This window comes from Cygnus atratus, chromosome 13, assembly GCF_013377495.2.
Source record: "Cygnus atratus isolate AKBS03 ecotype Queensland, Australia chromosome 13, CAtr_DNAZoo_HiC_assembly, whole genome shotgun sequence".
Classification (NCBI taxonomy): Eukaryota; Metazoa; Chordata; class Aves; order Anseriformes; family Anatidae; genus Cygnus; species Cygnus atratus.
Window position 1 is genome coordinate 7,770,011 of NC_066374.1, and position 60,948 is coordinate 7,830,958.

Sequence of the window (60,948 nt, forward strand, 5' to 3'; positions counted from 1 at the left end):
AAACACAATGGGACCTGCGGGGCTCTGAGTGGAGAGCCACGCTTGGTCTTGCTCCACCAAGTGACACCAAGCTCCACGCCTGGCGCCGCAGTGGGCAGCGCGAAGGAAGACGTGACCGGCCACTCGCCGCGAGGAAGACGCCAACTTTCGGGCCGTGTCCTCTCCACCAACTTTTCCGCCCCCCGGAGAGGCAGGAAACCCAAGCGGAGCGCAGCAGCCCCCAAGCAGCGCCCTGGCACCGCGGCGCTCCCCACTCGCAGCGCTCCCCACTCGCAGCGCTCCCAGCCCGATGCGAGCGCTCCAGCGCCGACCCACGCCGTGCGCGGCCGGGAGCCGGGCGAGGGGGCTCGGGCGAGCAAAGTTTGGGGCGAGCGGGCCCGCGGTCGTCCCGGCCTCCCCTCCCGCCATCTTCTCGCCCCCCCCCCCCACCCTCCCCCCCCGGCCAAGGTCACCGCCGGCGGCCGGAGCGGGGCGCGGGCACCTGCGGGCGGAGGGGGCCGGGGGCCGGGGTGGGGGGGGCCCCGCTTAGCGGCGGGGCGGCCGTCCCCTAATAATTCATCTTCCATTTTGTGAAGCGCCTCCCGATGAAAGAAAGTGCCCCTGAAATGCGGCGGGCCGGCGGGCTGGGGGCGGCGGGGGGCCGGGCGGCGGCCGGGGGGCGGCCGTGGGGACCCCTCCGCCGTCGGGTCCCGGTGCCACCGGGGGAGCGGCTTCGGCGGCGGCCGCGCTCGGCGCCCAGGGCCGGCGCCGCTCGCTAAGATGGCTTCTCCCGGCGCCGCCGCCGCCGAACAAAGCCGCGCACCCCCCTCCTCCGCCGCGCTCGCCCCCCGCGCCCGCCGCCGCCCCCGGCCCCCGCCAAAACACCGCCCCCGCCGAGCGGGGACCCCCCCGCTGCCGCCCCCCCGGGGCTGCGGGGGCTGCGGGGCCGGGGCTGGGGCCGGGGAGCGGGTTGGAGGCGCTTCCCCCCCCCCCCCCCCCCCCCTCCCGGAGCCTGCCTAGCGCAATACTCTGTAACAAAGGCTCCCGTGCAGCCATTATAGCCGCGGCTACGCTCCTCCGCGCCGCCAGGAAAAAAAGTGCGAAAAGGCCCCCCGAGCCCCCCCCGGGGCCGGAGAAGGGCACGGCGAGGTGGGGAGAGAGGAACCGGGGCGAAAGCGAAAGGTTTGAGCCCCCGTCGGGGCGCCGGGGGGGAGATTTCCCCCGCCGCGACCCCCCTCCCCATCGCTGCGCTGCTTACACGTCTTTCTTCCCTTCGCCGGGCTCTCCAGCGCCAGCCATGTTAATGCCCACAGCACGGGCGGCGCGGCGCGGGGAAGAGGCGATGCAGGGCTCGGCCGGGGGCTCAGCCCCGCAAAAAGGCCCGGGCCGGGCAGGGGAAGGGCGGCGGGGGCGGAGGCGAAGCCACCGGGGGAGCCGGGAGGCGGCGGGGCCGAAAAAAAAAAACTGTTTCGCCGGGACACACGGGCGCAGCGCGCAGGGTTTATCCCTGTCAGATGCTAAAGCGACAGCCATATTAATGCAGAATAAACAGCAGGCACGGCATTGCGCACGGCCGGCAACTTTCCCCCCGCCACCAGCCCCGGCCATCCCCACCCGGGGGGAAAGGGGGGCAAATAAAACCCGAGGGCGCCGCGCGTTTTGCCGGGCGGCGGCGAAAAATCCCTGCCCATGCGGGGGAGAAGAGGAGTTAGTCCCGGTGTAGTTACCGCACCAGCCATGTTACTCCCGGCGGCACGGCGCGGGGAAACGGGGCTGCACCGGGGGCAGGCGGCGCCGGGGTGCGACCCCCCGGGGGGCAGGGGCGGAGGACGGGGGGCAAACGCTGCGCCCCGCGGCTCCCCCGTAACCCCGCCGGCTGCCCGCTGCATCAACCCGCGCGCTCCTCTCCCCGTGCGGCGCTGGGAGGGGTGGGTGGGAAAGAAACTTTTTTTGGGGGGAAAAAAAAAAAATATTATTATTATTTTTAAAGAAATCGGGATAAGGAAGGAAAGGAAGGGGAAAAAAAAAAAAACAGGGTGCCAGGGGAAAAGAAGGAGGCGAGGGAAGGCGGCGGGGCAGGGCGGGGCGGCGGCGGGGCAGGGCAGGGGGCAGCCGCCCCCCGAAAAGTTGCGGCGGGGCCGCACGTACCTGTATTGTTCGCGGCAGTGTGGCCGGGAGCTGGAGCGCAGGGCACGGCGCGGGGCTCGGCGCGGCGCGGCTCAGCCTCGCGTTGGCTGCCTACGAGAGCGGCCTGATTGGCTGCGGGGCTCCGCCGTTTAAAACAACCTCCTCGCCCTCTCATTGGCCCGCCGCCTCATGAATATTAAGCGCCGCCCCGCGCCCATTGGCCGCCGCCGCCGAGGCCGTTCATTCAAAACTGAGCGCCCGCCGGGGGTGAACGGGGCGAGGCGGCGGCGCGCCCCCGGGAAAAGTTTGGCGCGGGGGCGCGTGCGGGGGCGCGTGCGGGGGCGCGCCCGGGTCCTTATCCCGCCACGTGGGGCCGAGCGCGGAGCCCCCCCCGCGGCAGGGGGTCGGCGGTCCCGGGGGGAGGGTTTGGAGGGGGATCCGCAGCCCGGGCAGCGCGGAGCCCCGCAGGGAGGAGGGATGCTGCGGCCCCCCTAAAGGTCGCGGGAAGCCCCCCGGCAGCCGCTGGTGCGTGCGGTTCCTGCCCCGGAGCCGCCAGGGTCCGGTTCCGATGTCAGTGGGGCTGTTCGCAGGGCCGGCCACCGCTGTGCGGAACGGCAAAGGAGCCGAGTCCAAAATAAAGCCCGATGACAGGCGGTACACGCGATGGAAAAGAGCTGCGGGGCTTCACCCGCTCGTTCAGCAAGTAAAAACACCGCCGCGACTAGCTGGAGTTACTATTTCCAACCCACTTCCACAATCTGGTTGATATTAGCTTTCGAGGATTTGGTGGCTGTTACAGAGGCTGGCTGCGTGCTAGGAAATCTCCACACGCGCACTTGGGCTGAAACGAGCCCAGCTCTGGGGCCGAGGGCCGAGGTCTCCTTCGGCTCCCTTGAAAGAGCCGCTTCCCATAGGGTAGCTGCCGAATGGCTGAACTGGTATTAGTGGCTGACCACAATTGTTGGTTGGCTCGGAAAAAAAGAGCTGTTATTTTAAGGCTGGAGCGGTAAGACTCAGAAACCACTGCACACTGTTATGGGCTGGGCGCAACTGCCACCCTCCTTTAAGATAGCCAGAAGAAACAGTTGCCCTCTTTAGGGAACAGATAGCGCAAAGAAGCCTCCACCCTGGCCTGAGGTGCTGCCAGGCAGCAAGGTTCGCCAGGCACTGCCCCGGCTAAGTGCTTATGGCTCTAACAACATGGCCACAGGTTGCCTTTGCTGGAAGAGACCGACACAAACTGCCTGATGAGACACAGAGGAGTGCCAGCCTCCTGCTGACAGATCCACTGGGAAAGGCGCAGAATTTCACGGAGGATTTTAGCCCAAGTCCTCCCTGCATTTCTCCCTCGGGGTGCACCTTCCCAGCCCATCTAGCAAACGCCCAAATCCAATTGTCATCCCTACGCAGAACTGCCCGAGGTTCATTGAGACCTCACACACGTGTCCTTGGGCTTTCCACAGCATGGATGGTAAAACCAGTCTTACTAGCCTCGCGCCCTATTTCCACGTTCTAAAACCAAAAGCTTAAAACAAGGGGCTCATTCATAAACATTAATGAGGCTACCTGAGGGACTGTATTCTGTAGTATCATCATAAAATAAGACAAGCAACGCTACTGCAGGATAATCTCTTTGTAGCTGACAAACATCACTCTCAACCAATTTTTAGGGATACTTTAAAGTGTTTCAAACTAGTTGAATAATTAAGGGTTTTGTTTTGTTTTGTTTTGTTTTTTCCTTGGCTCTGGAGCTGTGCGAATTCTTGCTCTGGAGCACTTTCTTCCCCAAACCATGATCTTGTCCTAAAGAGCACACCAAGCTGGGAGCAGCCCAGATGGACGGACTGTTGAGGAGCTTGCTCAGGACCGGCACCTGGCATCAAATGTGCAGTCCTGCTAGTCATCTCCCGAGCATCCCTCCTATTTCTCATAAGCCAGGAGAAACATTCCCTAAGATGCTTGTTCTAGGAAGGCCGAGAAAGTTTTGACAGCTGGTCAAGGGGCAAAGGAGATATTTTGGTAGCTGAGAGACAGCTGGGTTTAAGGTTTTGTCCCAGCATGGTTTTGAAAGCAGCGGAGGGCTGAGTAACAAACGGGTGAACATAACACCCCAGGGAACGCTTGTACTCACCTCCCGAATTGCCACTGCTGAAACAAATCCTCCCCCAGTGCCCTCTGCATCGCACCTGGCCACCCATGTCTAAGCACTTTCCTGTGCTGCACCAGGAAAACAGCCTAGAAAGTTGGCTGAGCAAATTCAACCTTTTGCTGCAACTTCTTCCAGGCCATGCAGTCCCAATTCCTCCTGCCACCTGGCTCCGGCCTTCCCCTGAGTCCTGTGGGAGCCAGTGCAGCTCACTAACCTAACAAAAAAATAAACAAAACCCCAAATTGAGCCCTCCCTGTTTAATTTTCTGCTGGATTAGTGAGCTGAACCAAGTACCAAGGAGTTAGGTGAGTCCCAGAGCCAAGGCAAAGGAGGGTGCAGAAGGGAACAGCCAGGACTACCCCGTTTGACAGCAGCTCACCAACAGACCAGTCCTACTCTCCTGCTCAAAACATCGGTGTGTCAGTAACTTGGGTGAGGAGAGGGAGGGGGTTTGTTCCATATCTCCTGTAAATGTGGGTTTGGCAAGTTTTAGGGTTTTCCTCCTCTTTTTTAACATTACAGACATAAGGACATGCTTGTCATGCTCTAGGAAGCACGAGAAGAAAACCAAATCCAAAAGAAACTCCTGGGTGCCTGGTTCTTGCAAGGTTTGCAATGGTCCCAGGATGCAGGGAGAGCTCAATGCACAGTCTTGTACCTACTCTTCAAAAAGATCTGACCTGATGCCCCCCATGACTGCTACAGACAGATTTTATTTTGCAATCACATGCCATGTTTTTAAGCAACTGACAGCCATACCCAACATCCCACAGCAAGACCCAGGCTTGGCAGTATCTTGAATATAAGGACTGAGATAAAATTTAATCCAAGGTCCCAAAGCAAGCAGACAGCTTCAAATACTTCCAGTAGCTTGTTGCTGAGGAGATTCCCTGCCAAGTTCCGTCCCAGCTGATGTCGCCAAGCACTGAAGGTTTCCCTTCTGTGTAAATCATGTTGGTCCAGGAAACAACAGAGCTGCAAACTGCTGAGGCCAAGTCAATACCGGCCAACATGGAATGACATCTCCTCATCAGCTAGAGATGATTAGAACAGGGAGGCTGCATTGAAAGAGTCTGGAGTCACCAAGGACTCCTTGGACAAATCAATCGATTATACACAGATACACTTCAAATTCAGTTACAAAATGAAACTCTTTTTTCTGCTCCACAGAATTGCCTGAGGTCTAGAGTAAGTTTACCTGTTCCTCCGCCAACAGCCAGATCTCAGCTGAACGCCAGCCACAGCTTGGTGAGGACGGCCTTCTCACAGCTCTGTCTATCCCGCTCCAGTTGTGTCAGATCGCTAGCAAAGTATGGCCCACCGTGTATTTAAGCTGTTCAGAAATCAGAAGCATTGAAAAGGACCAGAGTGATAAAGGATTTTTTTTGGAACTGCCCATATGACGGGTATAGTAAGGAAAGAGCATCTTCACCAGCACTGATCAGCTGCATGGTTTATCTGGCCATTCAGACAATGCCCCTCCACCATCCCCTTCCTACCGGTGAAACCATGAGTGCCTCAGAGGGATCCTACAGGACAACGACTCAGTGTAAAAGATTATTCCTCAAGACCTTTAACAAGCTTCCCAGCCTGAGTCCGGGTTGCCTTGATGTGGAAAGCTTGCCTGACATCACCTCGTACTTGACCTCAGGCTAGTTCTGCTGTGCATTTGCTCAGCGCTCAGGATGATTTCAGCCTACCAGCAGATTCGAGTTGATGCCGTGTCCTTACTGGGTTTGTCCAACAGTGGTCGGAGCAGCGTGCCGCTTGTGTTGACTGTATCGATCATAGGTAGCGTCACCTACAATACCTACAGGGCGCAGCGGGTCACAGGAAAAACAAGATGACACACACTAGCTGTTCACGGGGTGAGGAAGTTCATGAAAACACTTCTGATAAATATTCAGCTCTATCAAGCATGTAGCTCTGTCCCTGTGACATGTTTATTAAAGCAACCTGGACAGCCAACGGCAGCATGCCCAGGATGTGCTCGAGGCCCTGCAGAAACACCGGAGACGGGGCTACCCATCTCTGCTGGGGGGGTAGCATCAGCACAAGGCTCCTTTCCACCAGCCCCAGGATTCGCAGCAGTGCAGCTCCAGCACACCAGCTCTCTAAAGCGGTTCTGGTGTGGACACGGCAATCCCAGCACATCGCAACGTGTTCCTTACAGCAGCGTAGCCAAAACCCCCTGCCCTTAGCGAGGCGAGCGATGTGGTCGGCAAGCTGCAGTTTAAGCAGTATAATTACGACTGCGCTTGGCGCTTCCACCCCTGGCTGGATCGCATCTCTTCGTAACCCCTACCCACTGGCAAAACTCTCCAGTGAAGACTTGACCCGAAAGAAGAGGCTGATATAAACACATCCGTAGGGTTCTGCCAGCAATCAGAAGTGAGGGCGGGGGGAAATCCCTCCTAGGAGCCTAACAAAGCCAGGAAACCTTTTTAAGCAAAACCAGCCTATCAGAGTGACAGAGTTAACGTTTAAGGCTGGATGGACAATAGCGACAAGAAAAGTGTTAAATGACCTGTTCATCTCAACAGCATATTCATTAGGCTAGTTAGGGAGCTATTTCAAAAGCCTTCAGTTTGGACCTAGCTTCTCCCATCACTGACCTTCTGTGTTAACATGCAATAGAGATGAAGAGGCTCGATTAACCCTTCTCTAACTGGTATAGTCAAAAGCTGTTTGCAGAGGTTTGATTCAGAACTGTAAGAACTTTTTTTATTCTTTTTTATTTTTTAAATCAAGAGTTTGACTTCAGTAAAAACGAGGAGGAATCCCTCCAGTCCACGTGAAGCTCTCCCATTCTTACAACACGTGGGATTTCCACGCGTGGATTTTCTGATGCCCACAGTCTACGGCTGAATTCCAAGTTCTGTAACTACAGTAAAATATTTGTAATTGCTCACTGGGATCTCAGCCAGTGAGAATATTTCCTCTCTAACCTATTAAACAAAAAGAGTTATCTTAAATACGTGCTGAAAATAGAAAATAAAATTAGCAGTGGTGTTTAAGGGAGCTTGCCAGCATGCAAGTTCAGAGAGACAGAGGTTAATTTGATCCCAGTTCAACTATGGGAAACCTAATGCTCCAACAATTAAAATATTAGTCCAGATGAACAGATGACCCCCCTCCACCCCTCCGAATCCCATAATGTGGAGGCACAGCCTGTTATCCCGTGTAGCCGTATCCCATTAAGCTGACACCTCTGCAGGAGTAGGATACATTCCCAGTTGCACACACAAAATTAATTATTGTCAAATGCACTTCATGGGGACTGAGGTGAGAAATACAAGTTAAAATAATTGACAGTCATATTAGGCAGCAGTTCAAAACCTCCTTGCGGTATAAACACTGGCAAAATAAACAGAAACTCACAGTTACCTTCGCAGGTGGCCTCCCCCCCACCCTCCCTTCCTCTTACATTGTCCCTTCTCCTCTTGGCTCTTTCTTCCTCTTTCTCTCCCTTCTCCCCCTCCCTTTTTTGCTTCCCTTCACACCTCAGACCTGGCTCCTTCCCAGCACAAACTGCCAGGCTGCCCAGGGGGTGGCAAGCAGGCAGTTTGCCCCTGCACACCTGCTCCAAGAGATTTGCCACCGCAGCGTAGCACCTCCCACGCTACCAGATCCCTGGAAATTGCATGGCCCCTGCATGCTGCATCCTTACACGCCCAGTACGTCTCTGCTCCCTCATCTAACACATCCTTCCTGCCACAGCACACTTTCTTCAGGCGTCTCCCTCCATGCTCAGCTACCACAGGACCATCTGCTTCTGTGTAACTTCTTTTTAAAGAGGTCCTATCCAAAACTGTGTAACCCCAAGCGACTTGGGGTATAAGCAATGAGCAAAATCCAACTTCAGAAGGGAGGTTCTGCTTCCACACACAAAAAAATAAAGGTATTGAGGAAAAAAAAAAAAAAAGCATTTATCTACCTACCCCACCAAGCCAAATACTAAAGGTAGGAAGATGGGACAACTAGAAAAAAATCTCTACAAGCTTCCCATAGCCTTCAGAAGAGATCAAGTCTAGATGTAATTTTAAAGGAGAAGGCTGTGAGCGTTCTCCTTGCACTTTAATTGGCAAGCAATCAAGACCACATTCAATGCAACACAAGTTCTTGTAATCACGCTGTGACGGCAGACCAAGAAACTCCATTAGGAATCCAGTGCAATTCCAACCCAACAGCAGTCCAGCAAAGGATCAGATATAAAGGGAGACACGACCCCACATTAGAAAGAGGCTGGTGATCGTATGGCCAAGGCTTGGTTCAGACAAAGTGACGCTAACAGAAGTGATAAGAAAGGTTGGCGCTGGGACAAGAAAGCTGCCACTTATTACTTATTTCCCTGTATTGAAATGTTGTTATTGACAGAGCTGGTTTCAGACCATCAAATAGCTGTTTACAAACCCATGAATGCCCCCACCCCTCACCCGCTCCCCCAAGCAACATCTGGACACGAGAGCGTATCCTTTTCTCGTTGGCCATCCCACCACCATCCGCACTTCAAAACAGGACAGGGTCGGTACGCTGCATGCAGATTAGATGACACATTAAAACCACTAACGCTCAAATGAAAGAAAGAGGAGACTGTTCTGCCAGAGGCATCATCTTGGTGCTCCACTATCTCCCAACACATTGCTGAATGAAGCTTTGAGTCTGGCCATGGCCATCAATTGTTTCTAACAGCTAAAGCCAGGCTGCCTGCCTCCAGATGCCTGTGTCACTGCTGAGATCAGGAGTGACGTACCACGCTCTTGGCTAGGCAGGAGGAGGAACGAGCTCTCTCCACGCGAGCTGTGAACCAAGAGCTCTGTCTGCCTCTTCCCACCCTGGTCAGGCTCCTGGATCGATCAGCTGCTGGGCTGCATCGCGCTGACCAGCTGTTCCCACTGGCACCGTAAGTAGGCTGAAGGTCTGGGTGCAAGAGAACCGGAGGCCACAGGGTGATTCCAGCCCGGTGGGAAACACACTGCTAGCGCAACAGAGCTTTGTGAGGGGTTGAAAATGCAATTGTCAGGAAGGACACAAACAGCACTGGGCCTGCAAAGGAGGAGACCAAAGCAGTTTTCTTGACCTGCGACCAGCACAATGCTGCTCTCTAAAACCGACTGCGAAGCTACAAAATGAATACTTTGTCCATACACATGTATCCTCACTAAAAGCAAGAAAAAAATGCAAATAAATTAACAAATATTTACAGTTTAGGAGAACATGTAATCGCTTGTAAAAATAACCCACCAGGGTGACACTGCACAAGCTGATTCTCTAAGGGGTTAGGTGGACCTTCAGTTAAAGAGAATGACAAGCACCCAAACACTGGCTTAGGAAGCCCCTCCAAGTCCCTTCAGCTATTTTTTTTTTCCCTGCCCATAACCTCTTTGTCCCCTACCTGCTTTTTTCCTTCTCATAAATCTGTTCAGAAAATATTGCTTCCTTTTTGGTATCAGTTTGGCGCTATCATTTCACCATAGCAACAGACAGAAAACAGCAGCTCAAACAACTGGAAGTTGTTGGGTGATTCAGGTGGGCTCTCCCGTGACGGCAGAGTTGAGTGACTCTGTGCTTTTGAAAAACCGATCAGTTGCATAATTCTAGATTTAATTCTGCTACAAGAGAATACACACAATTAACTAAATGCTACCAATTAAACTATCAAGAAGGAAGAATATTTTCAATAACTGCACTTCGTCTGCAGCTACACTGTAATCAAGGCATGACAGCAGCTTCTGCAGACACACAGAGCTACCTGTGAAGTTGCTGCCTCGAGTCCTGGAGACAGACATGGACCACAAACCCCGTGGCAATGGCTGGGTAAATCCCCTTCATGGATATCCATGCTGGCACAGGCCAAACTGCTAGCAGTGCCCAAGCTACTGGAGCAGGGTGGAAGACTTTGAGAAGGACCAAAGCTCCAGGTCACTCCCAAGCAGTGCCAAGCCATGAGGGTGGATTTGGGCTAAGACACTAGAGCATGAACCGAAGCAGATGAGGCTAAATCCTTCTGCTGTGCCATGGAGGTACTACATGCAGCAGGCCAGTGGGGAAGAGTAAAGAAGGATGCTGAAGCAATGAAGGAGTGGAAGGGGAGTGTTGCAATGTACAGCTGGGACTTCCACACGTATATTTACATTACTGAAAAGCGTGCATTTCTCCTCAACACATGGAGTTGAAGACTATGACAAAGTAACTTTCGTTGCTACTACCAGGCATGTAAACGTACCCTTGATGATGTGGAAGGAACAGTTTATTTGGAGGAAAAAATAATAATAAAGGGCGTCAATTTCTGCCAAGTACTCCTGAACTATTCTTCTTGCTTCTCAGTTGTAGAACATCTGCTTTGTTAACATGTTTAATTCCTGTTTTGCACAGGAGGGTAGGAACATTACAACGAGGAAATAACAAACAGTTACAGTGAAAGCCTTTCTAAAATGGTACTGTTTGGGTGTGCACAAATGCTTATAAAGGCCCAAGTATGTATATGTATATACACCAAGAATCATCTTAAAGGAAGGTGAACTTTCCCCCCCTTATTTGCAACTATTTCAATTTTCTTTCAGGCCTGTTAAGCCACTTTGGGTTTAAAAGGCATTTTCTATTGAGACCAGCGGTGTGTATTGTATGCCCAGCAAAGATTCCACTGAAGTCAATTAACAATATTTTTTTATTACAACTTCTCATACCAAGATAAAGGTGTTTGTTAAAATTCTCCACAAATGTCTCCACTTTGTTCCTTTCCCTGACTAAAAGTAGATGCCTTTCAAAGAAAAATGGCTTCATTCATAAAAGGAAGACAAACATACTGAAAAGATTTTTTTTAAAAAAATCAAAAACCTGCCAAACTTCCTTTCCTGTATCATTAGAGACAGCACATTTTCAAGATAGCAGCAGCAGCCCAGTGTATTTGGCATTTAAAAATATACAAATAGTTTAGACCTCTCTGTTCTTTAATTCATACAGTAGTGTCAAAATCCCAAGCTCCAGCTACAAAACGCCACTGAATTCAATAGAAACTCATAGACAAAATTCAGGGAAGAATTCAGCTTTGTGTTCCTCAAGTGTAGTTGGCCCATAGCATACTGGCTGACGGGAGACAGGTTTTTCCCACCATCGCATAAATTGTTGAGAAAAATAAATAAATTAGTAACTAAAAATGTTTTTCAGAATCCTATTTTCCTGGGGAAATAAAAAAAAAGAGTAGTTACATGGAAATGGCAAAGTTATTTGGTCTTACTGTGAAAATGGTAACTGTGTCTCTGGTTCATCTTGCACTTTTTTTCCTGTCTTTCCATCAGCTCATTTGTTTTCCATGTGGCTGCTTGTATATATACAATTGTCTTGGTTATCATATGCTGAACATTATTGTTATGCGCTCAGATTTATTCCCAGCATGAAAATTATTTGAAAACGGGTGGAACGAGGGGGAGAAACACAACCATCGTCTGAGGAACTCACACAGAAGAGTGCTCAACAGCTTCCTTTCAGATTTGCCTTCCCTGCCAAGAAAAGGCATTGTTATAGTGACAGCCAAGAGGCGTGTGTTATAACAGGAAAATCATATGGGATGCAAAATCAAAATCTCAATCACAGGAGAAAATCAAGGCAGCCTAGGAGCGTACATCCAGCATTGCTCTTTTCTCCCTGCCTCCTAGAACAAGTTGCCAATGCCTTGTCCTTTCTGAGGTGATATGGGAGGAGGGACAATGCCCACAGCAGGGTAGCTGGGCACACTCGGCAAGATCCCTCCCAGCACCACAACCCTTTTCAGCACTGCTCACAGAAGGTCTCCTCTGCCAGCACAGCTGGACCTGGGGCAGGTCTTCACCAGTAGATCCCATCAAATTAAGAGCATGACTCTCCAGTGCCACGTTGGCTCAAGCACCAGTGTGACGTTTTTGCTGCATTGTTTCCATTTTTTCAGCTCCCCAGAGGAGTGCTGGGCCCAGGGTTAACACCTATGCTCAGCCAACGATTCAGATGATCCCCGGTGATAATTTAAGAACCAAGTCATCAAGTCGGTGCAGATCCAGATAGAAATCAGGCTGGACTCTACATGCAGACTGCTGTATTTCTGAACGGCAGATTATACTTCTCAGCTTCCCCTACTCCCAGCTACTAAGCACTACTTGTCTGTTGTAGTAATTCTGGCCAACACAGCTCACTACTACTTACCCTCTTAGAATAATCACACCCTTACAGTACCTCTGGCAGCCTAATGTTTTACACTGAAATCTGAGAAGGTCTGAATAATCCTAATAGCAGTTCGGCAGTGCCACTCTCACAATTATTATATAAAAGGTAAGTGTGCTCCTACCAGCTCTCCATTTAAATTTATAGTGATTGGTTCCATACAGTAACGTGGCAAATGAAAAAAATCTCACAGCCTTCATTTAAGAGGTCTACAGTAAATAAAAAATGCCAAGGGTTGTGCGTTGGCCCCCGGTCTGTCAGCTCTCCGTGCAGGAAGGGGATTCGGGCTCCCTTTCCTAGGCAAGCATAAAATGCCGGGTGATATACTGCTCTGCGAGCGCAACTGCAGCGACAGCAAGAGCAACTCACGCCGCTGGTCCTAAGGAAACCTTCCGAACAAGCCTGGGCTGGTATGGCTGACACAGAAATCACATGCAGCCTGTGTTCCCAATGCCGCTCCCACACCTTCGCAGGGTTTAGCGATGCCCTGTTTCCCAGGTACAAGGCTGCGTGGAGCTGAATCCCTGATTAATTCGGCGCACAGCGCTGTTACTGTATTGAACAAAGGCTGCCAGCTCTGTCAGATGTGGCAAGTACTGTATGAATTATCTTTTTCATGAGAAGCACAGACCTTGAGAAGGTTTTTAAACTATCTCTGGAGACTAAAGGCCACTCTGTTACTCTGAATTGAGACTGCAGGGAAGACAGGTCCTTGCTCATGAGATTTTAATTTCAGTAGCTGCATGAGTAACTTTAGAAAAGACACCCTGGGTCTGATCCTGACTCTTACCAAAGTCAGAGGCCAAGATCTGGTGCAAGTTAGTCAGAAAGGTGCAATTCTGCTGCACAGAGCAAAATGTCTGGGGATGCAGGGCACCGCTGCTGTGATGTTTGTCAGTCCTGGGTAAAAATGCCCAAGGTGCCTGCTCCTCCATTGTCATCGACACTGAAACCACACCGGGGGCCTGCAGGTCCCCTTATGCCCCTCGCAACCAGACCCCACATCATTGCCTCAGCCGGGCAAACAGCACAAACCGCACTGTCCCTAACTCACTGCCTATGGGGGAGGCTTTGGAAGTGGTGATCAATGAGAACCACCCACAGCTCTGCCCCAGACCAGGTCTGAGAAGGGACCTGCAGCTGAGTCCATCAGTGCAGGCACCGGAGAGCAGAGAGGCCTGCATTGCCTTTTCATCACCTTTTACATCACCTAGACCCCTTTCGCCAAGAGCCTGCAGCATCTATCTGCTCCCGATGAGGAAGCATAGGTAGATCCTTCAGGTTTTCACATAAACACGCTTTTGCCATGCCACAAACACACCTTCACCAAGCTGTTTCTTCAACCGCCCTTGTGCTGCTACAGCATCTTGGCCGAGAGCACTTGGCTGCTGGATGGGCTGCCTCATAACCCGCCCTGCAAGGAGCCTGGCCAGCCGGGACCCCGCTTGGCAGAGCCCCTGGCCCTCGTGGCAGCCCAGGAGCAGGCGAGCAGATGGTGGGATCAGCCGAGGGGAACTTACTTGCTGTCACTGGGGAAGGCGGTCGTCCCCCTCGGGACATCCTGCCCTGCTGCAGAGCAGCACGTGGGCCAGCAAGGACTGGCTTAGTGACAAGGGGCTGGAGGCAAGTCGAGGAGTCCCTAAATACCAGCTGGGAGAGAACCAGCGTGCCTCAGACCCCAAGGAGCTTGTGTTTTCCCCTCGTTTAGCACCTACGGGAGGTCCCAGCACAACTGCTTCTGTCTGGAGCTGCTCCTGCCAGCGGCAGGCCAGGAGAGAAGCTAGCTTCTGCCTCCCTTCCCCAAGGGGAAAACCAGCAGGACTAACAGCCCCCAGAGCAGCGGGGAGCCTGGAGCACCCCCAGGCTTTGTCGCAGCCCACTCCGGCCCTCACATGATGGTTAGCACAATGAGCGCACAGCTGAACACAATTGCGTGCGTGGGATGAATCATTCCAGCCACAAGTACGCGCCCTAACAAGGAGGGAAGACTCTCCCCTGCTTTCCCCTCTTGTTTCTCCCCATCAGCTCCCTCATCGTAATAAATAACTAAACTAACACCTCGACCTGCACAGTCTGTGCCATTCACTGCCCCTGGCAAGGCCCCTGACCCCCCAGCAGTGCCAGACACATCCCTGAGCTGCATCCTACACCCTGGCCTCAGCCTCACAGGGAGCACGGTGCTTAGGGAAGGGGAGAGATACTTGTGCACACATGGGAAATGTCACTGCTGCCAGCTCGTACAGCCTTGCACATCCGTGCAGTCCTACTGCCATGCCTGTCCCCTAATTTGTTGGGATTTCACTGCAAGACATGCATGGAGGGGGAGGGAGCCACCAGCCACGCAACATTTAGGGATACATCCCAGCTCCCTGTGGAGCCAGCCACGGCTGGTGTCTATCTGCCAACCACTCTGAAATTTCCCCCTCCCCAAAGGAAAGCACAAAGCAAAACTGGCCAGTTGGCACCTCCCGAGCCACACTGGGCGGAAGGGGGGGTGTCACTGGCAAACCCACGTGCAGGCAGGGGTCTGCAGAAAAAAATCACTCGTAAATCCTTCTGCGGGAGAAGTTGCAGCACCCCCTCCCCCTGCTCTTGCAGTCTCTGTAAGATCAGGGGCTTTACACTCCAGCGGCACGCTCCCAGTGTGCCTTGCACATCTGCTGAACTAAGGTAAAACCGGACACTGCAGAGAGGTGATTTATATCACCAGGGTACGGCGCTGCTGGAGAGTCCCTCCCTGCTGCAGGAGGAACACACGCTCACTTGTTCTCTGCCTCTCCTCATGCATCCTGCCCTTACGACGAATGCAGTTTCAGAGAGGAAGCCTGTTACGAGGATGGCACCGCTCCCCCCGTTTTCAGCATCCCAAGGCACGTGGCTACTGTGCTACCCTGCAAAGACAGCGGGCTGAAGGAAGGCCTGGGCGATCCAGCATCCCTGCTATAGTCCCTAACATGCATTACCCCAGGAGTTCAGAGCTCTGGTGGAAGCACAGGCAGCTTTACCTTTCCCAGGTGCTACCAGGACGCCTGAAGACTCCACCATGGCTAGCCGGCCAGCTTGGCTGCAAGCAGAGTTAGCCCAGCCGAAGGCGGCAGAGGAATAAAAGCTTTTCCTTTCTCTGTTTGTCAGGCAACAGGTCACACATGCTTGCAGACAGATCCCAAAGCCTGTCTCTACTCTCACATTTCCTCCCTTCCTTTCCCTGACGCTTTCCTGACACATCTTCTTGTGCACTTTGCTCGGCTTTCGAAGTAACACTCCTCTCTGCTTGTTCTCCTTCCCACTCCTTGTCACTGGAGTCCTGCTGCTGTCATCACACTCCCATCAGACTTCTCCTTTCAACTGTGCGTTTCCACGCTGTCTCTCCCAACTGTCACATACGCTTCTGGTTCCAACATCTGTTCCTCCCCCTCCCAGGGAAGTTGCTCCAAAACATGCTGCTTTCTGTCTGAATGGCAGGAAGGCTATATTTGGTTGTACACATGGCACTACACAACCACCCGGGCTCTGGAGTGAAAGCCTTCTCTTTTGTGAGTGGGTCACATCAATTCCCAAGGTCACAGGCTTAGTCCTTCTTTATGCTGCCAGGATGGAGAGGGAGAAGTGCATCTTGCATCATGCAGCATCGGTCAGCAGCCTCTGCTAGGCAGGGAAGCAAAGAAGAGGGATACTTGCTACCCCTCACAGGAAGAAGAGCTGCATTATCATTTTCTGTAAGGGTGTAAACAGATAATGGGGTTAGCCTGAGCAATATGCCCAGCGAGATGTCCTGCACAGCCTGACAGACAGGGCAGGCTTGCAGGCATCCCAGGGCCCAGGGATGGAGCATGTTCCAAGCCTCTGCAGCTGGACACAGCCACCCCAGTGCCCGCATTGCTCTGCTAGCAGCCAAAGCGCCCAGCCTTGCTGACACCACGGGGTTGAACAACCAGACCCTTGCTCTACCCCACTGCACTGGCTGGCGGCAGGGCTGTTGTACAGCAGCACCATGCCTCAGCAGCGTTTCCTTGCTCTGTCCTTGGGCAGACAGAAACATGAAGTCTAGCCCTGCATAACCTCAGGGCAGAAAACAACATTCCAGTCCTGGGGTCCTACCACCCCTCTCCAAAGCAGTTGGGTATCACTCAGCAGAGAGCTGTGAAAGGCCCAGCCACGTTTCACCCAGTGATCCTCTGCTTCTAGATACAGCCCATGCTATGGACCCACCAGCACCCCAGCAAGAGCTCCTTTGACACCACCGCTCAGCCATCTCTGCTGGCTCTCTATCAGCTGCCAGCATATTCTCCTTCACCAGGCACAGCACACAACTGCACAAGGCTGCTCCGTATCTGCGGCAGGCCCCTGCACAAACGGCACAGCTGATCACAAACCATGTGAGTTAATGCAGGTGAAGTTGTCTCTTCTGTCAGTGCGGTCACCGAGAGTCCCTCCTCGCCCAGGAGGCGGCTTTCACAGCCTTCAGGCACACCCCAAATCAGGTGTCAGCACTTAGAGACAAAGGTTCAGAGGCTTTTTTGCTACCAGTGATGTTGGTGAGTTCTGCCAGTAGTTGCAACCACAGTGAAGAAACTGAAATGCAGTTTCTATTCTATTCCCCTTTCAGCTACTTGTAAGTTTCTCAAACAGATTCCTACTCAGGGTGAAATGTTCAGTGCTCGGTCTCAGCTCAGAGATGATTTCTTTTATTTCCCCCTGCAGGAACTGTGAGCAAAATACTAAATGCAATAGATTTGGAGTTTGGGGAGTGCGAGTAATCAGATATTTTCCCCCTGTTCCCTCTGATACCATATGTTCCAATTGGAAATTTTACACTTGCATACTGGTAACTCGTAAATGGTGGAGATGATAGACTTCAAATGTTCTCATTGAGAGGCAGAAAACAAACCCAGATTTAACAAAATAATTGGTTCAATATTGTTAAGATGAGTTTAAAGAATTCTGATAATGCTTTTCCCTTCCCCGGTGTCCCACGAGGGACAAGTACACACGTTTCATTTTAATCTATGTGCTATAATTTTAAGGATAGCTGACACAAGGTGGTCTTTGTTAAGATGTATCTATTTGCTTTGAAATCTAAAGAAGTTCAGCACTTACAGACTGCCAGAAATCACAGACCTATTATTCAGGGAACTTTTGAGCTCTGTTGTCAAAACCATCAGAAGTCCTTTAGCTGAACAGCTCCTATTCAACGCATCTGTGTGCTCATTTGCAAATTCTACAGGGATTGCTTCGAGCTTTACTCTCCTCAACTGCAAGCTCACTTAAGACTGAAGGCAGAGAACCCCAATATTCTTACAACTGTAAGTTTAGAAACCAAGCTTTTCAGAAGCAACAGCACCCTAACCATCCTTGCCTACAAAGTCAACTAGGTCACCTCCATGTCAGACAGTTGTTTTTTTTAATTCAAGGTCCCTTGCTGAAGGCAGACAGCCCTTCAAATCCCACGCAAACTTTGCATACCTATTCACACTGTACGTGTTATTTACAAACGCACGCCGAATGAACTTCAAGCACAGGTACTTCCTGATCACAAGTGCTCAATCATTATTAAATTCCTGCGTGCACAGAGATGATTATATACCTGATCATTTCCTGTGGCAGGTTTGCTAAGGGGATGGAGGGAGACAATATCCCTCCCTCCCTTCTCCCATTAGCTCTGCATGCCACAGGGATCTTTTTGTATGTGGCTAGGGAGTTACCGAGCAGCTGCCCAGCCCATCTTGCTTCCCCCTCTTCATCCGTGGTCCTGTTCACAGCCAAGAGTCACAACTGACAGCTCACATGTATTTAACAAGTTGGGCAGCAGACCACAACCAAGACAGACCAGCACATCATGGCATAATAAAACAGCATACAAAATAACACTATTTGGGCAAAGAAGTCCCACAACGTGAAACTCACCAAACACATGGGCTGGCAGACCATCGAGGAAGCAGACGACGGCTCTCTTCCAATCCCGCTGACCAAAGAGACCCCACAGCCACCTGGAACACAGCAAGAGACAAAAGCTCTTTAGCAAGCAGCTCCCAGCCTCTCCTCTGCCTCCGTGGCATCTGGCACAAGCCAGTTTCACATCCAGAGCTCCTGAGCAGTTTGGTCACTCAGCTAGTAACATGCCTTAATGATTCATGATTGTTACTCAAGTCCCACCTGCAGGCAAGGAAGCCTCCACACCAGCCTACTCACACTTTGGGATAGCTGCGGGCTCCCTTCCCAAACCTCCTGGGTACTACTTCGTTACACCAGTCTTACAGCATGGTAATTCTATTAAGTACTATGGAATCAATCCTGATTTATGCCAGTGGGAGGGAGAGAATAATCAAGTCCTATGTCCTCTCCTTCGCAGCTCCTGGTACTGCTCAGATCTCCTTCACACGGCGCTTCGTTCCGGTCAGCTTGACAGAATTACTTTGCTTCTGCATCCTTAAGCTCCAGCCATTCTTTGCTGTAATTCCTTGCAGCAACTTCTGGAAAGGTGTTTTTCTCTCTCTGCTCCCCACAATAAATGAGTTTGTCACTTGAAATATACTGCCAATGTGTTACATGTCCCACAGTGTTTGTGGTTATATCAGAAGTGTTTGTTTATAGCACCATAATTCAGCAATATCTTGATTACAGGAGGGATGGTGTTGTAACTCACTGTGGCTACAGAGAATATTATTTTTCTTTACCTTTAATATAAAATGTTGATTTTTAGTCAATACGCTGAAAGAAAAAAGCGCAGCTGTTGCCCTAGTAACGACCTGTCTTGTAAACCATAAGATGTTAGGAGCACAAGGTGTTAATTGTTCCAAGTGCTGCTTGTGGTCAGAGATAAAAGCTAGAATGGGAGAGATCACAAGGAACATCTGGGAAGATAAAGTCAGCTGGTCTCTTCTTGGAGAAAGCCTAGACAACAGCGAGCAGGAGAGACAAGGCAGGGAGAAGTAACACTGCCACCAGAGGAGCAAAATTAACTGAATTGTGGCTGTGTGCGAAAGCATCCCTGAGCGAAGCCTCTGAGTGCACAGCACGCTTCTGGGAGCCTGACAGGTTGTACCAGACACACGCAGAGTTCAGCCCCTCCAGCACCAGATGTAGCAGCTTTTCCTGCAGCTCATCCCCTCCTTCTGACCAGACCGGTCTCCATTTCCCCTTCTGCGCTGTGTCCTGGGGTTTCCACGTGCTGCACGCCAGGAGGCTCCTTCCACAGGTTACTCAGCGAGGAATAGGGATCCCTGCCCCGCAGAAAGTGCCACCACCTCTCTGCAGAGCATTTCCTCCACAGGAGCAGGCCAAGATGGAGCACCATCCCTGTCACGTACCTGTCTTGCAAAACAACTTCACTGCCCTGCTGAGCAGCTCTTGCTTTCAGGCTCCTTGTACTGCACACCACGCACCACCTCCCTCGCTGCTCCTGCCATGTGCTCGTCCTGGCCGTGCTGCCTGTTGAGAAGTTGGAGCAGTTGATCACCAGGTGGGCAGGCTGAACTCTGCAAAGCATCTGCGTTTCCACCCCAGCCTCCTACGGGACAGAGCCCCTCAGCTCCAGCAGGCTGCATGCTGGGGCTGGGAAAGCAGCACCAGAAGGGCTCCTTCTGCAAAAGGCCTCCAAGGCAGGAAGGCTGCACGAGGGCTTCTCCCCCATGTCTCCTCTCTCTCTAAAACGAAAGCAAGCTGGTGAGCCAGCAGCCGCACGCTCTGCAGCATCTGCCATCTCTCCCTTCCGTTCCCCCCTCCCAGCCCCTGCAAGCTGGAGAGCAAACACAAATGCTGCTGGATCCGGAGGAAAGTTTTCTACTTCAGCTCCTTTTAACCATTTACCTGCTCTGGACACCCACTGAACCTGCCCGTATCTGCATTCCCTTAGGAAATAAGGACAAGGAGCACAGCAAAAGCAGCATATTTATAAGCTAAGCCCCTCCCAGGGGGCAGAGTTATGCTAATTGAGGAGCCTCTGTCCCAGTGTGTTGCATGGATTGCATGGCAGTAACATATGGTGAGGAGGGCTCCAGGCCAGCAGCCTCATGTTCTGCACGCCGCAGCTTCCCTGGCACATGTGGCCAGGAGCAGTGTCCAGCCACGGGCACACAAGGTCAGTGGGGCAGGGCCAAGGTCCTGCTTTGACTTGAAAAGCAAAAGGAGGGGACACCAGTGTTGGTGCCCACATGAGCTTCAGGTTCCAGAGAGAAATTCCTGATGCCTTGTTGGGGAATTTTTCCCCCCACCCCCTATTTTATTTTTTCAACTCCTGGCATTCGTGCTTGGTCATACAAACATATCACAGTGAGCCACACCACAGAGTGAGCCACCCTGCATGCCATCTAAAGACTAAGTCTAGTTACACAGCCTTGATATAAAGCAAGAGATTTATTTTATTTTATTTCTCTTCTTCCCCCTGGTACAGCCACCTCAGGCCCTCAGCACAGCCTAACGCATACCTCTGCCACTGACAGGGGCTGGGATTTCTGCCATGCATCCTTTATACTAAAAAAACACGGTCTGAGCTGAGAAACCATGAATTCTTCCAAGCGAAGACTGTCTGGGCAGTGCTTCACATAGCAGAGCCACGTTTAAACACGGGTCTCTGAGTAAGACTGAAAAATAAAGATGAATGAGTTTGGTCGGGTAATTAGATAATAAAATTGAGGGTCTGGAGTTTAGCCCAGGAACATAATCCAGTGTGTATGGCTGGCCAGTCTGCTCCCTTTCCTATTACTAGCATCACCATCTTGACTTAGCACTGAGATCTGCCCTTCATGTGGAGTCCAAAGACAGAAATGCATGTAGGCAGCCCAGCCCGGGTACAAGCACAGGAAGGGATCAGTCTCACCCTCTCCCAGTCTCCTAGCAGCTGCATTTGTTTACCATGTGTGAGCCAGAGGAGTGCTGCAGGACCTGATGGACTTGCCTGCTTCAGCAGCGCCAGTAACTCTGTACAAGCAGAATAGACCCCATCCCAGGAAGGATTTGCAAGAGGCGCTGTGTTTGGCAGCACAAGAAAAGTGTTTGGGGACTGGCAATCTGTCTGATAGCTTGAAGGCTCCACAGGGCTCGTTTCGGCACGATGGAATTCATCCCATGGCGGGTGTGAGGGACAGCCCCAGACCTCTCTGCACAGGCCCCACCTAGGTAGAGCTGGCTCAGGCTCAGAGATATGTTTGGACAGAGCCAGAGCTAACCCTCATGCATACCTCACCGTGTAAGTAAATACTAAACGTAGCTGTGTACAGGGTAGTGTCTAAGGGTGGAAAGGGCAGTGCACTCAATCTGAAAGGAAAACTGCTGTTGGTTTTGCTTTCTGGAGTGACTGCTTTCCTATGTTCAGCTTTCAGATTTCCACAGAGCTGAAAAGCAAAGCAGAGGCAAGTTCTCTTTAACTCGGGAAACCCTTCAAAACTAAAGCAAACCCTTCTGAAAGGCAGACTTTGTCAGCTGCCCTATTTTTAGGATTGACTCCTACAGGTCCTTCCTTCAATGATAGCAGCTTTGCCAGAGCAATGACTAGGGACTGCAGGATTTAGGCTTTTAATAAAGCAATTGTGTAATTAAAAATAAATGGGTCTCTAGTGTCACTATTTAAAAAAAAAATCTTAGATCAAATAAGGCATTTCTTTCTTTTCGGTTTAGTCTGCTTGGATCATGCAGAGCTTTAATGACGCAGTCACAAATGTTGTATTTAAAAGGCCTCTTAGTTGCTGAGAGGAGCCCCAGGAGAGGGCTATTAACTGGCCAAATTAGGCTATTTATTTTTGTGAGTTTTGCAAGTTTGAAAAAGAGAGGCACATTTTCACTTAGGAGAGTGATATTTCAAATAGGTCACAGGAAACTCTGGCAGGCGGGGAGCAAAGCAGAGCGTCACTAGGAAAACATTAACCAGAGACATTTTGCAAGTGCAAGTCGACATTTGGGTTCCTAATAGCTTCTGAAGTCCATTCAAAAATCTTTCAGTGGGTGTAAAATAGGGGCAAGACATCGCAGCTGTGCAGGAGCCCTGGCCTAATCCCGAAAGTCTTTAAAATGGCAGAGCTGTGGCTACGGGTGCTGCTGTGAGAGGACCCAGTGTTGTCAGCAACAGCAGACAGGCTCGGCAGAATGTGTTTGAAGGATGTGGACTCGACCTGTTGGTTAGGAAATAGCTGGTGCTTGCACAGATGGCCGGTCAGTGCTGAAAATTTGCTGCACCTAGCCCTCCCCCAGCTTGGGTTTTAAATCTTCAGAGAATCAGTAAGTTTCATCTTCCTCCCATGTAATCACAGCCCAGAGCAGATCAGGAGCAACTTCATTAAAGCATACAAAGCAAGCTGCATGCATAACTTAAGAATCAGGCCCAATACTTTTTAAATACTTGAGAGCTGTTTTGAAAGGGTTTCTCTGTGCCGCCTCAACAGGAGTGGCATGCTTGCCAGTTTCATGTTATTTCCTCCTTTTCACATTTGCAAATAGAATCAATTAACTTAAAGTCTGCTCAGGAATGATTCAAATGAAGTTGCTTTGAAGACACTGGCCCATCTCCCATTGACTTCAGCAGCTCTGAATGAAGCTACTCAGGAGCTGATGAAGCCTGTGGGGTAACAGCTGTTGCTTGGTCCTGTCCCTTCTCCAGGAGGGCTGGGGATCCTTGAGCTGCTGCCCCACAAGCAATGAGCACCACTGCATCTACACACGATGGGAAGGCTTTGCAGAATCACAAACAGTATGAGAAAATAAATAATAAATGATAAATAATAAATAAATAAATGAGATAATAAAAGAAGGGTTCCTAGAAAATGATGTCTAATGGATTCCTCTGCATGAATTCTAAATCTCCACCAGTCACACAAGTCATAAAACAAAATAAAAGTTGAAGAAAAAGTAACCATACACCTATTAGAGCACTCTATCTTCTACAAGTTCTTTCCTATATAAAGGAGTTAATTTAGGACTCTGGGGACTTGTATGTTTGAAACTCTCAGCCCCCCATTATTTGTCACATCAGTACTTTGGTCAATGAATAACAAACCTCTGTCAAACACCTTTCTGTGACTGTAGCAGGATGGGCTGTCAGTACCACATTCTCCTTCTCCAGCTGGGTAGCCATGTGTGGTTGTAAGCCCTTTACGTGCAGCATTTCCACAGGACCGCAGGTTTTTACAGCGCAGACAAAACATTTACTGGATGAGAATGAGGGAGCTGGCACTGGAGTGAAGGGAGCTGAAAGGGAAACACAGAGTACACAGCTTCACTGAAAACCTCCTCAGTCAATACACAAAGCATCAAACAGGCCTGACCCCTAGCTTTAGACTTCCAGTAATTATTGTTCTCTCTCCCATCACTGAACAACCCATCCCATATAAAATCTGATTAAACCCGATTTCTGGCATCACGAAGCTGTGGGCCAGACTGTGACCACCACTGTGCACTCAGCAAGAGAAAAATGGGTAGAGAGAGTCCCTTCAACCATGCCAGAGAAGAAAACCCTGCTCCAACCTACATCACTGGTAGTGTGTGAGAGGGCAGGCATTAAAGCATACCCTGTTTTGCAGAGGTGGGGAGGGAATTTATAGGTGAAGGAAAAGGACAAACACATTGCTTGTCCACGTGGCACGAGAGGAGCTATAAATACTCTGATACTCACCTCCAGGAGCTCAGGACAACCTCTGCCCTAACTCATACCACACACTGTCCCTTTGGACTTTTTACTGAAGCTATTCGGGTTGCTCATGACCAGCTCAGCTGGTTCAATGGTTTGTTATTCCCTTTAAAAATATACTAGCAGAAGCAGTCCTTTTCAAGAAGACACGAAGACTGCTGCTCTGTCTCAGACAAACCTGCTGGAGCTCCAGCTTCATGCATTGTGCAGTTGTACAGCACTGTTCTGCTGGGCCTTGCATCTGCAGTAGTGCCTCTAGGTCTATTCTGCATATTAGCTCAGCCCAGTATTATTTATTTAGCAGATAAAACTTCGCTGCCAATGTTTTAGAAATACAATGTTTGCAATACATTAACAAGACCTTAATATTAATCAAAAACATTTTTTGAGTCTGTTCAAATGTTTGGTGTAAAAGAAGTAGCACGTGGCAAAGGTCACCAAGTAAATAAAGCCCTTAGGAGAAGTTAACTGTTAGATAAAGAAAAGGATGAGGATGATCTGAGAGATACTAGAAACTACTCTTTCACCCAGGACCTTGTGGCTCACACCACGTGCTGTATAACATATGCAAGGCTACCACTTAAAACAACCAAATATGGGTCTACATCTGAAGAAATAATTCACCCTTTTCCCACAGACAGGCACAAAGCACACTGCACCACAGTGCAGTCCTGGGACCAAGAACTGTGTTTTGGCCTACGCACCTGTATAAACAAAAGGATGGTCATTATTTAATGGTTTCAGCAGTGATTCAATGCATTTTAGACCCTTGCAGGGGCTGAGGAGGCAGCAGGGACTCCTCACACTGGTGGCAGAGCAGCAGCCATGCTGCCATGCGGGCACAGCACTGCCCAGTCTGTGGTGGGCCCTGGCCCACGCCAGTCACAAAATGGCGGCTTCTGCCCCACCGCCCTGTGAGAAGGCGAGAGAAGTGGCCAGCGCGGGCCCAGGCAGCTTTGCCTTCCCCACTGAAGTGCAAACATGTTAATTCATGGATGCTTTGCTGGCAGTGTCCCTCACAGAAACCTCTCTGTGGCCTGTTTTCTTTTTGTCTCTGTTTCCCCATTCAGGAAAAAGCTTCTGTCACAACAGCTGCTGATTCATTTTCTGACTTGGTGCCGAGCGTGCCAGACATAACATTCGTTTGCTGCCAAAGTGGTAAAAACAATGACTTACCAGCTCATTTTTCTTCAGTTGATTATGTTTGGGTGGGGGAGGGGATGGGAGAAAGGAACTTTAATTAAAATTAGATAAGGAGGAGAATAAATCCAGTGAGATGCAGAGAGTAAGGCTCCGAAAGGCACAGGAGAGGGAGAGCATCTGAATGGGTGAGGTGACACCCATTGTCAGACAAAGGGAAAGAGAGGGGTCCCTGGGAAGGTGGGGGCCTCTCAGGTCATTCACTGCCCTGCTTGAACCTTTTCCTTCTCACTATGCTTTTCACCATCAGGTGTCAGACGGTTCTCAGACCACTAACTCAGATCTGACTTGATGCCTTGCAGGTAGAGAGGAGCGAAGCCACCCAAAGACAGCTCTGATGGGGCAGACAAGCCTACCAGTGTTTGATCCTCCCCACCTTTCTTTCTGGAATGAAGGAGTCCCATCCTGGATATCCGTTTGCTTCTTAAAATATCCACTAATTTTTTGCCTGGTAGATAGACCCTGTGTTGACATCTTCCCACATTTTGGAGGTGGTGATCTGACTGCGATTTTGGCTTACTTGTTAGAGGGAGGTAGACATTAGAGAGAAAAGGGCTGAGTCTGGACATGATGAGTGAAGTCTGACCTGTTAGACTCTCCAATATTTTTCTCAGTATTTGACAGAGTGCTTTGGACACATGGGAATGAAGCTGATCCATATTCCCTGACCTCAGTCATTTGCCATAGGTCGTATGTAGAAATAGCTCACCAGGTCACTAACACTCATGGCAGACATCCAAGTGACACTTAGATGCCAAGAAAACAATGGCACATGTAGCCTGACCACAGTACTGTCCTACTGATGTTTAGTAACAAATTAATTCCCTATCAGACTAGTCCATCTGCAGCCAACACAGAGAAAACGCTACCCTGGGCCAGTTCTACTGGCCAGAATGGGTGGGAAAACCGTATTAACTTTCATATTTAATTTCTCTAATCCTTCTATTAGGAGTTAGTATAAAACACAGCACAGTGAAGTGCTGATCCCCTACTTGGGAGGCTTTGTCTCCACTGTCTTCAGATGATGACCAAGCCCCAAGCCAAGCTGCTGTTCTCCAAGTAATTTATTCCCATGGGGCTTGTTTCAGTTCTTATTTGAAAAGGAATGGTAGTCAATCACATCAAGACAATGCAGAAGAGTTGTGGTAACCAGTACCACAGTGAGCACCAGCTATGGAAGGACCATCCAAAGCCTTTATCAAAACAGAGCTATTATCATCACATCTAATGACAAAAAAGACTACGTCATTCAGAACACCAGAGACTATAGGAGAAATTTTTAAGGCAGCTGAAGAATAATCATTCTTGAGGTCTTTGGCTAACTGTGCGGTGAGATAATATGATTCAAATCAAGGACTCATCAAAGACTACTTATCTAATGCCCAGTAACCAATGCAGACATATAAGGAGGAAGTGCCTTACCTTCATGATTAGGAAGCTCTTGCATTCTTTGCTTTAGATGGTTGTTTGTGTTCTTTACTTGAGGGGAATAAGAAGAATGGCTATTTGGGAATACAAAACCTAACGTCAAGAAATTGTTCTTGTTCACCAGAGAAAATGAAAGAGATTCTCTAGCATCTCTTGAGCAGGAATGAAGGATTTTCAAGAATACCAAATGAAGCACCTAGTTACCTTCAACAAGCTATTGAAAAAGGCTGTCTGGCTTTTTGGAATATTTTTGGAAATTCATCTCATTATGTCAACTTCTATTCAGACCCTAAAGGGAATATTTTTGCCACCATCTTCTCCCAGAACTGGGAAGAAGAGAATTGAGATTTCTTGGGTTCTCTGTTCTTCACTCTGCTACACAACTAAACTACTTTTTTCTTGACTTGATCTACCTATATCATTTCACAAGGGCTTCTACACACTGTCCCTTGGATGGCATTGCTAAATTACTTTGCTCTAGCAAAATTTTTGTATTTTAAGAAAATCTCCAACTCAACCAACCATGTTATGACAACACACACTAAGAAAGATTTTTTCCCCTCCCATTATCTTTTGCTGATTCAGATCCTGCTACTGTACCACAGAGCAATACTCATGCTGCGGATCAACATATCTGTCCATCCAGAGACACTTTGCTCTTCTTGGCTTTGGTTGGACCTATAATTTCTCAGCACCTTTGCAACTTAAGCCTAGAAACTAACACATTAAATTGTATTGCTGTATGAGGACCTTCATTTCCAGGCTTTTATCTGCAGGAATGATATTGCCATTCTATACAGTAAACCTGTTTTTGTAATACTATGGTTCATCAGAAGTTTTTATGTTAATACCAAATCAGAAATAATACACATGTGATTCATAATAATCTAACTGAATGGCTGCACTGAATGTATTGCAAGAAATTCTGGTTAGGAAAGAAACTCATTAAAGAAATAGTGACTACTATTATCCCACTGCATATATTGTTCTACTGGAAAGTTTCCTCGAGTAGTTTCTTTAATTAGCAATTTGATATTTTGAAATAGTGTGATCTCCACCACACACAATTTGTAGAACAGACTTGGCTGGCAATACAGAGGAAAACAAGCAATCTTTTCAGAGTTTGCATCTCTAGGGCATATCTTGTCATTTTCCAGCTATTCAGCTGCTGAATATATGTGTATAACACAGTGACACTGTTCTTGGGGGATTTTGATTTTTTAAAAGTTACATAGATAAACAGCTTTTATTTTATTTTTAAACGGGAATAGGATATATTGTCCTTTTTTTCCCCTCTTTCTTTTCTTGAGAAAAATCCACATAAAATATTTGCACAACTTTTGGCTATTCAAATAGAAGGTGTTTGACCCCAGCTGTATTCCAGTGAATGAATCATTTATGTAGGAGCTCATTGCACAGAACGTATGGTATTTTATCTTTGCTGGTTTTCTGCCAGATACAGTCTGTAGCAATTTTTCCCCTTTGCCACATTTGCCGCTTGATATCCTTTAAAATATACCAGCTCCAAGTGTGAGAAAGCAGAACAGATTCTGGGCCTGCTCTGGCTGAGAGCTCTTTGTGCGCATACTCCTGTGCTGGCACCGAGGCTCTGCTGCTGTTGAAGAACGTCCACTCCAGATCTGGGATCTCCTCGCACTGATTCCCTTGAATCAACGTTGATTTAAACTTCACTTGAATCTGTGGGGGACTGCAAAAGCACAGGAGTGAGAAGAGAAACAGGGATCCTCCGTATAGAAAACAAGAGCTGCTCCGAAGCAGAGGCACAAACTTCCATTACCTGAAACATGCTAAGCTCTGTACCTGCAGAGAAAGCCAGGAGGAAGGGAGGGCATTTCTGACATAACTGTACGCTGTTCCAACTAACCTCCAGGTGTCACTTAAGTGGTATTTTGGCAAGATACATTTCGACCTACAATGGCAGGGAACGAGATTATTTCATTAATTTATTGAGGCATTGCACGGCCAAAGCCACTATTACACTAGGTTTGATTTGAAATGGTAAGTGAGAGGTCAAGCTCTCTCAACACTGATCTCCTGGGGGAGAAGAGATAAGGTGGAACGCAAAGATTTCCACACTCCCACATGAGTAAGATAAGATCTGAATGAGCAGTCTCATCTGTAGATTGCTTCCCTAAGCATTTTTTTATAGCTTACACTGGAAACCCTCATACCTCTCTACACTGATTCACATAATTACGGTTTCCACAAGAAATTCAGAGCAGGATCTCCTCCCACAGTTTCCTCTCACCTGCACTCCTTTCATCACCGAAGACGACTGTTTGTCAGCAGTACCTCTACTGCTGAAAGAATTCACATGTAGCTCAACTTAGCAGCTGACACAGGCGAGAATATTCCCCCACGTGCAAGCTTCTAAAATGCTCTCCCATGACTGCGCAAGGCATGAAGGTCCCCATTAGGAACTGTTTGTTCAGGACATATTTCCAGTCTGTGTGTTCCCCTTGTCAAGCAAGGAACTGCTTTTCACAACAGACAGCCTCCTCCATCGGGAGGTTACTTACCAGTTTCCCGGGAAAGGCTTGCTCAGATGGTGATATTGCAGACAGGATGCTGCCCCATTAATCTCTGCCAACCCAGCTTTCTCATGACTGAGCTGTTCTCCGTCATAGGAGGCTCCCTCTTCATTACGCCCTTCCTCCCTCGTAGAGCAGAAACATAATATCACGGCTAAAGTGACCCTAGGTAAATGCTGAGTACAGACAAGACACAGCTTTGAAAGTCACCAGTTAATTCATCTTTCAAAAGCAGATCATTTCTGATGCAAAATGCTCGCTCCCATCCCCTCAGATCAGAAAGCTCGGGTTTATAAGCAGCTCCACAAGGCTCTTCCTGAGACCAACCCAAGAATTTACAATGACATACATGCCTCTGTTATAGACAGAGTTAAAAGCACCACTATAATTACAGTTGACTATTGTATAACTCTGGTTTTGGTTGCTCATAACTTCATCTATAATTAATTGTTTAGGCTGAAAATTTCTTCAGCTGGGTTTGGCCTCAGGCTAAACTTTTTCATTTCAGCTGAAATGGCTCAAGTCTTTCCCAAGAATACGTTTGAGGGAAAAGATTCTCTTTTGCCCCTGTTAAAAGGATCTTTTTGTCATTTACTGATATCTTCTCACACTCCATACTTCTAAAGCAGAACTGTGAAGCACTGTCAGCCTCGGCTGCTGTGAAATGCATGTCCTTCCATATTCCTAAGGGGCAAAAAAAAGAAGTATATATATCAGAATTTGGCTGTTTTGAGCCTCATTCTCATAAATATCTATAGATAGACATACAGATAGATACAGATATATGTACTTGCTGTTACACATGTGTAGCGGAGATCCAGCAGCTACTTTGGCTGTCCTCAGTGCTGAGCAAGCTGAATGCTCCACTGTGCCAGGTACCGGTGAGACAACACATGGGGCACCTGGCAGGGCTTGGGGATGCTCCTGTGGCTGCAGGGTTCAGTAGGGCTTTCACTGCAAGCATTCCCTTCAGCAGCAGGGCCTCTGCAGGACCTGGCCAGAAGAGAGCTAGAAGATAGTTTAAGCTGAGCTCTCAGCACATATAACCAGTGGAAAAAAAAAAAGAAAGAAAAAAAAAAGAGAGAGCGCTGGTTGGACTTTAATGTAGAGAGGGCAAGGCATGGTAGGAAGTCGGAGGAATGAGATGGTAATAGCCACACAGAGAGAATCCAAAGAGAGAGGAAAGTCTCTTAATTAAGGTATACAAATCCTGTGCTTAACTGAACTCTCTCGATCCTTTCCTGGCACTGCTCTGTGATGTATGGGCCACTTAGCCCAAGGCTTTCACTAATGCACATTCGCTTCTCCTGAACCCTTCCTGTGCAAGGGTCTCACGTGGAAAGCTGCTAAGTGCTGAAGTCACCGAGAGCTGAGCTTTGAACTGTGGCGTCAAACATCCTGCCACAGACTCTGGAACATGAGGTATCCAAAAGGGTACGTAGCTCACAGACTCTCTCTGTTCCTTACCTCCCCCTGTGAAGTGAGGATACGGGTGCTCCATCTCCTTGAATGCCAGGGAAGTGGCTAGGAAAAAGGGCTTGTGATCAGCCTACCTCCAGAGCAAAGTCTGAACCATGCACAATGAAGACAACCCTGCGTGCAGTTGGAGCAGCGATGGCAAAATATTCAAGAGTGGTTCACAAAACAGCTGCTGTCTACTGTGGTTACCCAAAGAGACAGAGGTGGATAAAACGAGTTTATGATCACTCATTAAAAAGAGCACAACACAGCTCAAAAGGCCTGAATGCCATCTGTGCAAGCAACCTTCGCCTATTCTTGGGGAATATCTGAACTTGCAGTGTTACGACAGACTAAAGATTTTGCTGCAGCCTTTCAGAGAGGGCATGTGCGCAATGACTTCTTGTCACACAGAAAAAACGTCTCACTACTGACAACAAATTCCAGAAACACAGGAGTGGAAGTCTTGGAAAATCTGAACAAAGCCCTGCAAACTATTAAAATAGATACCAATAGAGCCCAGAGATGTCATTAAGAAAAAAGGAAAACCATCACTTAACTGCCTAGGAACTAACTTGAAAAGCAAAACGGGCCCACTCTAAAGCAGAAATTAAAACACTTAGCGACGGCTCTTACTACTCTGTGAACATGAGTCAGTACAAGTGAAAATGGTGCACAGATGGGCCAGCACAGAAGCAACAGAAGTGCCGTGATATTTATAAGGGGGGAAAAAAAATCTTCCCTTACAAGTGTAAATATACCAGGGAAATCATCCGCTTGCAGTACAAACCGGGGCTTTGATGTAGCAAACACTCCCACCAGGGACAGCGCTGGCTTGACGGGAGGAGTGGGGATGGTAGACATTGCATCTGGAAGGCAGTAGGCTCACAGTGCTGAGCTTTCCCAAGGAGCCACAACAGGCAGAGACATGCCAAACGACACATACCATTTTATAGTCTTTGTGCAACCAGCAGAGAGGGGCCAAGCATGAACCCAGGCCAAAGAGAGACGCTAGGAAGGGAAGAAACGTGGTGGACTAGCTCCAACACCTGCACCAGCAGCGTGAGAGCTCCACCAGCCCAGGCTCCAGATGCACTCAGCCCTGAACAGATTGCATCCCCTTGTGCCCCAGCGATGTGACAGCTTACATGCGAATCCAGGATGGTGTTGTTCTGCAAGTGGGTGGTGTTTTGGGGTCCCCCACTCTCTCCCAGAGCAGCGATAGCGAGCGCTGTCTTTTTCTGCAGCCTCTCTGAGGTCGCTCCATCAGTTCGCAGCACTGAACTCTCTGGGCAGATCACGTTTCTTCCCACCCGTCTTCCCCTCACCTGTAAAACAGCAGTAACAATACTTACACTTCTGCACTTGGCTCAGGATCGGGGACTGAAAGCCTAATTATCATCAGTGTTACTCCCCGAGGATCAGCTCGCGGCCTGACCATAGCAGAAACATTAACGGAGCCCAAATAACGGGCTGCGTTCCCACAGCGGAGCCACGGGAGATAGCAAAAACTTCATCCCTGTGGTTAAAAGGTCTGACAGCCCTGAATGGGAAAGAAACAGCTTCCTGATCACTTATCAACTCGCCCACAGTGAATTAGCACAGAATTTCAGACGTGGTTTCCATGTGGGCCCACCGAAACCTCCTTCCCATTCAGCTGCCGTGCGCTGCTGACTCTGCAGCGTCACACACACTTGCATTCGGCAGGAAAACCAGTTTTAAAGAATAAAAACAACTTGCAGAACCTCTCCCCTCCCCTGGGTCCCTCTAACAACTTCTGTGGATTTGCACTACATTGTCTCGCTCCCTAAGACTTTTCTCTCCCCGGTGTTGTGTGAAAGGCCGGAGCACAGCAGGCAAAATTAATTGAGCAGACAGCAATTCTGCCATCAAATGAACAGAACGAAAGAGGAACAGAGCCTTACACTTAGAGTCACCCCTAAGTGTTTCGCATGACAACAGTAAGGAAAACACAGTCCAGACTGTTGTTTTAACGTTGATAATATTCCAAAATCCACAGCGCTTCGTAATTTCTCAGTGGAAATAAAACCTTTGACATCGGTGGGAATTCTGTCTGGGCACGGAGCGTGGTTGCTACACTCCTGTGTAGCAATAAGAGGCTATTTTGATGGCCAGACCTTTAGCACTAAGATCATGCCTGCCCGGAGCACCTGACGCCGCAGGGGTCTGGACGTACATGAGGTCTGCAGGAGCTGATGATGTGCAGAGGACAAAACTTTGGTCAAATTGTGTCAGACCTGACTACATCCATGCACACAGATGCTTTCTGCGAAGGCTTGTGCTAGTGCAGAAGCTCTCCTACCCTGACTATCAGCACGGTTACTTCGCAGTCACCTTCTGCCCAATGTGTCAGACCCCTCTGCTGGACGGCAGCTGCTCTTTTGGTGCGCTTTTGGTGCGCGCATGCTTGCTCAGGGCGCACATCCTGCTCTCCTGCAGCCTGGGACCGACGCAGCAAGTCTGTTAGATTGCATTTAAATATCAGTGTGATGATAAAGATCACGGGAGGCGAGGGTGTAAGCAGGAGGGTAGGAAAAGCATTACGATCACAGCAACAATAAGAGGGAAAGGAAAAGAGTTAAGCTAAAGACAGGGAAAAAAAAATCAAAGCTCTATGAGAGTAAATCGGAATCACTTGAGGCATGTGTCAAAATAGTGTCAGATCTTTTTCTGTTCATTAAGTCAGCATTTATACACCCACCAGCTCCTCTTTTTGCTAGCCCGGGATTTCTGCTACAGCTGGAGATGCACTTTGCAGCATCCCCACTAGGAACAAGCGGGTCTGGAGGCAGATCTCCTGCTCTCCAGGCGCTGGAAGGGTGCCCTTGCAGGCGGACCGGTGCCATCACTGGTGCCACCAGCAGGGGTCAGATCGCATGTTCCCCGTGCTGCAGCACAGGACAGCAGCCGCTGCCAGAGCTCAGCAAAAAAAAAAAAAAAAACACGCAGAAGGGGCCTGATTTTTAAAGATTTTCCTGTTTTGGGGTCACACATTATAGCACTTAATATATGTCCCCAGGGGTTGATAAAATAAAATTACCCCCATAATTCTGAGTTTAAAACATTAAATTCATATAAATCCAGGTAATATTGGGTGCCCCATATGTAGCTAGCCTGAGCGGTCCCAGCAACGGGACAACTGGGTGCTGCTCTGAGAACTCAGCCACCTCCAGTACTTGCTTTTAACTCAATCTCACCTTTATAGAGGAGTCACAGAGAAAGCACCAGGCACATGAGCACTCTTCCATAGGGTGTTTAATCTGTTACAAGATTTAATGTAAAATCACTGCTCAATTACAAAATTTTATGGCAGGTTAGAAAAACAAAAATCAACCCTTAAAGACAACCCCAGACTTTTTAGATGCAATATGATTTAGCATCCTTTTTTAAAAAAAATAACTTCTGTTACACTTCATGGAACTTTTCCATTAAAGGTCAAATGATTAGTAAAGAAGCGATCCCTTATTTACAGAAGAGGGATAACATTGTACAAGACAGAGCGCACATTAGATTGAGACCACGGTAATTTCCTAGGACTGTATTTAGATGAAAGTCTCCAGGTTCTTTTTAGTGCTTTTGGCCTCAAAGCCCTCCCCAGGGGACATGTACATTTTAGCTGTGTTAAGTCTCCTTTAGGTTCGGGAGCCAAGCAGATACAGCCACCCCTTTTCTCCAAGGGCCAGTGCTCAGGATTTGCCAACAAAGCCACTTTCCTCCCAAGCAGCATCAACCCAGCGTCACCTGTGCTCTCTGCCAGTGCCCACCTTACCACTACACTCACCCAGCCACATCTATCACCCCTGTCCTGCCTGTGCGAGGGAAAAAGCAAGCAGACACCTTAACTGCCTGACATTACCACTTCTACACCCAAATTTCCACACTTCCCAGCCTGAATAAGGCTGCTTTATGCCCCATTTTATTGCTGCAAGTCATACTGCACACTCTCAGCAACAGGAACCGAGATTTTGGTGAAAGCAAGTTTGTTTATTTGAGGGTTTTTTCCCCTCCCCTTTAAAAAAAATTACTTTCTCACTGTTAGTAACTATGAACATTCCTCACCAGTCCTCAGTCAGCCAAAAAACACATGAGGTCCTTTTGAAAACCTCTGTTCTGTGCAATGAAGTTATTAACTGCTGGGAACAGCAGGAAAGCTCTTTTACAGCTGCTCATTGATCCACTGGACATCACCTCGCACTCTTTCACCCCTTTTGGATTCTGCAGACTTCTAGAGTAGTATGAGAAAAAAAAATAAAAAGCTTGGCCAAAAAAGCAGTTATGCTGCTTCTCTAGACATGTTTTCTTTGGGTTCGGGCCTCGGCTTCTTAGCCAGGGATTTTTGTCCCTAGTGGAAAGTTAAAAAATACAAACAAAACAAAACAAAACAAAACAAACACCAGGTTTCGCTGCTTTTCAGGAATCTAGAGAACAAACACAAGTTGTGAATTGACCCCAATGCCCCGGCACCCTTCCACTTGAAGACCACAGTCATTTTGCAAAAACAAAGCCCTGAACTCCCCGCCAGCAGCCCTGCAGCAGGTCCGTGCCCCGCGTTGCCCCAGCGCCACCCCAGCACCCGTGCCATGCAGGATGCAGCCCTGTGCCTACTCCATGCACATAGGCGTCCCCATCGGCCACTCTGTGGCTTTAATGAGTCCCGGAAAGCTTTTACGTAGGCACCCTGGATTGTGTCAGCTACTCCGGTTTCAAACAGGTGCATGTAAGACCTGCTTTAAGTGACTGGCTAACGTCCCAGAGTAGACGAGGCCAGAATTAATTTTCTCCCTTGAATTTACAATTCAACATTTTTATTCTAAAACTGTACACTGATGCTTGGGGACCGGCAGGTGCATTTAATCAATACCCAAACCATAAACAATCAGTCCTGTTTCTTCTCATTCCTGCTTTCTCTAGCATGAGCACGCCATTCCTCACACCAAATCTGCTGCTGAGGTTTCATTCCTCTTCCCCTCTGAAACAGGGCAGACAGCTGATGAAGAGCCAGCACTCACCTTGACCCAGACTCGGAGCTTCATCAGACTTTCTCAGCAGGAACAGTCAGGCTTGAAATGAGAGGCAGTGCTTGGCAGGTGCTCCCAGGAGACTGGCCAAAAATAAATGGACTCCCCAGTTAATTTCCACGCTCGTACTATGAACACTTCTCCTTTAAGAGTGCAGTTCAGGCATTTGATTTACGCAAGGCAAGGAGGTTCTTTATTTGTTTGCAGTAGCAGTACCAAACCCAGCATACAATAGGGAATATTCATACCCATTTTAAGCACCTACTTAAGGTGCCCAGGCTCCCTATACAGACAAGGGATCTTTTAGGGTGGGATTCAGAGCGCTGTAATTAGCAACCTGCCTCTCACCTTTGAATATACCAGGAGTCTAGACATCTAATTTAGGCAGAGAAACTGGATGCTTAAAATTAGCCGGTACAAATAGCCCCACCAGTGCACCCACACTGCAGCAGACCAGACAGGAGGTAGCGGGTGATCTCCAGGGGCGCATTCGCAGCCAGTCCTATTTGCAAGCTGGGAGAAGCAGAGGGATGCTGTTTGCAGGGAGCTCTGCTCGGCTGTGACTTCCACCACGCAGCTGCAGCACAGCCCGAGCCTCCTTCCCCAGCTCAGCTGGTGCGTTTGGGGGCAGCAGCCGAGGAAGGCAGTCTTTAGGAGCTCAAGCTCTAAAGAACGAGGCATTTAGATGATTTGACCAAAAGTGTTCCAGCTGTGTAAAGGAATTAAAAAGACCCCCAAACTGGCAAATTTTTATTAAAAAAAAAAAGTTGTTTTTGGAGATGATGTCATAAAACAACAGCATCTCAGGCGGGAGATGGACATGGGTGGAAATGTAATTCTGCTTCTGAAATTGCTCATTTTAAATTGTGTGTAGCATTTTCGCTTTCCATTACAGATAACAGTGTAGCAAGGCTATGCATTGCTACATGACAGCTCATCCTGCTTTTAAAACAGCCGCACTTCAGCAGCAGGTAAATTGGTGCTTTTTATGTGTCCATCACTTATCAAAGGTAATTGATTGGGGCCTGCAAGGGGTTCACTGGGATCTAACAGATTACATGTTCTGAGCCTGCTAAATTATTTGAATAGATTTAGCAAGAAAAAAGATTCTGAATCTGATTTTTGTTTGACCCAATGTTAGGTTCCCCACTCAGCTTTTCTGCTTCCCTTCAAACGTATTTTTGCTCAGTGACAAACGCATGCTAAGGGAACAGATTCCCAAAGGCAGCAAGAGGAGCTAAGTGTAGTACCTGCTAAAACACAACGAAAAACATTTTCCCAATTTAATGTTTTTGACTCATTTTCCCACTGAAAGTTTCCATCTGCTTGCTGTTTAGTCCACCAGCTTTAAGATAGATCAGAAGAAAATAAAAAGCCTATTGCCTGCTCGAGCTTGGAGGTAAGAAACACAAGAGAAGCGCACCGTGCTTCTGGACCAGGTAGTGGCAGGCATGGCGCAGGTCATGATGTGGAGCAAGTGGAAGCACTGAGGCCTCACAGCGTGCCCAGGGCACCCAGTGCCAGCCTTCAGGCTCTGCCGCTGGCTTGGCCTCCCCTCGAGGCACAGGCGGTGCCACCACGCATGGCCCAAAGCCAACGTGATGGGCACAGGGGGCAACTGTGGGCATCAGGGCTCTCAGCCGGGTGAGCTCTTCCAGCGTGGACTCCGGAGTCACACTGCTCCTCTTCCTTCCAGCTTTGGTGCGCAGCGCTGCGGCTGCCTTCCTGCCAATTCATTGCGACATTTGTACATTTCTTTGTAATTATGAATCGACTCACAAGTGTTGGTGCAAACCCCAGGCTCACGCAGATGGGCAGACAATATACTGTCGCGGGTTACATCAGCTGCTGCAGCGCTCTCACATGCCTTCGGGCTTGCTAAAGCAGATCTAACCCTAACATAAAAGCCTCGTTACCCGCCTCCTCCCCCCACAATTACCAGAGGGCTGGAAAGCTATTGAAATGCAAATAGCTGATGGAGAGGTTAGTGGGGAACCGCACTGGGACAGTGCAAACGTTGCCCTGATAGTTTCCTTCAGTTCGACTCTTGCAGGACTGTAATCCTGAATTTCTCTCTGTATAAATACGAAGAGAGGCGATATTGCGAAGGATGGCCTTGTTTAGGAGCCAAAGAGCATCTTTGGCATTTTAGCTTCCCCATAATCCGAGGTCGTTGCTACTAGTCCCATCGCTCGCTGCAGCAGCAGAGGATCACCAGGCTGGGAAGCGTTTGCCACCCTGACCCACGACATGGGAGCCGCACGTCCCTGCCGTGCCCAGAGCTGCCTCAGAGCGGGTGCTTGCAGCCTTCCCCGGGCAGGGTGCTGGAAAGCAGGGCACCGGGGGACAGCAGGCCTGCAGCATCCTTCCCCCTGCTATCCCACCACCTCCTGCTTTCACAGAGGAAGGATTGCAACCTTACCACGGCCTGTTTGCTTGCTCCCTGTCTCCCAAGCACTGCTTGCAGGGATGGAGGAGGCCCTAGCATCACTGCGTCTCCCAGGTGGCTAAAACTGCGGTGACCCAGGCATCACCATCCCTGGGGGTGTTTAAGGAGAGGTTGGACACGGTGCTTAGGGACACGGTTTAGCGGGTGACACCGGTAGTAGGTGATGGTTGGACTGAATGATCTCGGAGGCCTTTTAATGATTCTATGACTAACTATTCCCCCCTCCTCCCCGTTTAGGAGAGGAGCGCATCCAGCGCCCGCTGCCCACCAGCCCCAGGAGGCAGCCCGCGGGCCAGCAGCCCGACCTGCAGCACCAGCCTCCCCGGCTGAAATAGCCCCGGGAGGGTCACAGCAAGGCCCCGAGGCCCCCCCAAAGCCCAGGAGCAGGCCGGGCCGCGGCGCCGAGGCGGGCTTTGCGCAGCCCCGCCCCAGAGGCCGGGCGGCAGAGGCGCAGCCCCGCCGCGACATGGCCGCCCGCCGCCCGCTGCGCCTCCTCGCCCTGGCCGCGCTGTTGGCCGCAGGTAGGGGAAGGGGCGGCTGGCAGGGGGCCGGGGGGGGCCCGGCCGTCACCCCCCATCACCCCCCATCGTCCGCGGTGCTGCAGGGAAAGGGCGGCCGGGGGTGGGGGCTCGGCGGCGGGCAGGGGGCTGGGGGCTCGGGCAGGGGGCTGGGGAAGGGGCTGGGACTGGGGAAGGGGCTGGGGTGGTCGCGCTGCGGCAGCCCAGGGGCAGCAGGGTCGTCCCCCCCCGTGCGACCCAGATTTGCCGATTGCGTCCTCGCTGCTTCTGCAGACGGGCAGGGGCCAGCCCAGGCATCAGTCCCAGCGGGGCAGTGAGCTTTGCAGATAGCAAGAAACGAGCTTTTTTTTTTTTTTTTTTTTTTTTTTGGGTGGTCGTGAAATCATGAAATCGATGCTTACCCTACCTCTTCATTTCCTTTATTTTAAAGTACTCTTAAAAAGCTATCCGTTTCTTATTCCTTAATAGAAAAGAAAGTCCTTTTTAAGGTCACGCAGAGAAAATAGTCAACCATTATGTAAAAGGCCCTAGGAAAGTTCTCTAAAAATCCTTTTTTGGCGAGGAAGCACCCATCAAACGCAGCTATGTTGGAGAACGGCAGCACTGCGATGAAGATTAAGGTGGCAGTGAGCAGCTTGTGCTGCTGGAAGAGCCGAGGCTTGCCATGAGTCAGCCCGGAGGAGATCTCCATCTGGGTCCCTACCTGCCGGGCACCTGCGGTGCAGTCCGAGGCTGCTTCTGCTCACTGTTCGGTGGTTGCGTTTCTAAATGCAGGTGTCAGTTTGGCAGACTGAGCTAAGAGGCTGGGTGTGAAATCCTGATTTCTGATGAAAATGACAATTTACCGATTACTCAGCAGCAAAGCTGTTTGCATGCTGTGCTGCTTGCAGCACGGCCAAAGAAAAACGCTGCTCTGTTTCGTTCTTAAGTGCTGGGCTGCAGGGTCCAGCCCTTAAACATCCTTGGCTGTTCGTGCATCAAAATGAATTTCATTCTAAAGGTCTGCAAATCATCTCTGCTGGTGCCAGGCTTTGCAGGTAGCTGAACAACGCTCAGTTTGGCCCTGTCTGAGCTGCGCTGAGTTGCCCCTCCATGGGAATGACTGCACAAGGGTAAGGAAGGGGCTTGGCATTTGCAGCGTTTTCTGCACGGAGCAGGCATCAGGTTCTGGCAGGCGGCTTCAGCCTTGCCACGTGGCTCTTGCAGAGGTGCTGGGAGCCCTTTGCCAGCTGAGCACTGAAGTGGCCACAGGAGAGCACAAGGTAGTGATAAGAAGTGGGTTTCTAAGGCGGAGGTATCCCTTGGGGCTTTCAGCCCCAGCTCCACCATGCAGTGGTAATAGAAATCAAGTTTCTTTGGTGCTCTCTGTGTCAGAGAGCAAACTATGCAGCGAAACCAGTATTGAACGTGATTTGTGCAGCTGAGGTCCATATCAGCCACCAGCACTAGAATAATGTGGATCTCAGCTGCAGCTGTTCAGGAAAGCTGGAGCAAACTGACCACTTTTGAACTGAAAAAAACATGGTAGGTTTTGCTTTGTGAAGCCTTTTCTCTCCAGAGCATTACCATGGAGCCTGAGCTCTTCTAGTACCTTGCATGATTTTTTAAATCCACAGATCTATGGCTTTTCCAGGAAGAAGTAGTTATGTTTGAGTCATGCAGGGTTAGCCCGATGCTTGTCCAAAATGATAAAGAAAACAGTCAAGCAAGGAACTTTCCACTATGTTCTGGCTTTTTTTAGTCTCTCCTCATCATAAGCCAGGACAGAAACGCACTGATGTTCTCATGGAAATGGCAAACGTGACACCTGAGGTCATTGCTCCTGCAGGGAGTGCAAGGTTACCTCTCGCGGGTCTCTCAGAAGGGGTCTGTCCAGGTTTTATGCTTTATATTGTGCACGAAAAACTTGAAAAGCAATTACAAAGTGATTACAACTGAGCAATAGAGTTTGGCGCGTCCTCCGGAGCTGCAGCATCAGCAGTGACGGGCAACTCCTGGTGCTGCCATCCCGCATCCTAGCAGACAGCCTCTGACGGATACCTCTCCGCTCAAGTGTGACAGCAATGTCCCGCCAGCAGTTACAATAATTACTTAAATGAGAAAGTGATATTCGACAGCGTAATTGGTGCTAACTGTTGCTCAGATGACCGCGGTCACTGTGGGCAGCTCCCCTGCACGCCCTGTGTGTGCTGCGGTGGCCGGTGGCGAGCGCAGCAGGAGCCAGCTCCTTGCCAGGTGTTTGCCCAGCTGTCCGGGCTTGCCTCTGCCACAGCGGCGGTGGTGGCAGCTCTGCCAGCACCCGGTGACCTGCCAGCACTGCAGGGACCGCTCACCACACTCCTGGCAGTAGGGAGGAATTGCGTGGCAGAGGAGCAAAGGCATGGTTTGGTGCTGCCGTCGGTGCTGAGCTAGGTAGCAGCCTCGTGCAAGGCATCTACGTTTACTAAAAACCTGAGTTATTATCCACTATTATGTTATAAAATTTATAATTACTAGGTATCGGTAGCAATTCAAAGTAATACATTTAAGGAATAATTTTACTTTGGTAGCGTTTCTGACAAAGTGGGAGAAGCTAAATTGGTTTTCTTACAAATTATCTCTGATCTTTGAACAAATATGAATTAATTAAACGTGTTACGCCCAGATATTTTTGTATGGAGCTTTAGAAATAATTAATTTCCATATTTCTGCCAGTATTTCAGAACCTCTTCCTCTAACTTGGTGATACCTGTGCTTGGAAATGGCAATTTTACTCTTGATTTTTTTTTTTCCCCCTGTACAAAAATGTAATTTTTTCCTTACATCTGTTGCAACCGTTTCAGCCCTTACAGGACATAAAACAGAGCAGTCTATTGATCTCCAGTGTTGACTAGAATAAACTTTTAGGACCCCTCAGTTTAAAAACAAATTTGTTTCTCCTTACAAAACTGTCTCCTGGAGGTTTGAGGCATTGACTTTATAGTTAACTAAAGGAAAAGGGGGTTTTTATTAGACACCACTTCTGCCGCCACTCTAATAGCAAAACATATGTTTAATAAACCGCATCACACCGATGGCAAAGAGAAAACCTTTGCAATAAATCCTTTGTAATCCAACTGGTGTAATTCACAACTGGGGGAAGAACTTGAATAGAGCGGGATTGGGGAAGATGAATGCCGCATATCAAAAGGCAAAACATGAAAAGACTTCTCTTGAAAAGGAGACTTCAAAGCTGGGGATGCAGATGCTGGGTTTGCTAGCTGTGATCTGGGAGGCGAGCACGAGAAGGCATTTGCCGAGCGAAGAGCGCTTCTCAGAAGGCAGCGGAGAGCCGCAGCCCGAGGAGCGGTCGCGGGGCCAGGCGGGCACATCACGGGGCTGGAAAGCAGGAATTGCTCAGCGCTTTGCTTGCTCTTTGGAACGCTCCCTTTGCTTATGCACAGAGGAATCTGAATAGAAAGGGCTTGCCGAAGGCAGGGAGGCTGCCCGACATCCCGCTTCAGGAGGACACGCACGCGGCTGTGAGCTCGGTGGGAGCTGCGGCGCGGACCCAGGGTGGTCGGAGGCAGGAGGAAGAGCTTTATGCAGCAGCAGGGCATGAGACCTGCAGTGAGATGCCAACAGCACAGCCCTGGCTCTGCCCCTGCTGGAGGGGAACGGGGCCGGCCAGCAGAAGGGGTCATCCTGTGGCAGCAGCAGAAAGCCTTCCCGTGCCTCTGCCCTGCAGTCCTGAGTGAGCAAGCCACAGGGAAAGGCCCCTGGGTGAAAAAAGGGGAAAGGAGAGGTTTTAAGCAACTGGCAGCACGCACAGCCTCTGTCCTTGGATAAGAAATGGCCGTTCTGCAAGTGGTGGTGGTAGTGGAAGCCACCCAGCTTGTAGCCAGAAGCCATGCCTGCCTAGTTTTGCTCTTCTTCGACTATTTGGTTTCTTCTGCGAGCATTTTTGTGTTACCTTGGTATTCTGGAGCTGCCATACTCTTACTTCCATTCATATTTCTGCTTTTCATTCATACGATGACCTAACACACAGCGGCAGCGATCAGCATCTGTCCTTAACAAGTGGGGTACTGCAGTACGGCCACGAGTTGCGCACTTCACATCGAGGTCCAGGAGGCCACCTCTGCATGGTGCTGAGGTCTGAGACTTCTTAAAAGGGTGGGGGGGGGGGGGGGGGAAGGAAGCAGGACTTACCTGAGAAACAGCGATCACATTTCCCTTTTGGGTAACCACAGATTGGGTGAGAAGGGCTGAGGCTCGGTGGTGGACTTCTCTTTGAGCTCCGGGAGCTCCTGGTTTTGTACATCTAAATTATTTCATGCCAGGTGAGTAGCAGAGCACTCTGGTTCCCTGGCGAACTTCCCCAGCAGTGGGAGACTAAACCAGCAGCGCATCCCAAGTGATGAACCAGCGTTTTTACCGTGTAATTCCCTATTTACCTACTTTTAACGACATCTTCTCTTGATCTTTATCTGATGAGAGCGATGTCTCTCCATTGGGAATCAGGTGATAAGCACTTAATCTCCTGCCTCGGTTTTCTTTGGGCTCCTGCATCCCTGGCTTTGTCATTAGCTGTTCTGCGCGGGGTTAGGAACAAAATGCTTTCGTGCCGTAATTTGTCGGCTGGTTTATAAACAGGCATCTTTGGCCCTAGGCGAATTCAGAGTCATTACTTAACGTGTAAGCAGAAATCAAATGACAGATCTGAACGCAGCCCGTAATGGCTCTGTGTAACAGCGCTGCTTGGACAGCATGCAGAAAAGCAGGAAAACGCCCGCAGTAATGGAAAGTAAGGGAAAGGAACCGTCCGCGTTTTCTGACCTTCCCCGAAGATGGCAAGCTGCGTGAGCTGGCTCCGTGGGTCCCACATGCTGCGGGGTGGCAGCGGATGGGCAATTCCTGCTGCCTGGTGGCCAGGAGGGCCGGGACAGCGTGCATGCCCCTGGCTGGGCTCCTGCTCCTTGGAGGGAGATGCTTGTGCTCAGGAACATGCAGGCGTCCTCTCCTGATGCAGTCCCCTGGGAATAACCGGAACATTTTTTGGAATGGGTGGAATGTGGCACACACCAGGACCTCTTCTTGGGCACGAACCACAAGGATCGATCATCTGAGCAAAGCTGTGTGGGACCCTTGTCACCTGCCCGCGATGTGGAGATGCCGGGGGTCCTTGGGAACATTGCAAGCTTTGCGCTGTGGAGCAGGTGCTGGGGCTGCCCTGGGCGCTCGCTGTCCCCTTGCCAGGATTCGGAGCGGGGACGTTCGGGGTCTGCAGCCCCCTCCCAGCTTTAGAAGGTCAAGGCACTGAAACCGGAGCTGGCAGGGAAGGAAAAGGGGCCTGAAGAGCATCCTGCTGGGAGAGCTTGTCTTCTTGCAGGCGGGTCCAGAGCTGGGGCTCTTGTGGCTCTGCAAGCAGCCAGAGGTCCATCTGTCCGCCTGGGTAGGGAGAGGATGCCCAGGGACCTTGGGTGGCAGTAGCTCCTGCTGGGTGCATGGGGCACAGCCGGGCAGCTCCTGCTGGCCTTGCTGTTAGCAGGTCTCAGACATCAGTCCCTCCGCACAGAGCAAGTCTTCATTATGCAAATTCTCATCTTAAAGCTTTATTCATGTGCTTCCTGGCAGGCTTTCCTTTAATCTCAAGAGCAAGATTGCTTGGAATTACCATATACCCTTGTTAATTGCATAAAAAAAAAAATTACAGCAGAGGTTGTTTTTGCCATAATCAAGAGCGATTTTGATTAGTACTTCTGGAAATCAAAATGTTTTGCTGGGAGCAGAGAAAGGGGACAGCAGCATCGCCTCGTGCCCACCAGGGGGGCAGCCCTAGGGGCAGGAGCTGCTTCCTCTCGCCGAGACACCGGAGAGCGCCTTCGTATTCTCCCCTCCAGCCCCGTACCTGCTCTGGACTTTGCTGTGCTCACCCAGACTGCCAATCTCGCCCCGTCACAGGCTCCGAATTCCCCCGGAAGCCCGAGCACGCCCGTATTGCACGGTGAGGTATGTGGGCAGGCACTAAAAATGGAAACGGGCGCGCTGCTAGGAGTGCCGGCACCCTGACAGCGTACTGGTGTGAGTTACGGTACTGTAATTCCAGCTTTGTCAAACAGCGAGGTGTAATTAGAAAATATATATATAATTGTACAAACGGAAAAGGTGACGAGTACAATCGCGCGTTTGAGCTGCCTGCTAAAGGAAATAACGAGGAGGGAATGCATTAAGGCACAAACCACTTCTGCCTTCAGAGAGCAGCTGGCTTGGAGTCAAAACACCCCTGGCAAGGCAAGGGGAAGCTGCAGCACCTCACCTCTGTCCTTCCTTCCCCGGCTTGGGCATTTGGGAAACCGTGTTACACGCTGCGTTTGTTTCTTTAGGTTGCTGCATTGAAGAAAGATAGGGAAAACACGTCTCGTTCACCTGTCCTTTCCCCATAAACACGCAGCCCTGAGGATGCTCCAGCACCATCCGACAGTAACTGCAGGGTGAGGGCAGCACGGAGCCCGTACGCAGGGGCTCCCTGTTGCACCCAGCGCTCCTTTATCTCCCAAAGAGATTTAAAGAGGTATTTAAAAGCAGCACTGGGACCTGAGAGACCCTGTGACACTGCATCACCTCCCATCCCAGCGATGTTTGGTCCAGAGATGGAGTTGTGCCAAAAACCCCATACAAAAAAACCCTAAACCACCACCTAGCCATAAACCCCAAAGATCCCATACCGCTCCCTGACACCGAGCAATTGGGAGATGTTTTCCTGAGTCCTATAAACATACACCAGTGTTTTTATAGTCCTGTGCGAGGCTGCAGGCAGCACGGGCAGGTCCTAAAGGGGTGTGTGTGCTCAGCGTGCATCACAGACCTGCGTTGGCAGCAGCCAGCCCCAGCTTCTCCTGGGGAGTGCTCCCAGCCCATAATGCACAGACAGCCTGTGCTGGGTAGAGATTCTGAGCATAGGAGAGGATTTGGGGCTTTTTGTGACTGCTGCCCCTCCATGCTCCTGGAGCAGAGGGATTTGCTGGGACAGAGCAGGGCGCAGCACCCGAAAAGCTGCTGGTATGAGGTGAACGAGCACGGCGTGGACTTGAAGCATCTGGCTGCGAAGCGTGCTTGGTTGGTGCGTAGCAGCGACAAAACACGGAGCAGAGCTCAGCCCTTACCTGCCGGCGAGCACACAGCCTGCCTTCGCCAGGAGCGGTGCTTGTCGACCCCGTAAAAGTGCGGTACGTCTCTGTAACGCTCCCTGCCTGAACTAAAGGCGCTGGCGGCTCCAGGTACCTGGCCATCTGTCACTAACCTGTACCAACACCTGGGGGATTCCCCAACCCAAACAGACTGTTACCGGCATTACTGCCAGTAGTAACACTGGTCGCCGGGGCTCCGTTCAAAGACGGCAGACGGAACAAGACGGGGTGCACGAGTGGCCAAAAGCAGAGCTGAAGGCGCTGCAGCGCTCGGTGACCGCTCCCTGTACAAGTTTTCCTCTGAAATGCTGATACCTGCTTTCCAATGGACTGGTGCATTTTCGGTGTTATTGTCCTTGTCAGTAAAGCTTTAAATTTATTCATGAAGCACGCTGGAGCTCAGGTGGCACCGGCTAAATCCATTTAGCAGTAGGAATAAGAGGAAAGCCATTTTAATGTTCTCTCGCAGTGCGGCAGTGCTTAGCAAACCCAAAGGATATTAATTACTCAGCATGCTCTGAGATGTAAAAGCGTGAATTTATCAAGACAAATACAGTCAGAACTAGGGTAAGTCAACAGTAATTAACGTGATGCAGGAAAAGACGGAGAGTGGCAGGATTAGCCGGCCCAGCGCACGGGCCTGTGGCGCAGCGTGGTTATCCCTGGGACGTGGCGTGGTGCTGAGCTGGTGCAGGCACCTCGAGCGCTGCGTGGCCGAGTTCCTCACCCTGCTCCTGGTGCACATCACCACGGCAGGAGGATGCAGGTGCTACCTGAAATATTCTGCTGGGGTTGCAGTTAGCAGCAGCATTTCCATCCACGATGTCAGAAGGCACTTCCCAGGAAGAGGTGCGTGCACTCTCCTGGCTTTTCACCCAATTTGTCGGTGGCGTTCCAATGTTTTCCTGGTGTTTAGCAAACCTGTAATTGGGAGCCCAGCCACAGGTGAGTGGCAGCTGGCGAGATGAATTGGTAGGCTCTGCTCTACAAATTCAAGCGTAGCGTGTTTTTATACCGCATCCATTAAGGCAAACAAATGGAAAAGCCAGAGATGACTGCTCTGCAATTTAACAGTCACGGGATGCAGGGAAGGCTGATGTCTTCCTCACCACTGATGATGGGTCAGGTTTAGAAAAAAAGCAGAAAGCCCTCTATAAACTAAAGCAATTTGAGCAAGCGCATCTATCCAGGCCGTGTTTAAAGGTGACTGCCGCTGTGTGGAGCAAGTCAAACCTGTGCTGATTCTTTGTCTGCAGGTTATGGGGACGACCCAGGGGGCTTCAGCCTAGAAGATGCCCTCGGCCCAGTACAGCGTAAGTCAAATTTATTTTTACATTCATTAAAATGTCATTCTGTTGATGACATTTCTGCACTAGGCCTTCTGGCACCCCACTCCCTTTCCACGCTTGGTGGTACTGGGGAGCTCCCTGTGAGCGATGCTGGCTCCTGCAAGCACACCAGAAGTACCAACGAGCATCAGAGTGAGGGCTGTGAGAGGGTCTGAAACCTCCGCATCGCAGCAACCTGAGAGCAAGGGAAGTCAGCAGCCAGACCCCATCAGATCATAACCGCATGCTGGAGTTGAAGCCCAGCGGTATTCAGATGGAAATTAATAGGAACAGAGCAACCGCAACTCTTGCTCATAGTTTATTCATATACTTGCTAACGCTGATGTTAATGGATAGTGGTCTACAGGTAAAATAAAAATGAAAAAAAAACAACAAATCCAACCTGTAAAGCTGACAGCAGCTTGTTTTGGCACAGGAGTGGCCCAGAATGCTGGGCACTGAGCATCGGGGTGCCTCCAGAACTCCTCCAGCTGATGGGGAGCCTCCAACACATAAGGCAGCACTGGAAGCAATCCCTCACTCCAGTATCCAGGGGCAGGGACAGCCAGCGCCAGGAGCTGGCTGCTGTTTTCCACGCTGCTCCGTGCAGTACCCATCCTTGCTCTGTTTGCTGCTGTCTCCTGGAGGCTTCCCTTGGAGGAGTTTATTCCAGTTCTCTGCTGGGTGTCAGTTGCATCCAAGCCCCAAAAAAGCTCTGGGCCAGATCGTGCACAGGGCTCCTGCTGTATGTGTGGGGTCACAGCCTGGGGATGTCGCAGGCATGGGCTCTACAGTGACAAACACAGGAAGGGTTGGCTGTAAAGCTGAGGGCATGCCAGCAAGTCCTGGCCACTTGTCAGGCCGGAGGTGACATTTGTAGTGCTGCCCACGACTAACGTTTCTCCCCCGTTTTGCCACAGCCACTCCTAAGGGAGCCAAGAAGCCGTCCGGTGGGACAGGAGGGAGAGGTGAGACCTTCTTGCACGCGTATCATTTAAGCAAAACCCTGGGGCTGCACCGCACCAGCCACCCTGTTGGCTGCGTGCCATGTTGGCAGAGACTCTGGTGCAGAAACCTTCGCTTGCCCATGTGGGTGCCCCAGACGTAACTTTGCCCATGGTTTTCAATAAACCACCTCCCCTTGGTTTGCCAAAAGCTGCGCTGCAGTATCTGCTTGCATTGCGTGAGCTTTTCCACCTGCACCAAGGCATCTTCTCCGTCCTCTCCATCGACTGTATATCTGTGTGAGCCCCAGCTGCTCGCCTCCTCTGCCTCTCCTCCCCACCAGCGTCTGTGCGCCTAAGTAAATGCAATATTGATATTTCTGTCCGTTCTGAAGGCAGGCAGCGTGAGAGCATTTATGGCCAAGGCTGAGTTTTGCACGCTTTGCAGTATCTCGATGGAGGAGACAGACCACAGCTCGGCTGTGCGAGGGCTTTCAGTTCTGCCCGTGCGGCACCTGCTGGCTTTCCTCCCAGGAGGAGCCCGGAGTCCTTGCTCCTGCTTTTCCTCCAGGACATCCCCGGCTCCCACTGAACGGCGCCAGTCTGGTGATGTTTTCCCACCCAGGGAAAAACATCTCTCCCACGGTGCCGGTCAGGTGCCCTGGCTGGCCAGATCCCCAGCACCGGCCCGTTCCAGGACACTGCTTAGGTTCACTTGGACACGAGAGTTTTGCTCCTGGTGACTCCCCTGGCGCAGATCTGGCCAGACATATCCCTGAGGCACCAAGCGGTGACAAATACCAGGGGCTGCCTGAGCAGAGCCACCAGCGCCGCTGCTTGCCGCTCTCTTCTGTCCCACAACAGAGTTTGATCTGGCCGATTACTTCGACGACCCTCTGGAGACCACCACCAGACCAGCCAAGCCGACCCCCAAGCCCTTCCCTCGGCCAGGGAAGCCAGGTACCCCACGGCCCTGCTCGCGCCCTTCCGAAATTGAAGCCCTGCTGATGCGTGCCCTGGGGCAGGGGGACCCAGAGCCGGTGGTGGCAAGGAAGGGGCTGCCACTTGGTGCTCGCCAGATTGATGTTTGGGAGGGTGATGGGGTTTTGTCTTTCCTCCACACGCTTTCAGACAACAGCTTTGGGGACGTCATCCGCACCACCACAACCAAGCGGCCGAAAACGACGCGACCCCCTCCCAGGCATAACCCAGGTGAGCATGAGCTCCCCAGCCTTGCTGCCTCCAGCCTTTGTTTTGTGTGTTCACGGGAGAGGTAGGAAAAAGGCCCAGAGTAACCAAACCATGCAAAAGCACCCCACGGATGGGGCACCTCAGCATCACCGCATACCTCCTCCGCCCAGGGGGCTTGCATTTCCCCGCCAGGGTTGATGCTTGGGTCTCAGTGCGCCCAGCTCACGGGCTCCTTTGCTGCCTGTTTGGGCAGAGCTTTGGGCAAAAAGGCACTCCCGGACTCAACATCAGTTTTGGATGAGAAGAAACTTATTTACGAGCTAGCAAGTGGGTTGAGAAACTCAGGTTGGCTCCATTCCACGTTTTTAGCTGCCATTTAGCGAAGGCAATAGAAAGCTGCTCTGTTCGAGTCAAGCTCCTGAGGATACCAACTGTGCATTTTATGGAGAGGAAAAAAAAGAAAAAAAACAACACACTAAGCCAGTGGGTCAGAGGCAGTTCACGATGGTGTGGGCGCTGCAGGACACCCGTGCCCCTTCCAGCGTCCCCATCATGCCACCTTTGCTCTGACCACTTACGTCTGGTGCAATTTGTGTGATTCCTGGGCTCGATCTGCAACGCGATGCGATTTCTGCATTTGTCACAACAGCAGCGCCGGGGCAGGTTCAGAGCATCCCCCAAACAGCACGTAGCCACACCAGGAAGCAGCAATGTCAGGGACTTTGCTGCTTCCAGTGATGCTGGTCCCTGGCAAAGCTGAGCCTTTCCTTGACTGATTGTTGTCATTAAGGACATTCCCACACTGCTGTGGTGTTTTCTAGGGAAGGAACTGGACTTGGCCGATGCTTTGGATGATAGCAATGATATGAAGGGCGGTGGGCAGCCAAACTTGAGACCTGGTGAAGGTACGTGTGGATTTCCCCTCTCCCTGCCACCCTGCTCATGACCACGCTGTGCCATCAGCCACGTGTCCCTGGGTTGGATGCAATGGGTTGCTGCAAAAAGCAGGAGGAGAGCAGAAAGAAAGGCAGTGCCTTGTCTGGGCCGCGGTGGTTCTGCTACATTCACCTCATCCCCATACCCGACAGCTATTTAACCGAGTGCTGTTGGGGTTTGCAGTCATTGCCAAGACATAAATCCAGAGCAGCCTCAGCCCTGGCACAGCACACGCCATGGGCCAGGAGACTTTTTTTTTTTCCATCTCTAAAATACTCCAGTGAATGAGTTGTTTGTCTGAGAGGATTGTTCCCTCGAGCACCAGAGCTAGAAAACAGACTTTGCACGGCAAGTTTATGGATGTCAAGATGGCCGTATACCCTGCTCACACGTGTAATTAATAGTCAGGTATTTTATTAGGCTGTATTAACTAGGTGACTTGTCTGCACTTTGATATTCTGGCCTTGTTGGAGCATTAGACTCCTGCAGGAGGGTTTGAGGTGTTGAATGGCTGGAACATGGCACTCATTGTGAGGCAGCTGCTGAGCCAACAGCCGCACACTTCCCCAGCATTGCTGCACCTTGCGTTGCTTTTGACCTCTCTGAGTTCTGGCCTCTTTTTTTTTTTTTTTTTTTTTTTTTTTAATTTTTACATTCATTACTAAACCCATAAACCATTTTTTGTGGTAAGCTAGTGAGCAAGGAAGTCTCTTTCCAGACTGGAAAGTCAAAGGTTCAGTAGCTTTACTAATTCTGCTGCTAACTCCCGTTCCACGTTTCTCTTTTCTTTCAAGCAAGACTTAAAGTCAATTATTACCTCTTTTATGAGCTTAAAATAAAATAATTTGGGTTTGAACGTTTTGCTAACGCTGTGTAATTGCGAGGGAAGTGGAACGGCTCATTAACCTCTTTCTGTCCTTGCTTGGGCACGGAACAGCCGGGAGCCACTGGTGGCAACACACCCGTCAGCCCTGCGCTCAGCCCAGGCTGCACAGAAAACCCAGCCGAATTCCTCAAACAGCCAGAGAGGTTGTAGGGAATACTGAGATGAACACTGCAGCCTTTGCCTTCCTGAGCAAGCAGCACTTCCCTGCAGGTCGCTGGAAGCCCATCCTGCCCAGGCACACCATGCTTGCAGGGGACCAGAGTCCCCCCAGAGCCCCGTTTCCAACTCCCCTGTGCTTCCCAGGAGCACCCACAGACACCAGGACAGACAGACACAGACACCAGCACAGCTGGCACCTGGCTTTCCTGACCTTTCTCACCCCAGTCAAGCCACACACTGTTTTTCCTTTCCATTACGTTGGCTGCTTTCTAGGCTACGCTTTCACTCACCCCAGGGAAGGCAGCTGCCAGACCCCCAGCTGCAGGGGACGATTTCCCTTCGGGCTCCGACCAGTTTTTGTTGTTATTTTTAAAGCATTTTCAGATGACGACCTGGCTGGCATCGTGGACGGAGGCTACAGCCCTGACAAGAAGAAAGGTAAGCACGGGCCTATAGGCAGGTTAGTGCCCCTAGCCTGGGGCACAGGGACGATGGCCGAGCCGTGGGACCTCCTGGAGGGCCTCTGCCCCTGCTACTGTGGTGGGGAGGGGACCCCTGGGACCCCCCGATGGGCCTGAGAGGATCGGTGGGCTCGGCCGTCCCCGCTGCACCAGCAGCCTGTGCGCTGAGGTGGCCCTGGAGCCTGGCACGTCAGCCCACACCATGGCCGCCTTCAGGAGACACCAAACCCACCTCCCACCACTCGGCAGCAGGACCATGGCTGGTGGGGATGGAAGAAGAGGCCTTCAGCCTCCTACCTTCAGTCAGCCATGCCTGTTTCTGACCCCCTGAGGCTTTGTGGGACCCATGTCCCCCGACCCACACATGGTGCCGGCCTTCACACGGCCCTCAAGGCACGACCACCCATGGCTGGACACCAGGAGGGAGCAGCAGCACTGCCTACACCTACGTGAGGATCCACAGCATTCAATATTAAAAGCTGCCGAGTTAAAGACGATGAACACTACAAGCCCAATCAACATTTAATGAATCACCGTGCCAAGGACAAACCACACTGGAGACGTTAATACAGCGCTGACCTGCTTCCACTACTCCGGATTTAAGCACCTCGCTCACAACTACAGCTTCCAGCAGGAACCATCTCTCCTCCTGATCCCATTTCTCCAGGGAAGGTGACTTTAAAACGGACTTCAAGCTACGTGAAGATGTCCTGGCGTGACAAGATCAGCCAGTTATCTCCTTTTGATGGCATGGGGATGTTGTGTACCTCTGCCTGATATCTTGTTTACCCTCACATTGCTATGAGAGCAGCACAGGAATGAGGAGGGCTCCATGTGCCAGCCCAGGGGTGTGGGGTGAGCATGGCCACAGGTGGGACATGGCTGGACTGGGCTCGCTGACAGGCTTCCCTCTCTTGCAGGTGCCGGAGGCAACACCAACAATGAAGGTAGGGACCATGGGGTCTTGGGGGGAACTGGTCCATGGGCGTCCCCCCACCACCCAGCGCCTTTCTGTGCCCCACAGGCAGCAACATGGTGGAGACAGGGACCATTGCCGGCATCGCCAGCGCCCTGGCCATGGCACTCGTGGGGGCTGTCTCCAGCTACATCTCCTACCAGCAGAAGAAGTTCTGCTTCAGCATCCAGCGTAAGCAGCCCCCGGGTCGGAATGGGATCAGTTCAGGGGGGCAGAGGTGCCCAAAGCAGGATTCAGGCACAGCAGCAGAACATGCACCCCTCTGCCCCCACTAATTCCCCACACTGCCCCCAGGAAGGGGTGGCAGGGGAGAGCCCTGCCTCTGCCCCAACACAGCACAGGTTTACCAGGACCCCCATACAGACACCCACTGCCAGCACAGCCCTGTGCACACACTTAATTCTGACCCCAAAATAAATATGGGTAAATATGAGAAGAAAAAAAAAGCTCTTTGCAAGAGGTGAACACTCACCAGGTAACAGCAAGGGAAGCAGGGTAACACTGAAACAGTGGCTGCAGGTACAGCTGTGGGTGATATATCCCATCCCACCCCCCCCAGGTGCTTTGCAATCACTGCAATTAAACACAAATTAAGCTGCCAAGCTCCCCGAGGTGCTGTAGGTACTGGCTGGGACATGTCACCTGCAGTCAGGTGGCTGGGGACAGGGGACCCATGTGTCCTGAGGGGGCCGTACCCCTCTCAGACGGTTTAAGGGCAGGTGAGGGGCAGCGTGGTGCTGGCCTTAACAGCAGGCAGCCCCCAGGCCCTTACAGGGCAGTTGCAAGCAGCTGGAAAAGGCTCTCTTTATATAAATCCAGTGAATTCTCCTGAGAGCCTCCTGTGCTCTGGGGAGGGTGTTTGGGGGCTGGAAGCTTTGGCTGGAATCGTGCTATTTTCCCAGTTGTGTCTGCAACAAACAGGAGCATTTTGGTAAATGAGATCAGCAGGGAAAGTCAAATGAATGTGATGGAATGAAACACGCTTGTATATTCCCCCCACTTAAATGATATTTTGGCAAGAATAAATAACTAAAAAAAAAGAGAGTAAAGGCTTTGATGAGGGGGAAGCTGAAACACACAAAGCCCCAGAAAGACGGCAGGAAATTAAAGTTAATTATAAAGGAGGATTAATTTAAGCCATCAGACATGGCATGCTGGGCTAATGTCAGGCCTTAGATGCATTGCAGTGCATGACAGAAATCTGAGAGCCGTCAGCCACTGCAGAAGTGGCTTTTTATTGGAAAACATAAATTGCATTTGGTGTTATCCCAGCAAAACACACGGCCTGGGGGAGGCGGAGGTGGTGCGTGATGACCGCTTGCTGGAAGCAGGGAGAGCAGGCTCGGCCCTGGCGAGGAGCAGCCCTGCTCTGGTTTTCCCCTGCCAGGAGATGGGTACAGGTCTGTCCGGAGCCGGGCAGGGGCACAGCAGGGCCCTGCCGGGCTTTGTGCTGAGTTCAGATGCATAGAGGTTGAGATGCCTGCAAACCGAGCGCTGCAGTGCCTGCAACGTGGGGTGTGGGAGGCACAGTTACAAACTGGGCGGTAGCACCGCCTGCGACACCAGTTCTGCTTTGTCCCTTACCCCTCAAAGCTGCAGAGGGACAAGGTAAAGGTGGGCTTTCATCTTTCTCTGACTTCTGCTGCCCTGCTTGAAAGCGGCGCTGTGGCAGCCTTGGGGACCCCGTGCCCGCGTGCTCCCTCGGCAGACCCCGCGGTTCAGCAGCGCTGGTGCTGCTGCGGGGCGCGTGCTGGGACGTTGCTTCATCAGCACAGCCTTGCTTTAAGCTGCTTCTTACAGCTATGCATAATTTAGCTTTTAATGAGAAATACAGCACGTAGCTACGCTTAGAAGCAGCCCCTGCTGCATAGCAGTCCCTCCTGGAAGAGGTACCAGTTCCGTGCACCTCTGCAAGCTGAGCCGTGCTAGCACAGCAATTAGCCTTGCTGCCTCCTCGCATGGTAAAGGTGAAGCAAGAGACTCAGAAAAAAGGGATGGGACTGGAAGCTCTGCCTTCTGAGAGAGCCTCTGTGGTTACTTGAAAGTCCGACAGCACTTTCTCAGCTGCGTGTCATGGTTTAGTGATGTTTCTGTATTGCTGTTAATGCAGAGGAGTTTGCAAAAAAGCATCTTAGCTTTTACAGAAGATAGGCCCATTACTAGAGATTTTAAAGCATCAAAGCAAATCATTTCTGCTTTCTGCCCTCCCATCTCACTCTTTTTATTGTTACTTCTCAGAGGGACTTAACGCAGAATATGTGAAAGGGGAAAACATGGAAGCTGTTGTAAGCGAGGAACCCCAAGGTGAGAACTTTGCATTCCTTAACCTTCCTGCATCTGGCCACAAAAGCAGCTATAGTGAAGGACTTTCTTGAAGGCGCTCACGCTGCACTGAGCTAGCGTCTCTTTGAAGACACTACTTAGGTTATGCTGCAGCTTTTTGTAAAACATCCGCTACAATGTCTTTCCCTCTTTATCGTACACAAAGGAAAGCCGTGATAAGAGAGCAAGGATCTCATTCTGCAAACGGTGGCAGTTAATATTTAGCTTTCATGTTTTCAGCCATCAAAAGTGTCTTACACAAGAAAAGCATGATCCTTCTTTCAGTGACAGATAATCAAGGCTGCTGTAAAAGCTTTTCCAGTCAGATACAACCAACCAGTATCTGGCACCCATTGCTTGCACTTTGTTACTATTGCGTGCTATTGTATTAATGATTTTTTTTTTCCTCTCCAGTTAAATATTCTGTACTGGAAACACAATCAGCAGAACCACCAAAACAAGACAGTGCAAAGATCTAAAGCATGGCCTGGGGCTAGAAAAGAACCAGTCAGCAGCAAACACGGAGATCTTACATGCTTGTAATTTAGCTTTTTATTTAATTTGAATCCAAAGCTATTTAATGTGTACTTAGGCTTGGACTGGCTTCTTATTGCTTTAGGGTTAGGATGGTAGTACGTGTTGTTGTTGTTGTTGTTTTTTGTAACAAGCTATGTTTACATTGAAGTAATACTGTAGGTTTGGTCTCAAGTTGTATGCAAACCAACAGAAGGTGCTTCAGCAGTGGTCGATTATCACAAAGGTCTTTTTCAAGGAGAATTGCTTACAGGTGTGAGGACAGTGAAGTGCCTGTAAATAGCAATCCAAAGCAAACCGTTCAAAACCCTTAGTCAGTCACCTCCAGCCAACTTCTGCCATCAGTGATGGGCTGTCACTTCTGGCAGCAGTGATGAAAACCGCACGTTTCCTGAGGGTAGATTGTGGTCCTTAGCGTACCTGTACCTAAACCCAAGTGCCTATGGGTATGTCCTCAGGTAGGGCCTCAGGCTGAGGCAGGTGAGTCCCTGCTCCCAAGCCAGGAGTCGGGGATGCTCCACCACCATACAGCACTGGGCTTCTGACCAAATCAGAGGACCTGATTTCATGCCAAGTCATAAACACAGGTAACAGCAGTGTACGCAGTGTTCACTTGTAGCAAATACCATTTGAATGCTTGGCTATGGTAGAGATGGGGAAAGAGTTACCAAGTGGCAGGGTTTGTCTGTGACATGAGATTCCTATATTGTCACTGAGACGAAAAAAACTGTGTTCAGATGTTTTCAAGGACAGATTGAGATCTCGTCCATAGAGCACACCACAGATTTAACCCAAAAGAAAATAAACAATGTGTGCATCTAAGATCTCTAACTCACTGCCACAAGAGTTGTAGATAGAGTTCTTCACCTTCTCCTCTGGTCATTATACAACTATTGAGAGCGGTTCCTGGCACATTAGGTAGAAAAAGGATACAAAGCTTCATCCTTCGGGTCACTACCTAACCTTTAAAAAAGGCAGGATGTCCTGAGAGGACGGGTTTGCTGCTGCTGTCCCACGGGGGTCCTGCAGCTCTCTGTGAGCCTTGCTCAGCAGGGCACTGCGCTATCACCTGGAGAGCGCCCCCATCCCACCCACCCCTGTGCCACAGTGGTACTGCTATCCAGACCCGACCTTCGCTATCTCACAAGAACTAGTTTTCATACTTCCTCCCCAACCCTTTCTTATTGATGCTGAAATGTGGATACAGCTACCTTCTGATGCGTTTTTCCCAAAGCAATGAATACTTGAAAAAGAATGCTCTGAAGTGAACGAAAATTCACTTTACCTAGTATAAAAAGTACTCACTATTTATATATAAACCTAAAATGTGCGCATTTTGTAATGTTTTGCAAATCCCAGATTGTGTGAATGTGAACTAAAAAAAGCATTTCCAGTTTGATGTACAAACTCAGAGCTTTCAGATAGACATGACTTACACAAGGCCTTGCCAATAGGTGAATGAGCCCAGGAGCATTTCTCTGAAACGGCTCAATTCGAAATGAAATTGCCCAGTAACATCGTAAGTATTTTGCAGCAGCTGCACAATTCTTTATGCTCGTCTTAACACTTGCATTTTTAAAGCCTTACACTAGCTCAACAGAACAACTACAGCATTTTATAAGGGAGACAAATTGTAAGGATATACGGTGCCTCACATAGATTTAGAACACTTTATCTACAATACAACTGTTGACTAACTACTGCTACTTAATTTTATGAATGTGTTTGGGTTAGAAAAAATATTATCGTTTGTTCTGAGGCTGTAAGCAGAAGAAATAGATATGGAATACACTCGATATGCTTGCTTAGTCCCAGAGTAAGACTTTCATGGGGGAGCATGGTCTGCAGAATTCCAGCCATCCCATGCAGGAGGTCTGATTCTAGCGAAGCCACACAGCTGAGCTTGGGCATCTCCATTTCCAAACACCATCATCTATTTTTTTCTTTCTTAGTCAAACATATTTGAAAGCTGTAGCATGAAAAATGTTTTTTTATGAAATTGTTGTAGATAAAACGTTGCAACATAGCCTTGATGAACACTAGGAGTCATTTTCCTAGGTTAGATCAAGCGAACGTAATTCCATTTCTTTTTGCTGATGATAATGCTTGCTGTAGATGCAGATCATCAGTTTTAGTGCATTCCTCTTACAGCGCACTCCCTCTTTGTCGAGTGGACAGTGCAGTGGGGTGTTCAGGATTGCTTACAGGCTGTAACACCCTCCTTTGGGAAACTGTTATACTAGGAGATTAAAAAAAAACATGCATGTAATTCACAAATACTGCAGGTTGGTTTTGTTGTGTTTTTTAAAAAAAACTTTCACTGAGAAAAAGATCTGCTTTTGGAATTGAGAAGCAAACAGCACTGAATTTGCTCCTTTTCATGAGGCCTTTTTATGACTGGTGAAAACTTTTGTTGATATGATTTCTAGGTATAGTATACGGAAAAAAAACATAAATGCACAGTGAAAGGGAGCACTTTTTCAGAAGTTTATAGTAACAGAATTCAAAAACTTCCTCCAGCATTTCAAATGGGAAAACATTGACAAATACTGCAGTAAAGAAATTAAACCCAGTCTTCTCTTCAAAACAAGTGCACAAAAATCAAAGCCTTGATGTGCTAAATGTCAGCTAAGGCTCAAAATGCTGCTTTGTTGCAGTCTGTTTCCTTCTCCGTCTGAACTGTCAGATCAGCCTCTGAGAAACAGGGAGTTCATACTTCACGCCATTGTTATCTCAGGCATTATAGCAACTGAGAGGGTTCATTCGTGTTTTCCTAGTAATGATGCAAGTTCTGAAACAACTGACACCTCTATAACTGTCTTCATTTAATTAGTATCCACTCTCTTTAAACGTGGATATTGAATTTTAAAAAATTTTGCACTTATATTCTGTATACGTGGTATGAACTTTCTCATCCTTTATTTAAAAAAAAGGTGTAAAAATACTAGAAAAGTAGGATTTTTTTTTTCTGGAGTCCAAAATTATGTATATACATCTGTCCTGAGAATTTAAGTAAAACTGTGCTGTGGGCTTTTTTTTTTTCTCATCACACCCCACATTTTTAAGTAAAGCTACTTTTAATGAAATGATTGAGAAGAGGTTTCACAATTATATAGGAAACAGAGAACTGAAGGAACTTAACGAGCTCTTATTCTGTTGTTTATTCTATTAATTACTTGCATTTTCCTTCAGCACAATTGTAGAAGGTTCTGCATTTATGGTACTGTGACATTAGTTTATTCAGTTTAGAATACTCTGACATGAATTTTATTTTTTTTCTTTTTTGCATTTTAATAAGCTCGGTCATTTTCATACAGCCCCTTTAAGGAACCCTTACAAGTGCTATATTTGTCATTGTTAACTATTCATTTGTTGTGATAAAAATGGAATTAGTCCACAGTACCGTTTCTAATTCTGAAAAAGCAAAATGACTATAGACAGGCTAAGGCCTTCAGATTTGCTTCAGCAACAAATGAGGTCCAGGAACAAATGAGGTTCAGGAACAACAGCGTTGTGAAATTAGAGAATAATTTCTTTTGAGTGAAATCCTTATCTAAAAGCAAAGCCTATTGTTTACTGATGCAGAAGTGATCTATACCAAATGAAGGTTGAATGTTCTGCTGTGAAAAGATAAGACTCATTTCGCTAATGTGCATGTAAGGGTCATGGGGGGAAATATCAGAATTTGACAACCTTTGGAAAACAACAAATAAACTGTCTAATAAGACATGATAGACTTGTTTTTTTTTTTTTCATGTTGCAAGTAAACTGCAAAAGGTGGACCATATCCTTTTTATATATAACCTCTTCTGTAACTAAAAACTTTAATAAAGGAAAAAAAAAAAAAACCATAACCACTCAAAACCTCCAAAACCAGTTTTCTTTGTGAGAAAACACCTATCATTACAAAAGCTTTAATATTGAAATATTTAAACACACACACACACACACACTCACCGTCCCTCTCCCTCCTCAGGCTACCCAGCAACTAAACTCAGGTAATGAATGCCCTATAATCCGTGGCTGCACTCACTAAAGCTTAGTTTTCAGTCCATTTCACTGCCATAGGTTTCCTGCCATTTTCTGTATATTTTCATATGCAGGAGATGAATCTCCCATGCAATGCAAAGTTTCTGGCCTCCATATAATGATGCAGTGCTTTATCTCAGAGTTAAACAATGTGTTTTATGCTTCAAACTACCTACTTCTGACTCTTATGTCTTGTAAAAATAAAATTATTTCTTCCTGACTGCACATGATCTGGCAGCGAAGAGATCTCTGCTAGGATATCCACTTAGTTCAGATGTGATTGCTCAGCAAATGGATGTTGCTTTGTGCATTTTAACATAAGAAGAAAGTTTATCTCAAAGGGGAAATACTCTGATATTTCCCATTTTACTTTGTTGTCTGCTGTGGGGCTCAATCGACGTGAATGGAAGTTGCTGATCCCTTATTTCCAGCTCTTCAAAAACCAGCCATTCTCAGTGTTACCAAATACTGCCTATGACTTAGTACAGCTTTCCTTGAAAAATAAGAGAAAAATCAAACACTTCTTGTTTAAAGCATCAACTCCTTGAGAGGAAGGCTGCCAATGCAGGGAACAAAAACAGGCAGATAAGACTGTTTACCAACTTTAAAAGCCTTCTTCCATTTTCCTGAAAAATAACCAGCAAGAAAAAAAAGACTTTATCTACAAAGGAGGAAAAAGGGTAATTAAGCTCTGAAACTGGACTAAGATGGCAAAGTGTCTGATGCTGATGATTCACTCAACTTACTTCACAAGCAAAAAATGTTTCAATTGCTTACCACAGCTTCGGCCCATTCTGGGATATTGGATTCAGTTTGTTCTCCCTTCACGTGTCATCTACACTAAGAAAACCCTACAGGTCAAATTTAACTGCTGTCTGTCTTTTTGCACATTCCCTTTATACTCAGTGGAGTCACATCCAAAAAACACAAAGCAAAAGATCCAGCGATTGAATTAGAAGTTAACAGTTCTGTTCATGGCACATCAAACGGGGAACAAGGTTCTGCTCTTTCTTCAAACAGTTCAAAACTGACTGCCTTACTAAAAAATAAAAAAGGGATGGCACACGTAGTTGTTAATAGGAAAAAAATGAATATTAGGACACAGACTAAACACAGAGACTGTACTAATCGCTTCTTCAGAATAAAACTATGCTTTAACTAGCATATATAGCCTATTTTTGAAAATTACCATGGTAAGTATATACAAAAGCATCCATTGTGCTTACCCAGATTTATAGCAGGATCCCTCCCCCATTGCTATCCCTTACGATCAGAGAAGATTCACTGAGCTATGTTGAAACTTGCGGAGAAACAGGCAGTCACAGTTG

At 49.4% G+C, this 60,948-nt stretch overlaps 2 protein-coding genes and 1 long non-coding RNA gene across 4 annotated transcripts in view; 1 reads left to right on the forward strand and 2 right to left on the reverse strand.

Moving 5' to 3' along the window:
* Positions 1-2,242, reverse strand: part of HMGB3 (high mobility group box 3) — a 6,298-nt gene extending 4,056 nt beyond the window's left edge. The window contains exon 1 of one of the 2 annotated variants that reach the window (XM_035541214.2): positions 2,128-2,242. Coding sequence is in view for 1 of the 2 variants with exons in the window: in XM_035541213.2 (XP_035397106.1) it covers positions 1,238-1,587 (350 nt within the window). In the remaining variant the exon portion in view is untranslated. Of the gene's footprint in view, positions 1-1,237; positions 1,894-2,127 lie in introns of those variants that run through there. The other variant, XM_035541213.2, reaches the window with a different exon arrangement.
* An 8,891-nt stretch (positions 2,243-11,133) lies between these two features.
* LOC126913462 (uncharacterized) lies at positions 11,134-20,311 on the reverse strand. Its single transcript, XR_007708799.1, has 4 exons — positions 20,255-20,311; positions 19,756-19,876; positions 18,353-18,435; positions 11,134-11,754 (listed from the first exon to the last, which is right to left on the reverse strand). It is a non-coding gene; the product is annotated as an uncharacterized LOC126913462 (long non-coding RNA).
* Positions 20,312-38,623: 18,312 nt separating this feature from the next.
* Positions 38,624-59,323, forward strand: CD99L2 (CD99 molecule like 2). Its single transcript, XM_035541212.2, has 11 exons — positions 38,624-38,709; positions 47,111-47,167; positions 48,103-48,150; positions 48,991-49,086; positions 49,258-49,338; positions 50,139-50,222; positions 51,674-51,736; positions 52,680-52,706; positions 52,784-52,906; positions 54,974-55,039; positions 55,472-59,323. The coding sequence occupies exons 1-11, from the start codon at positions 38,655-38,657 to the stop codon at positions 55,534-55,536; spliced, it is 765 nt and encodes a 254-aa protein (XP_035397105.1). The 5' UTR covers positions 38,624-38,654; the 3' UTR covers positions 55,537-59,323.
* Positions 59,324-60,948: the final 1,625 nt, after the last annotated feature.

Coding starts and splice junctions, on each gene's coding strand:
- CD99L2 (XM_035541212.2), top strand. CDS start 38,655: ATGGCCGCCCGCCGCCCGCTGCGCCTCCTCGCCCTGGCCGCGCTGTTG. Junction 49,087..49,257: donor CCCTCGGCCAGGGAAGCCAG/GTACCCCACGGC, acceptor ACACGCTTTCAG/ACAACAGCTTTGGGGACGTC. Junction 52,707..52,783: donor AGGCAACACCAACAATGAAG/GTAGGGACCATG, acceptor TGTGCCCCACAG/GCAGCAACATGGTGGAGACA.